This window comes from Boleophthalmus pectinirostris, unplaced genomic scaffold (genome assembly GCF_026225935.1).
Source record: "Boleophthalmus pectinirostris isolate CB_2022bp ecotype Guang Dong unplaced genomic scaffold, ASM2622593v1 HiC_scaffold_4, whole genome shotgun sequence".
NCBI classification, from domain to species: Eukaryota; Metazoa; Chordata; class Actinopteri; order Gobiiformes; family Gobiidae; genus Boleophthalmus; species Boleophthalmus pectinirostris.
In genome coordinates, this window is record NW_026571353.1 from 39649442 (window position 1) to 39708920 (window position 59479).

General features: G+C 43.6%; 2 protein-coding genes across 2 annotated transcripts; one reads left to right on the forward strand and one right to left on the reverse strand.

Moving 5' to 3' along the window:
- Positions 1–2487: 2487 nt before the first annotated feature.
- Positions 2488–33739, reverse strand: LOC110168809 (hamartin-like). The gene is made up of 20 exons (XM_055161978.1): positions 33706–33739; positions 32064–32175; positions 28956–29059; positions 27409–27561; positions 26290–26434; positions 25662–25816; positions 25397–25470; positions 24460–24673; positions 23266–23452; positions 20138–20214; positions 19896–20060; positions 18347–18471; positions 14978–15016; positions 14397–14580; positions 10137–10319; positions 9383–9493; positions 8663–8785; positions 4585–4772; positions 3336–3488; positions 2488–3259 (listed from the first exon to the last, which is right to left on the reverse strand). The coding sequence occupies exons 1-20, from the start codon at positions 33736–33738 to the stop codon at positions 2704–2706; spliced, it is 3081 nt and encodes a 1026-aa protein (XP_055017953.1). The 5' UTR covers position 33739; the 3' UTR covers positions 2488–2703.
- Positions 33740–38910: 5171 nt separating this feature from the next.
- LOC110168808 (bile salt-activated lipase-like) lies at positions 38911–56542 on the forward strand. The gene is made up of 12 exons (XM_055161291.1): positions 38911–38970; positions 43144–43291; positions 43985–44104; positions 44485–44682; positions 46531–46661; positions 47338–47445; positions 47662–47765; positions 49284–49487; positions 50205–50408; positions 53557–53754; positions 53965–54072; positions 56426–56542. Exons 1-12 carry the CDS (start codon positions 38911–38913, stop codon positions 56505–56507), a joined length of 1665 nt encoding a protein of 554 aa, XP_055017266.1. The 3' UTR covers positions 56508–56542.
- Positions 56543–59479: the final 2937 nt, after the last annotated feature.

Below are 59479 nucleotides of genomic sequence, written 5' to 3' on the forward strand. Positions count from 1 at the left end.
TTTTGTTGCTTGTTTAGAGGAAGGAAACTGTTTTATGACACATTTGACATATTTACTATTTTGAGGCTTAAAATGTTTGTGTTTCATATGAACTTTGACAAGAAGTGGTTTAACAAAGACTTTTAGTATCACATCCATCACTTTGCAATAATTTTTATTTTACCACACGGAATCGACTTAAAATATATTGTATCGAATCAAAAGTCCACTGTATTGAGGTATGTATCGTATCGGCAACTTCTAAATGGTACCCAGCCCTACGTAGTAAAATCCCTCAGTCCAAGTACAATCCAGGGCAAAGGAGAAATTCAATTTGTCAACTGGACAAAAGTTTATTTGGTTGGATTCGTTTTCCCTGCTGCTTCTTCAGTTCAGCTTGGACGAGCGGCCAAACGTATTCATTCCAAATAAACTTTTGTCCAGTTGACAAATTTCTCCTTTGCTACTATTAAGATACTTATCAATATTTATACTATTTATAAATGGTATCTTCTTCATCTGAGGAGGACTTCAGCTTCTTCCTCTTCCCTCATTCTAGTGTTTTTTTTTTTTTTTCACAAATAATAAAAACATGTAAATCACCACAGACACGAGCTCGAGCAGAGTTCTTTTTATTTTATTTTCACAGTTTCACATGTGGGAAGAGAAAGCGGGACACAGTGAGCGGTGGTAAACAGCGGTGTAAACATCCAAAACGAACTGGATTTTGGCAAAAAATAGAGACAAAAAAACCCAACAAATTACCACCAAATAACAATAAGGTTCCGTTTCCGATTGTAGATTTTTGTGAGATATTTTCTGTGATTAATTGCTCTGTTATCGTTCCCTTTTTGTTCTAGGTGGACAAAAGAAATGTCAGTTTAACGTGAGCTTAAATGATCCCTGATTACGTCCTCGCTAAGAGACATTTTGTGCAAATTGTTTTACGATTAAAACAAAGCTAGAGCGTCGTCCCTTCATCATAATCAGACCCGGACTAGAATGTGTTTTTCGAGAATGTTCGTGGGCTTCCGTGCGGCGCCTTCGCTTCAAACGGAGTCGAAGGCGCGTCCACGTGAACCCGAGGGCACGAGGAAATGTTACGTAACGCAGTCCGTCATAAAGTCGCGCTGTTGTTTGAAATACCTGGTTCGTTTAAAGACAAAAAAAAAAGAGGAGTTTAAGGCACTTTTCACGTAACTTAGCAGCAGGTTTAGTTAGTCCCGGTTTAAATCTGGTCTAGTCCAGGTTTAGACACTGCAAATTTCTCTGATCTGGCCAAGATTTTAAAACTTGCGTCAGGTTTTTCATGTTGTTTTCGAGTTTCTTAAATGTTTAATTCTAGTCTAGAGGTAGTTTATTTTAAGATAACTTGTCAAGTAATGGACAGATAATTTCTTTACTTTTAAGTCATTTTCTGATAGTTTTAAGTGTTTATATCTTGAATTTTGGCCAAGCTTTTTTGCAGTCTATAGACGCATCAAGAATCTCGGACTTCAGGTCATCGCGCAATTCATACTGAGAAGGATTTTCTGAAAAAGTGAACATCAAACCTCCATGTTTGTTTTCCCAGTGGGATGTGTCTATTGTCAAAGTCGATCTTTTCAAGTCTTTTGAACCATAATCACTTGTTTCTGGTTCTGATATTGTCATATTTTAGTTTTGGGATTTGGACATTGTAATTGTGTGGTTGTTGGATCCTAACAGCGGAAAACGGCTCGAGAAATGTGTTTGTGAACTCCATAAATGCAAAAGTGAATCAGATGTGTGTGACTCAAACCTCCGTTCAAACTGTTTCTCTTCCCAACGGAATTGAAAAATAGTGAAAGGTGAAGGTGATGGGCAGGATTGATCCACAGGAAGAACCAAAAAGAAAACATTTGACAAAACAAAATCCTGTTTGTTAATGTAGAGGAGCAGAAGACAAACAGACTGAGCTGCACTTTCTTGTTCTTGTGGTTTTACAGAAACATCACGTCTTGGTCTCTTTGCAGTGGAAGGTGTTTCTTGGTGAACAGTTGGAGCCTTTCACTTTGGTGTTGACTTTTTCTTGGGATCTGGATTTTGTTTTGTCGTCGCTCCACATACAAAATGTTCTCTGTAAACTCGGGATGATTTCTTAGTCAGACAAATGTTTCCTTTTTGGTTCTTCCTGTGGATCAATCCTGCCCATCACCTTCACCTTTCACTATTTTTCAAATCCGTTGGGAAGAGAAACAGTTTGAACGGAGGTTTGAGTCACACACATCTGATTCACTTTTGCATTTATGGAGTTCGCAAACACATTTCTCGAGCCGTTTTCCGCTGTTAGGATCCAACAACCACACAATTACGATGTCCAAATCCCAAAACTAAAATATGACAATATCAGAATCAGAAACAAAAGTCATGTGGTTCAAAAGACTTGAAAAGATCGACTTTGTCAATAGACACATCCCACTGGGAAAACAAACATGGAGGTTTGATGTTCACTTTTTCGGAAAATCCTTCTCAGTATGGATTGCGCGATGACCTGACGTCCGAGATTCTTGATGCGTATATTCCTAGTGTTGTCAATGTTTAGACTTGGTTGAGCCGTCGTTGAGACCTGAGTCCTGTTTTAGTCCTGGATCTCCTTCCTTTAGACCTGATGGAGTCCTAGATCAGACCCGGCTCAGTCCAGTTTCACGTCAGCGGTGTAGTTCACGATCCCTTTGGACCTCCTGATCTAGACCCGGATCCCGGTCAGGAGTCCGGTCCGGTCTCGTTGTAGTCCATGAGGCTGAGCTCCAGTCGGCGCTGTCGTACGGCCAGCGTGAGGTCTCCGTGGGCGGGTCCCGGTCTGCTGTTCCGACCGACGCCGGCCCAGTTCTGAGGCTGGTTTGGGGGACTCGAGGTCAGAAGCATTTCCTCCTGCACTTCCTCCGCCTCCTCCTCCAGCGCCGCCTCCTCTGAGCTGCGATTGGCCGCCGGCTCTGACTCTACGCCGGAAAGCGCTCGCTGCTCCGGTTTTACGTCCCGCTCCCTTTGTCCCGCCCCCTCTGGATCGTCATTGGCCGCTCCCTCGGACGCCGCGCTCCGATTGGCTACTTCGGACTCGAACTCGACGCGGCTCTGCACCTCCCCCGGGCTGTGATCGGTTGCTTCTTCCGTCTCCGGGCTCTGATTGGCCGGTCCGAACAGTCGCCGTGCTTCCCGTTCGAGGAAGGAGCCGACGGTGAGCGGCGACTCGATGGGCGGCGAGTACAGCGGCTGCAGTTTGGCGTTGTTGGCGATGTTGACAGATGCCGAGGGGCGGGGCCTGCGGAGACACACAGATAATGTTGAAACTAAAATATCCAAACATTTCTCTCTTTTGAGACCATGAGCACACGGACCTGCTGTAGGCCCAGTCCTGGTTGTGATCCTGGTCTTGGCCCTCTTTGGACCGGAGCTGGATCTGGCTGTAGAGGTGAAGGAGCTCGGTCTGGAGGCTCTGAGTGATGCACCTGAGAGCCACACACCGAGACTCAGACGCAGACAGCTGGGACCTGACGAGAAACGGGATTAAACCAGGACTAAACCAGGACTAAACCAGGACTAAACTAAACCAAGACTAAACCAGGACTAAACAGGACTACAACAGGACTAAACCAGGGGACTAAACAGGTCTAAACCAGGACTAAACTAGGACTAAACAAGACTACAACAGGACTAAACCAAGACTAAACCAGGACTAAACCAGGACTAAACCAGGACTAAAACAGGACAAACCAGGACTACAACAGGACTACAACAGGACTAAACCAAGACTAAACCAGGACTACAACAGGACTAAACCAAGACTAAACAGGACTACAACAGGACTAAACCAGGGCTATGACAGGTCTAAACCAGGTCTAAACCAGGACTAAACTAGGACTAAACCAGGACTACAACAGAACTAAACCAGGACTAAACCAGGACTAACAACAGAACTAAACCAGGTCTAAACCAGGACTAAACAAGGACTACAACAGGTCTAAACCAGGATTAAAACAGGACTAAACCAGGGCTACGACAGGTTTAAACCAGGACTAAACCAGGACTAAACCAGGAGTAAACCAGAACTACAACAGGACTACAACAGGACTAAACCAGGGCTACGACAGGTTTAAACCAGGACTAAACCAGGACTACAACAGAACTAAACCAGGACTAAACAAGGACTACAACAGGACTACAACAGGTCTAAACCAGGACTAAACTAGGAAGGAGTAAACCAGGACAAAACCAAGACTAAGCCAGGACTAAACCAGGACTAAACTAAAACTAAACCAGGAAGGACTAGACCAGGATTAAACAGGATTAAACCAGGACTAAACTAAAACTAAACCAGGACTAAACTAAAACTAAACCAGGAAGGACTAGACCAGGATTAAACAGGATTAAACCAGGACTAAAATAGGACTAAACCAGGAATCAAGAGGCAGGACCTGAGGAGAAACGAGACTAAACCAGAACTAAAAATAAATATAAAGTCTCCAGTCTTTCCTTTGTGTATTTTTTGGGGTAAATCCTGAACCCAGGTCTAACCCAGGTCTAACCCAGGTCTAACCCAGGTCTATCTCAGGTCTAACCCAGGTCTCAGGTTTCTTCTCCCCTGACCTGCTCAGAGCCTTGCAGTCCTCCAGGAGTCTCTTCTGGTCCAGGATCAGTTGGTCTTTGAGGGCCAGTTGGGTCTCCAGTTCCTCCGCTCTGTCGTTGGCTGAGTCCAGGGCCTGCTTCAGCTGCACCTCGCTCTCCTTCAGCTGCTGGACTTCATTACCCACAACCCCCTGCAGCAGCAACGCCTCCTGTCAATCACACTCACATGAGCCCTGTGTCATTTTACAGTTACAGACTCCTCGCCTTCTGACAGAAAAATGTGGACAAATAAAAAAAACAAATAATAGCCCTGACAACTGTTTACAGACAACAGCCGTGTTTTCTGTTTTTATTCCAACAGTGACGGACATCGGCTCAAAACCACAGACTGTATGAAGAAGTGGACTAAGCGAGTGTGACGTCACCCACAGCGTCCACACATTTTAAAACTTCTATCAGGTTATTCATGTTGTTTTCAGATTTATTATCGACTTACTAGTTCTGAGACTGACTGGTTCTGTTCTAGTCGCCTGTCAAGTAAAATTAACTTGCTGCATGGACAGATAATTTCACAACTTTTAAGTCATTTTCACACGGTGTGTCCTGCAGGGGGGTGTGTGTGTGTGTGTGTGTCCTATAGGGGTGTCCTATAGGGGTGTGTGTGTGTGTGTGTCCTGTAGGGGTGTGTGGTGTGTGTGTGTGTGTAGGTGTGTGTGTGTGTGTGTCCTGTAGGTGTGTGTGTGTGTGTGTGTGTGTGTGTGTGTCCTGTAGGTGTGTGTGTGTGTGTGTCCTGTAGGTGTGTGTGTGTGTGTGTCCTGTAGGGGTGTGTGTGTGTGTGTCCTGTAGGTGTGTGTGTGTGTGTGTGTGTGTGTGTGTCCTGTAGGTGTGTGTGTGTGTCCTGTAGGTGTGTGTGTGTGTCTGTAGGTGTGTGTGTGTGTGTGTGTGTGTCCTGTAGGTGTGTGTGTGTGTGTGTGTGTGTCCTGTAGGTGTGGTGTGTGTGTGTGTGTGTCCTGTAGGTGTGTGTGTGTGTGTGTGTCCTGTAGGTGTGTGTGTGTGTGTGTGTGTAGGTGTGTGTGTGTGTCCTGTAGTGTGTGTGTGTGTGTGTGTGTGTCCTGTAGGTGTAGGTGTGTGTGTGTGTGTGTCCTGTGGTGTAGGTGTGTGTTGTGTGTCCTGTAGGTGTGGTGTGTGTATGTGTGTCCTGTAGGTGTGTGTGTGTGTGTGTGTGTGTGTAGGTGTGTGTGTGTGTGTCCTGTAGGTGTGTGTGTGTGTGTGTCCTGTAGGTGTGGTGTGTGTGTGTGTGTCCTGTAGGTGTGTGTGTGTGTGTGTCCTGTAGGTGTGTGTGTGTGTGTGTCCTGTAGGTGTGTGTGTGTGTGTGTGTCCTGTAGGTGTGTGTGTGTGTCCTGTAGGTGTGTGTGTGGTGTGTGTGTGTGTAGGTGTAGGTGTGTGTGTGTGTGTCCTGTAGGTGTGTGTGTTGTGTGTGTCCTGTGTGTGTGGTGTGTGTGAGGTGTGTGTGTGTGTGTGTGTGTGTCCTGTAGTGTGTGTGTGTGTGTGTGTGTCCTGTGTGTGTGTGTGTGTCCTGTGTGTGTGTGTGTCCTGTAGGTGTGTGTGTGTGTGTGTGTGGTGTGTAGGTGTGTGTGTGTCCTGTAGGTGTGTGTGTCCTGTAGGTGTGTGTGTCCTGTGTGTGTGTGTGACCTGTAGGTGTGTGTGTGTGTGTGTGTGTAATGTAGGTGTGTGTGTGTCCTGTAGGTGTGTGTGTGTGTGTGGTGTGTGTGTGTGTGTGTGTGTGTGTGTAGGTGTGTGGTGTGTGTGTGTGTGTGTGTGTGTCCTGTAGGTGTGTGTGTGTGTGTGTAGTGTGTGTGTGTCTGTAGGTGTGTGTGTGTGTGTGTGGTCCTGTAGGTGTGTGTGTGTCCTGTAGGTGTGTGTCCTGTAGGTGTGTGTGTGTGTGTGTGTCCTGTAGTGTGTGTGTGTCCTGTAGTGTGTGTGTGTGTGTGTCTGTAGTGTGTGTGTGTGTGTGTGTCCTGTAGGTGTGTGTGTGTGTGTGTGTAGGTGTGTGTGTGTGTCCTGTAGGTGTGTGTGTGTGTGTCCTGTGGTGTGTGTGTGTGTGTGTGTAGGTGTGTGTGTGTGTGTGTGTGTGTGTGTCCTGTAGGTGTGTGTGTTGTGTGTCCTGTAGGTGTGTGTGTGTGTGTGTGTCCTGTAGGTGTGTGTGTGTGTGTGTGTGTGTGTAGGTGTGTGTGTGTGTGTGTGGTCCTGTAGGTGTGTGTGTGTGTGTCCTGTAGGTGTGTGTGTGTGTCCTGTAGGTGTGTGTGTGTGTGTGTCCTGTAGGTGTGTGTGTGTGTGTCCTGTAGGTGTGTGTGTGTGTGTCCTGTAGGTGTGTGTGTGTGTCCTGTGGTGTGTGTGTGTGTGTGTCTGTAGGTGTGTGTGTGTGTGTGTCCTGTAGGTGTGTGTGTGTGTCCTGTAGGTGTGTGTGTGTCCTGTAGGTGTGTGTGTGTGTGTGTGTGTGTGTGTGTCCTGTAGGTGTGTGTGTGTGTGTGTCCTGTAGGTGTGTGTGTGTGTCCTGTGGTGTGTGTGTGTGTGTGTGTCCTGTAGGTGTGTGTGTGTGTGTGTGTGTGTGTCCTGTGGTGTGTGTGTGGTGTGTGTCCTGTAGGTGTGTGTGTGTGTGTCCTGTAGGTGTGTGTGTGTGTCCTGTAGTGTGTGTGTGTGTGTGTGTGTGTGTAGGTGTGTGTGTGTGTGTGTGTCCTGTAGGTGTGTGTGTGTGTGTGTGTGTGTGTCCTGTAGGTGTGTGTGTGTGTCCTGTAGGTGTGTGTGTGTGTGTGTCCTGTAGGTGTGTGTGTGTGTGTGTGTGTGTGTGTGTGTGTCCTGTAGGTGTGTGTGTGTGTCCTGTAGGTGTGTGTGTGTGTGTCCTGTAGGTGTGTGTGTGTGTGTGTAGGTGTGTGTGTGTGTGTGTGTCCTGTAGGTGTGTGTGTGTGTGTGTGTGTGCCTGTAGGTGTGTGTGTGTGTGTGTGTGTGTGTGTCCTGTAGGTGTGTGTGTGTGTGTGTGTGTGTGTGTGTGTGTGTGTGTGTCCTGTAGGTGTGTGTGTGTGTCCTGTAGGTGTGTGTGTGTGTCCTGTAGGTGTGTGTGTGTGTCCTGTAGGTGTGTGTGTGTGTGTGTCTGTAGGTGTGTGTGTGTGTGTGTCCTGTAGGTGTGTGTGTGTGTGTCCTGTAGGTGTGTGTGTGTGTGTGTGTGTGTGTGTCCTGTAGGTGTGTGTGTGTGTCCTGTAGGTGTGTGTGTGTGTGTGTGTGTGTGTGTCCTGTAGGTGTGTGTGTGTGTGTGTGTGTGTGTGTCCTGTAGGTGTGTGTGTGTGTGTCCTGTAGGTGTGTGTGTGTGTGTCCTGTAGGTGTGTGTGTGTGTGTGTGTGTGTGTGTGTCCTGTAGGTGTGTGTGTGTGTGTCCTGTAGGTGTGTGTGTGTGTGTGTGTGTGTGTGTCCTGTAGGTGTGTGTGTGTGTGTCCTGTAGGTGTGTGTGTGTGTGTCCTGTAGGTGTGTGTGTGTGTGTGTGTGTCCTGTAGGTGTGTGTGTGTGTGTGTGTGTCCTGTAGGTGTGTGTGTGTGTCCTGTAGGTGTGTGTGTGTGTGTGTGTGCCTGTAGGTGTGTGTGTGTGTGTGTGTGTGTGTCCTGTAGGTGTGTGTGTGTGTGTGTCTGTAGGTGTGTGTGTGTGTCCTGTAGGTGTGTGTGTGTGTGTGTCCTGTAGGTGTGTGTGTGTGTGTGTGTGTGTGTGTGTCCTGTAGGTGTGGTGTGTGTGTGTCCTGTGGTGTGTGTGTGTGTGTGTGTCTGTAGGTGTGTGTGTGTGTGTCTGTAGGTGTGTGTGTGTGTGTCTGTCTGTAGGTGTGTGTGTGTGTGTGTGTGTCCTGTAGGTGTGTGTGTGTGTGTGTGTCCTGTAGGTGTGTGTGTGTGTGTGTGTCCTGTAGGTGTGTGTGTGTGTCCTGTAGGTGTGTGTGTCCTGTAGGTGTGTGTGTGTGTGTGTGTGTGTGTCCTGTAGGTGTGTGTGTGTGTGTCCTGTAGGTGTGTGTGTGTGTCCTGTAGGTGTGTGTGTGTGTCCTGTAGGTGTGTGTGTGTGTCCTGTACCATGTCAGATCTGTTTCTTGTGGAGCTCAGGGCTTGGCTCAGGGTTCGGTTTGACTCTCGCAGCAGAAGAAGCTGTTGGTTCATGAGGAACAGGTGCTGCTGGAGCTCCTCCCCACTGCTCACCTGCACACATAACACACACACACACGTAACACACACACGTAACACACACACACGTAACACACACACACACACACGTAACACACACACACACATGTAACACACACACACGTAACACACACATGTAACACACACACACGTAACACACACACACACACGTAACACACACACACAGGTAACACACACACACACACAGGTAACACACACGTAACACACACACACACACACACACACACACACACAGGTAACACACACATGTAACACACACACACACACACGTAACACACACACACAGGTAACACACACAGGTAACACACACGTAACACACACGTACAGGTAACACACACACATGTAACACACACATGTAACACACACGTAACACACGCACATGTAACACACACACACACACATGTAACACACACATGTAACACACGCATGTAACACACACACGTAACACACACACACACATAACACACACACAGAGGTAACAGGTAACACCTCATTAATAGTAGCAGTAACAGCAGTAGTAATAGTAGTAGTAGTAGCAGTAGTAGTAGTAGTAGTAGTAGTAGTAGTAGTAGTAGTAGTAGTAGCTCTCACTTTGATTGACAGTTGTGACAGCTGGTGCTGGGCGTTATCTGCCTTGTGATTGGCTCTCTGAAGCTCCGCCTCCTGCTCCTTCAACCGCGTCTGACACTGCAGCAGCTCGCTCTGGAACACGAGAGAACACGAGAACATGAGAGAAAACGAGAGAACATGAGAACATGAGAGAAAACGAGAGAACATGAGAACATGAGAGAACATGAGAGAACATGAAAACACGAGAGAACAAGAGAGAACATAAGAGAACACGAGAGAACATGAGAGAACAGATGAGAGAACATAAGAACACGAGAGAACACTCAGCTCGCTCTGGAACACGAGAGAACACGAGAACATGAGAGAAAACGAGGGAACATGAGAACATGAGAGAACAAGAGAGAACATGAGAGAACATGAAAACACGAGAGAACAAGAGAGAACAAGAGAGAACATAAGAGAACACGAGAGAACACGAGAGAACATGAGAGAACACGAGAGAACATGAGAGAACATGAGAGAACACGAGAGAACATGAGAACATGAGAGAACAGGAGAGAACATGAGAGAACAGGAGAGAACATGAGAGAACATGAGAGAACAAGAGAGAACACTCAGCTCACTCTGAGAACATGAGAGAACGAGAAGAACAAGAGAGAACATGAGAGAACATGAGAGAACATGAGAGAACATGAGAGAACATGAGAGAACATGAGAGAACACTCAGCTCGCTCTGGAACACGAGAGAACACTCAGTTGGATGTTCTAATGTCACCTGTAGGCGGGCCTTGTCCTGCAGCGCCCCCTGCTGGCTGGAGCTCAGGTCCTGGATGTGCGCCTGCAGCTGGGACGTGCTCGTCTCAGAGTGAAGCTTCAGCTCAGAGAAACGTATCTGCTCCACCTCCAGACTCTCTCTGAGGAAACGCAACTCTGCCTCCAGCACGCCCACCTGCGCCCTCTACAGGACAAGACAAGACAGAACAGGTCACCTCAGGTCAGGTCAGGTCAGGTCAGGTCAGGTCAGGTCAGGTCAGGTCAGGTCAGGTCAGCTCAGGTCAGGTCAGGACAGCTCAGGTCAGGTCAGCTCAGTCAGGTCAGGTCAGGTCAGGACAGGACTCAGGTCTCAGGTCAGGTCAGGACAGCTCAGGTCAGGTCAGGACAGCTCAGGTCAGGTCAGCTCAGGTCAGGACAGGTCAGCTCAGGTCAGGACAGGACAGCTCAGGTCAGGTCAGGACAGCTCAGGTCAGGACAGGACAGCTCAGGTCAGGACAGCTCAGGTCAGGACAGGACAGCTCAGGTCAGGTCAGGACAGCTCAGGTCAGGACAGGACAGCTCAGGTCAGGTCAGCTCAGGTCAGGACAGCTCAGGTCAGGACAGCTCAGGTCAGGTCAGGACAGCTCAGGTCAGGTCAGGACAGCTCAGGTCAGGTCAACTCAGGTCAGAACAGCTCAGGTCAGGACAGCTCAGGTCAGCTCAGGTCAGGTCAGGACAGCTCAGGTCAGGACAGCTCAGGTCAGGACAGCTCAGGTCAGGACAGCTCAGGTCAGGACAGCTCAGGTCAGGTCAGGACAGCTCAGGTCAGGGACAGGGTAGCGTCACAATAAAAACAAGCACAATCAGAGACAGTAACCCTCCATGAGGCGTCGGTGGTTCAGTTCATCACCACAGCAGCAGTTTGAGTCGTCCAGCCCATATCACATGATCATTATACCCACAGTGTAATGTGTGTATCTGTACAGGCCCATGAACATTAGTGTGATGTTGGTCACACATGAGAATATCTGTGTTTACTAGTGTGGAACCAAAATATCATTTGTCATGAGTTGTGTGTGTGTGTTAGTTGTGTGACTGTAGATCAGTGTGTTGTGTTTCACCAGAAAAACAAGAAATGGAAATGATTTTTGTTCTAATTTTAACGGCTACACTGAAAGAGAAAGAAACTGTTAGAATTAGTGATTATCTGGAAAACGATTTATATTTAATATTTTTAAATACACAGAATTATAAATAGATCAATAATTTATCTTAGATTTTGAGACACTCCCGTTGCTCAAGCTCGATCCTTCACGGAGATATGACCAAAAACACATATTTGACCTCGGTTACCTTGACCTTCAAGTGACCTTGACCGGTTTCAACCTGTAACATCCAGTGTGGGTGAATATTTTAGGCGGCAGATGGTTCAGAAATTGCCCAAATTGCCGAATCCTTTATAACGTTGTGACCTTTCAATTGACCCATGTGACCTCAAATTACCTCGGATCCTCACCAAAATATTTTTACAGCATCGGGCACGAGGGCTTGAAACACTTACCAAATTTGGTGACAATCGGTTCAAAAATAGCGGAATTATCAAGGGTGGACAGACAGACACACACACACACACACACAGGGTGAATACAAAACCTGGTCGACCCTTCAGGGACCAGGTAACTTAGTTTTCACTTCTTCTCGAATATGATGATAATATGATACTAAGAAGTAAAATTTGAAACCTAAAGATACAGCCAAACTGGTGAACATATTGTCATTTCTTCAGTAAAACCTTAAATATAATGATCTTAACGTTTTTTTGGTAAACTGAGCAGTCAAACCTGTTTACTCTTTAACTCTTTCCCCCATGAAGACGACATTTGACGACCCCCCCTGTTTCCTTAAAGGTTGTATAGAGGATTTTCCAAGGAAGGAGAAATCCAGCGACTGTTTGTCCTTTTTCAAATGTTGCGCATGCGTGAAACCACCTCCCCTCCCCCAGCTCCTACGTAGAAACACCTCCTCCCTCCTCCTCCTTACGCCAGAAACAGGTTTGTTTACAGCCGGTGAACTGCACATGACTTGTAAACAACTAACTACAGTGTTGGTTAGACAAGACGGAGAAGTGAGGAGCGGGGGGAGCGGGTGCGCGGACATTTCGTTCGCGGACGAGAAGTGAGGAGCAGGGAGCAGGGAGAGGAGAGAGGAGAGGGGAGCGGAGATTCCGTGCCCGGAGAAGTGAGGAGCAGGGGGAAGAGTGGATCGGGCAGCGGGGAGAGGAGCAGGAAAGGGGAGAAGAGTGTGCGGAGATTCAGTGCGAATGAACTAGCTACAACACGCAGCAGCAAGCGGACTCTTTCTTTGCCTTGAAAATTACGTTTTCAGACATAGGATATCGCTTTCGTGTCCTGAAAAACGTTTGTCTAGCTCTTGGAAATAAAGTACGTTTTCATAATAAGCAGAAGTTTCCTGTCCAGGAAGTAATTTGTGGACCAGTGCGTTCAGTCTTTAGACCCTGCGTCTGCTTCAGTCGCGCCATCGCTGGAATGAATCTTCAAGAATCACCTTAGTTTGGCTTCGCTGCTTTTCCCCTTGTCTTCTTCTTTCACCTCAAAAACGGACTTTCTTTTGCGGCGAACTGCTCCTGGATTCTTGTCGCCATTGCAACAAACTTTGTGCGAACTGCGAGGAAGATATAGGTCAAAAAAAGCCGCTAAGAACTGTTGCATTGGTGGAGTAAACAGCGTCTGTGCGTCTTGCGTCTGTGGACTGCGTGACAGTCGTACGTAAACCACGTACCGGCGGCGCAGACAAGTCAGTTACACTAGAAACGTAGGGAGATTGATTGACAGCCTGTCAGCTCACAGATAACGAGGCAGTGTCGTTATCTATTGGCAAATGTTTAGCCCCACCACGTCCAGAGTTGATGAATTTTTATTCTCTTTTATTTGGTCATCATAATTACAAGGCTACTGCATCTCTATAATCTATCATTGACAATTTGAAACAAAAAAAAATTCTCCATACAACCTTTAAATGACGTCTTTTGACTCCTTCGCTGTTTCACTAAAGACGTGATTTGACGACCTTTAGAAATGGCTCGGTTTTTCACATGTAAACAGAGACTGTGATAGGTCGGGGCCACTACAACCCACACTAGACTGACCAATAGGATTCAAGGATATGTTTTCGCCGATTTTTTCCGAAGTTAATCGAAGTAGTGACGATTGTCGCTTCCGGAAAAAACACAACACGAAACACTTGCAATGGAAAGATCGCGGCGCTGCGGCGCACAGTTTTAGAAATAATGAGGAGTGGACGTATTTTATGGATAAGTTTAGAGAAAGTGACTTTTATAGATTTCAAAGTGATGATGAAGTTGATTATAAAGTGGAAAACAGCGACAGCGACGGACTTACAGAGAGTGAAACTTATGAAGATGAGAATGTCAGTGATGCGTCTGTGTGGAGTCCTGCGATATCAGAACAAACTATCAGGGCTTTATACTCGATTATGAACCAAAATTGCCCTGAAATCTGGATGTTGCCCAGGCGAGTCCTTTAAAATATTTCAGTCGTTTTTTCCAAGATGCGATGTATAACAGAATCACTACAGAAAAAACGCTCATGTGGAGCTCTGCACATGAGAAAATAGCCAAGATGACAAATACTGAACACCCACTGACGGGGAAGAGTTTTATTATTATATTATTATATTATAATAAGCTGAATTAGTTAAATAAGCTAAATGAGTTGAATAAATTAAATAAGTTAAATAAGCTAAATGGAAAAAATGAATGAGGTGCACACAGGTGAACAACAGGTAAAAACAGGTGCACACTTGGTTATACTGTATCTGCTGATATGAAATCTGTTTAAATACTTTGACAAAGTATATTTTTAATTTTTTTATGAATATAGTACTCAGAACATGCATATATCAAATCCTGAATGTAGTTTTTTGTTTTCGATTTTGCACCTGACCAGGTAAACTCTCATTTTCAGTGAGCTGTTATAAACCTGTAAATGAACTGAATCACATTTAAACATCCATAAATGAACAATTCAAAGTCTAAGGTTTCCTGAGATACCAAATATGTCTGTGTTACAATTAAGTTCATGAGTGTAAAATTTATTTATAATCACTCGTGGAAGTCTGTTTTCTTTTATGCAGTGATGCTCTATGTGTAGTAGAGGTAAGATCCCTAAGTAAAATAATCATGTGTGGGTTGTTCCTAGTCGGCGTCCAGGGGGGAAAGCGTTAACTCGAGCTCTGGCCTCACCATGGCGTTGAGCTGCTCCTCCAGGGCTGTGGTCTGGATCACTCTCCTCAGAAGTCTGCGGTTTCTCATGGCGTGCTGTTGCCTCTTGAACCTCTCGAACTGGAGCTGATTCTGAACCAGCAGCAGCTCAATGCTCAGCTCCTCCACTGACACTGCAGGGGGCGCTATGGAGGGGGCCAGAGGGGCGGGGCCTGGACAAGAGACACGGGAAACATCTGTCAATCAAACAAACAAAAAAACAAAACAAAAAAAACACAACTCCAGGTCTGTTTGTGATGAGGAAACAACATTGTGTAACTTTTCTTCATGGAGATGTTATTGCTTTGTCTGGAATGTTTCACAGTGTGGCATTAAACCTTTCTATCTCCATGGAGACCAAACCAGACCAAGTTACAGCTGTTTTTCTAGGTATTTATGAGCTGTAAAACCACCTGTAATTGAAAGAAATGTAAAGTAGAGCTGTTTAAAGTCACACTGTGGAACATTCCAGGCAGAGCAATGACGTATCCATAGAAACAAGCTGGTGAAAAGTTACAGAGTGCAGCTTTAGAGTGTCTTTTGTGTTTGCGTTGTGGACTTCACCTGTAGAGCTGCGGTCCAAACTCTTGTTCATGGCCGATCTGAAAAACACAAAGATAAATTGGAGAAGAGACGGTTCTGTCCCAGCCCAGAGTCCTGCACGGGTCCATTTTTGGAGACCCGCACCCGCCCGCACCCGCCACCGCAAACCCGTGATTATATTAAAGTTAAATCCATACCTGCCCAGACCCGTTAACATTCATTTGGTTCTTGTTCACCGTTGTACACAGCTCACCTCTGGACTCATTATAAAAAAGCCAGTTTGCAAAGACTGCAGGTGCTTACAGTGAGTGTGTATACATGCACATCAATAACCCGGTTATTGTCCATATCCCGGTTCTGTCAGTGTTCGTGTTACTGTGTTTACATGAGCACTGAGAAACCGGGACACTCATATCCGCGTGTACATGATCAAATGGAGTATCCCGGTTTCTTGACATAATCTTACAAATGCGCAGGCGCAAAAATTAACTTAAATCAATTTCATAAACCAGGAAAAATACAAACCGTGAGCTCCTTTAGCATAAGAAGCTAAGGAGCTACGAGATCTCCCACAATCCACTGTGCAGATTCTTCATTCAAATCTTCTGCATAAATAAACTCAACTTTACAACATATAAACCATAAACACTATAGACACATCAGCCCGTTTGATCAGATAATTCAGCTCTGATCACATTTGTTTACGTTTTACAGAAACGAAACTTAAGACCGTAGGCTAATTAGCATAAACTGTTAGCGGCGATAAAAACAACTCGCTCCTTGTGCCGCTGATGCGATCAGTTTCTTTTGGACTAAATGACACGACTCTGTGGATTATGTGTGTTATTTCTGTGACAGAAGAGGCGCTGATGATGGTAAGTGTGTTCCGTGCATATACAGTAACAGGAGATAGTTCATGTTTTAGCTTTTCAGCGTCACACGAGTGCAGGTCGTACGAGTGCAGGTTGTACATGTGCAGGTTTAGCGCAGGTTTAGCGCAGCTCTTATTTTACAGTCATTTCACTCGTTTGGTCACTTTATTTATATTGGTCAATTTATTTATGTCACTACTGTTGTGGTGAAAGGCTGGAAAGTGTCTTTTGGACGCATGTGACTCAACTTTATGTTGCAGTAACCGGGGTACTGCGTTTACATGCCACAAGTAACCCGGTTACTATCGGAATAAACCAGCTACAGTAACCTGGTTTCTAATAACCGGGATACTGCCATAACCGGGTTACTGAAACCGGGTTACTGCGTTTACATGCACCATCAAGAAGCCGGGATACTCAAAAAACCCAATCATAACCGGGTTATTGATGTGCATGTATACGCACTCAGTGACGCTTTACGGGTGCTTTTGAGGAGCCACGATGGACGAGTGCGACTGAAATGTTTGTTACTGCTCGAAGGAAAACTTTGCAGGCTGCACTAAGAATTTTAATGTACAGTTTTATTTGCAGACTGAACAAATCAGACAATGAAATAATAATGTCACTCACAAATTTGAGATTCAGTGCAATAAGAGATCAGTCCAACATGTGGAGACACTGGTGTTTGTCGTCTTTTAAAAACATGAGTGTTTATTGTTTTGTCACTGTCCTTTTTTAATGGACCCTGAGTCCGAAATAAAGATGATGATGATGATGATTCCACCCGTTCCGCGCCTGTGCCCGTGATAAATCGGGGTCAGACCGTTAGTCCGACAGCCAAATGGTCCAGGACTAAACCAGGACTAAACCAGGACTAAACCAGGTCTAAACAAGGTCTAAACCAGGACTAAACCAGGACTAAACCTGCGCCAAGTCATTAGCAGATTATAAATGTGATCAGCTCTGCAGTTGTTGCGTGTATACCAGGACTACACCAGAACTGAACCAGGACTAAACCAGGATTAAAGCTGGACTAAAGCAGGACTACACCAGGACTGAACCAGTTCTAAACCAGGACTAAACCAGGACTGAACCAGGACTAAACCAGGATTAAAGCTGGACTAAAGCAGGACTACACCAGGACTGAACCAGTTCTAAACCAGGACTAAACCAGGACTGAACCAGGACTGAACCAGGACTAAACCAGGTCCCAACCAGTTCTAAACCAGGACTAAAGCAGGACTAAACCAGGTCCAAACCAGTTCTAAACCAGGACTAAAGCAGGACTAAACCAGGTCCAAACCAGGTCTAAACCAGGACTAAAGCAGGACTAAAGCAGGTCTAAACCAGGACTAAACCAGGTCCAAACCAGGTCTGAAACCAGGTCTGAACCAGGTCTGAACCAGGTCTGAACCAGGACAGAACCAGTTCTAAACCAGGACTAAACCAGGTCTAAAACCAGGTCTGAGCCAGGATTTTAACCAGGACTGAACCAGGTCTAAACCAGGAGGACAGCCTCTGAGACAATCACCTCCGCTAATTGTTTTAGTCGTTCCTGGTCAATCACTTGATTCACCTGATCCTCCTGCACACCCGCCTGGAAAATTACACAACATTAAAATCCATCTGTTTTAGCAACTATTTGCGGACACCCGACCTGGTGCAGGACTCTGCCCCAGCCCTCTGTGCCCTCGTGCTCTCGTGCCCTCGTGCCCTCGTGCCCTCGTGCCCTCGTGCCCTCGTGCCCTCGTGCCTCCTCTTTGAAAGTGGTGTGTGAGTGATTTCTGATGATGTCAGATTGACAGTCAAACTTCTGTGTTAGATTTTTCTTTATTTTCATGACTATTTACACTGTAGATTCTCACTGAAGGCACCAAAACTGTGAATGAACACACGGACTGTAGTAAACAAAAAAAATTTATATAAGGAATTTGAATAAAAATAGAAAACTATTTAGTTTAGTTTAAAGGGTTAATTTGACTCTATTTTCTGATCTGTTCTAGTGTTGTTTCCTCGTCACAAACAGACCTGGAGTTGTGTTTTTTTGTTTCATTCACACATGTTTAACACACAAACCCTGCACATTTAGGCTGACCTCTTCTCTCCACCTTGTGATGTCATGCAGGAATACAGGAAGTGCTCCACAGTGTTTTTAAACTGCATACACCTTCACTAGAATAATTTTGATGTAACTGCCGATCTTTACTGAACTAAAGGCAAAAGGAGCTGTTGAAAACGACCACTTCACGACATCACAAGGTGGAACAGAACATTTTGAGCTTTGGAAATGTAGACAGAGTAATACTGAAAAGTTACTCAAACATGTGAATGAAACAAAACACAACTCCAGGTCTGTTTTTGATGAGGAAACAACATTATAACCTGACTTAAAGCTCACAAGAGTCAGTTTCGAGTAATAAAGGATTTTAAACTTTTTTTTCTTTGCTCCATAAATTCCTGGTCGTGTAGATGATATTATAATGAGTTATTCTCACAAGAGGCCTTGTCCAGACTGACCTGAGCAGCTGCTGGTGGGCGTGGTCTCCCTGCAGGATCAGCAGGTCTTGGACTGGTTTCAGTTGGTCCAGAAGTTCCAGAGGAGACACAGGACTGTGGTCCAGCTCTGCTCTCTGCAGCGCCTCCTGCAGGACACACACAGGACAGGCTCAATCTGACAGCAGCTCAGTTGGTAGGAACGTGGAAAGAAGGTTGGCACTTTGAATCCCGCTCCCACAGATGAATGCTGTAGTTGAGTCCTTGGGCAAGACACTTCACCCACTTCGCCCCTAGTGTGTGTGTGTGTGTGTGTGTGTGTGTACTGGTGTGTGAGTGGTTCCTTGTTGTAAAGAGCTTTGAGCCCTGAAGGTCTAAAAAGTGCTGTATAAAAATGTGACCATTTACCAAGTACCATCTTAGTCTTAGGTCAGTCCTGAATTAGAACTGGTTTAGACCACGTTCATCCTACTTTAGACTTGAAGTGCAGATGAAGGTTGGACACGAGCAGAAGAAATGAGATACACAGAGGTTTGTCAAAATGTCCATTGCTTCATATTACTCTATTTTTCAGACTACAAGTCACACTTTTTTCATGGTTTGGGTGTTTCATGTGACTTATATATAAAATTTTTCACACTGAAGCGGCGAGAGGCTCTAGTCTTATCTGCTGCTCCTGTTCCTCCTGTACCACTATCACTTGGCTCTACTGAGCAAGTCGTGAAATCTGCAGCTGAAAACGGAAATCGAGCAGCAGAAAGAAAGTTTGGAGTGAGAGAGAAACTTGTGACACCGGGAGGATGCACCATGAAACTTTCCTGAAGTCACTGGATGGATGGACAAAGTCTGGACTTCAGTGACACCGAAACCATCCTGTCGAGATTCAGAAAGACCCGAATAATTCTAACTGGAACTGATGCTGAGTCTGACGACAGCGACACAGAAGAGGAAGCGACGCTCTGTTTACCTCCGGAGGTCGAGGCTCCTGGTCTCCCCCAAAAAGTGTGACTATGGTTTCTATTTTAGACACAAACTTTTCTTTTCTTTCAGTGCTACGAAAAATCGTGTGGAAACAGCATTTCTTTCTGTTGTTATGGAAAAACAGCAGTGGTTAATATTTATTCACAAAGCCATACAGGGAAAACTTCATCAGTGCTTCTCTGAGCTGGAAAATCTGACTTTTCCTACAGCTCCATGGTCCTGGAATCATTTACTGAAAAACCTTAAATTACAATCTGTGGTATCACTTGCTTGAGAGATGTAAATGGTTTTGTAACGTGACACTTTGTGATTTTACTGTTTTGTATTGATTGTGCTGCAAGAGATTCTCAATCACAATGGGACCTCCTGGTGAAATAAAGGTAAAAAAATTTAAACAAACAAACAAACCACCCAAAAAATGGCCACTGATGACGTATTTAGAGTGATTCTGTTTTAGAACTCACAGCTACTTCCTTACGTCCTTACTTTTTTCTACTTTTCTTCACAAACTGATAAAAAAAACTGATAAATATTCACCAAAGGTATTATCCACCAAACCAAGAGATAATTAGAAAAAGAATAAAATAGTGACTAACCTTTGTTTTTTGGCCACAAACAGCGGCGCCGCTCGAGGCAGGGCCAGTTCAAAAAGCGCCTCGTACGATTGGTCAGGGATGGAGTGGTGTGTCGGGGGGCGGGGCTTCGTGACATCACTCTGTCCATCCTGATCTGTGATTGGCTGCTTGTGCTGCTGCTGCTGATGGGGAAAAAAAACATTCAGAGTTCATTTATGTCACACAAAAGTAGGTAAAGTCTGATTTAGTTTAATTGAACCTGGAGGTCGCAGGAGACAGGTGAGAGCTCAGGGGGCGGAGCTACAGGTACGGAAGCCTGGAAGGGTGATGCCACAACTGCACAGAGCCAGAGATGAATGAGCGGCATTAGATAAACATTGGGCCTCATTCATGAAACGTTCTTAGAAACAAATTTGTACTTAAGGTCATTTTTGGCATTCACAAAACTTTGTCTTAACTGAAAATTGAAAAAATCCTACAAACAGTCAGGAGCACTAGTAAGAACAAAAATTCTACAGTTTTAGAATATTATTACTTTGATAATGCACCAAAAAATTGTAATTCCTCCATGAATGTAATTTATATATTTTCTTAAATTATCTCCTATAAACATATGACTGTATGATGCAGTAACACTTATGAGGAGTTTTATAGATCCAGTGTCTATTGAGTCTAACACAGTGATTCTTAACCACAGGGTCGGGACTCTAAGTCTACATTCAGACTGCAGGGCTTAACGCCCAATTCCGATGTTTTTGTGAAATCTGATGTTTTTTCAAGGTCGTTCACATTTCCAGTTAAATGTGACTTGTATGTGACTCCAGTGTGAACATTAAACGGCCCGAAAGTGTCCCACATGTGACACTGGAGACACGACGACGTCAACCGCAGCGAGCGTCTCTGTGTTTACAGAAGTTGTCCAAACATGGACGCAGCATCGAGCACCTGGAGATTTTAAAGTTCCTCTCGTACCGGAGCCAGAACATGAACAACTTACTTGTTTTAAGGAGGAGATTGAGAAGGACGAGGTTTTTGGTCGTGGTGTTTTGTGGTTCAGTCCGTTGAAAGGAACGTGTGGATGTGGAGACGGAGCCAAGAGTGGTGAGTGGTGGACCTGACCGTTCACACTGAAGTCACACGACAAAAGATCAGATATGTATCAGTTTCAGGAGCACATATCCAAGTGGCCTGTGTCACATTTGAAAAAATCAGATCTGTGTGGTCATTAAAAGATCAGATACAGGAACATAGAGGCCAAAAAAACGGATTTGGGTCACTTCAGGCTGCAGTCTGAACGTAGCCAAAGTAGGGCTGGGACCACCACCTTGGGGGCCCCACAATCAGTACAATATAACGCACTTAATATGAGAGAGGGCCCCAGTTTACTTTGTTCAGAAAAAGTCAGGCCCCAAGATTGAAAAGGTTAAGAAGCCCTGGTCTAACAGACTTTCTCCTGGCTGCAGTGAGCCTCAGTCTGTCCCAGCCCCAGTGCCTCCATATGAGCCTCTGTCACAGCCCTGAGCCTAGACACTGCGCTGGACTCAACACCAACATCACCCACCGTCATGCCCTGACCCCCCATAACCAGAGCATACACTTATGCACCCCCACCCCCCACCCCAGCCCCCCCCTCTGTATTTACCACCGGTCCATGATCGTGGAAAGCTCAATAAATACCACAAAACCGTCTGCTTATTTCAATACATTTATGACTTAAATCTTCCTCCCTGAGTTTGTTCAAGTGAGTTTGGACATTTGAGATCACAGCTGAAGCTTTAAAACAGCTGTAGACTGTAGACGCTCCACCTGACTTCCTCAGACACTTTCTCCCTCACACTTTCACACGTCAGAATGTCAAACCCATATTGGCCAAATCTGGAAGTTCAGAGGTCGTTTCTAACCAAATACATTTTGATTTTCTATGTAAATGAAACGTAAACGAGCGTAGAGGTGTTCGTAGCTGAGGTGTTGGTGAATTCAGAGCAGCTGTCACTTAACCCATTGAAGCACAAAAATGTTGCCCGTTTGTTGTCCAGGGTCAAGCACAACATTTTTGTGCTTGACCATGTTTATTTGTTACACGACTAAGGACTAGGGGCATTCGATGAAATTTTCTTAATCGATCGTCGAGAGAAGTAATGATTGATTATCGATTAATCATTAACGTTTTTATATTAAAATGATCATCATTATTATTATTATCTGCACTTCTAATCTGCATAAATAAATTCAACTTAACGACAAATAAACCTTAACAACCGGAGCCACATCAGCCCGTTTATTATAATGTGTTTAATTCAGTTTTGTTCAAATCTCACAGAAACAAAACTTAAAACCACATCACTAATTTACATAAATTAAGTGAAGATAAAACTCCAGCTCTTGTGTCGCTGATGTGGTTCAACTTGTGTTGGATTAAAAGACACGACTCAGGTGAATACAGGTCAGTGTGACCAGATTTGTGTTTGTCAAAACCAGGACAGCGTACGGGGGGAGGGGGGCGGGGCCTCGTCATCCACATTGAGCGACTCTCACCTGGAAAAACTTTTTCCCACTGGACACAGAAACATATGTGCTGCTTTATCCACTGTGCACATGGACTCACACTTGTCCCAACGCAACGGAAAGTGTGGAATTTCTTGTACAAATCATCGTTAAATACGCATATACACTTCGGTACGTTGCAGGCGGACTGATTGTTTGTGTCTCGCTCCTTCTGATGCAGAGACACATGTACACACCTGTTTGGTCACGACACACACAGCAACCTGCATTCATGTTTGTCAATTAAAATTTACGTAATCGATGAAATTCTTAATGATCAATTATCGATTAATCGACTAATCATGCCCATCCCTATACACGACACAGTGATATGGCACCTGTTATAGGAGCGTCTGGAACAGCCACCAGATCAAGTGGTTGATCTTTACTGCGCTGCAGTAAAGATCAACGTTTGTTACTTCAAACCAGGTCTTGATGGGAACATGTGCGGGAAACATTTGGATTATTTTTCAATGGGGAAATAATACGCCACGATACAGAAGGTTTAACGTGACAGTACAGCTCTGGCAGTTTTGCGTCTCTATGGGAGTGAATGGAAGCGAGAGGAGGACACGCCCCCCATGCTTCCAGATGTGGCTCCGCCTTTACCAGTTACACTGATCATCAGACAATCCAGACACCGACAGGAGACTCAGTGCTGCAGAGCGCAGCATCCGGCATCAGTGGGTTAAGAAGGAATCCGGCTGCTTAAGAATGTTTTGTGAATCTGGGGTAGAGTCTCTCAGCTTCTTCTTAAAGAACTTACGAACATTTTTAAGGAAAAGATTCATGAATGAGGCCCACTGATCCCAAGTATAAGTAAAAAAGGGATTATGTGATTACCTGGAGTGGAGGGGGCGGGGCCTGGTGTGGAAGAGGAGGGGCCTGCGGTGGAAGGGGTGGAGCCTGGAGTCAAAAGGGCGGGGCTTGGTGTCGAGGAGGCGGGGCCTGGTGAGGAGGGGGCGTGTCTTTCAGGTGGAGGCGTGGACATGCCGCAGTGAGACGAAGGACTCCAGTCCAGATCGACAGCCTGAACACACACACAAAGACACACAAACACACACACACACAACAGACACACACATACACACACACAGACACACACACACACAGACACACACACACAACAGACACACACACACATACAAACACATACAGACACACACACAGACACACACACACACAACACACACACACACACACACACAGACACACACACACACACACACACACACACAACACAGACACACACACACAGACACACACAGACACACACAACACACACACACAGACACACACATACAACACACACAGACACACACAACACACACAACACACACACACACACATACACACACAGACACACACATACACACACAGACACACACACACACACACACACACACACATACACACACACACACACACACACACAGACACACACACACACACACACAGACACACACACACACACAGACACACACATACACACACACACACACACACACACACACACACACACACACACACACACAGACACACACAACACACACACACAGACACACACATACACACACACACACAGACACACACAGACACACACACACACACACACACACACACACACACACAGACACACACACACACACACACACACACACACACACACACACACAGACACACACACACACACAACAGACACACACAGACACACACACAGACACACACATACACACACACACACACAGACACACACACACACACACAGACACACACACACACACAGGGTTCATATTTGTGACGTGTAAATGGACACATTAACTGGCCACGAGGCCGTTGAGGGTTTTTGGGTTCTTTCACATCTGTTCAAAATTCTCTTTCTCAGATCATGAAAACATTTGATTAAACTGCAGCAGAGACTCTAGAATAAATAAACATTATAAACGGTTCACATTTATATTGTGCTTTTCTACCTTCCAGGCGCTCAAAACACAGTGAACGTCTGTGCCCAGGCAGAAATCACAGAACAACAGTTACCTGCAGGGACGTGGTTGGGCTGCTCTCCCCCTCAGTGACGGGCACAGAGGGCACGGCGGGTACAGTGGGTACAGCGGGCAGAGTGGGCACAGAGGGCACAGTGGGAAGGGAGGAGGAGGAGCAGTACAGCAGGTCTTCACTAGACGCTTCCAGAGGGTCCAGAGACAAACGAGAACATTCCATCACGATGTCATGGACCTCAAAACGCCTCCACCTGAAGAGCACAGAGATCAACTTCTACACACGACAGAAACACAACGTCCTGAGTGAAAGAACCGAGCTCAGAGCGAGAGCGACTACAGCAGAGGTAAGGTGGAGCCGAGGGTAACAATCTGTGTGTCATTCTTTCATTTGTTTTTCAATATAAAACCAAAAACAGAAAAACAGCTTCTTCGGTATTTGTCTCCAAAACCAAAATGAAAAACAGATAATGATACGTTTTTTTCATTTTTCGATTTTGTGTTTAAATGAAAAATGGAAAAAATGGATAATGGACTAAACCAGGACTAAACTATTTTCAGTTCTGGTCTCAGTGCCGGTCTCAGTCCCAGTCCCAGTCTCAGTCTCAGTCCCAGTCCCAGTCCGTTCCTGGTCTGGTCCCGGTCTGCTCCCGGTCTCAATCACAGTCTAGTCCTGGTCTGGTCTCGGCCTCAGTCCAGGTCTCAGTCCTGGTCCTGGATCTGGTCTGGTCCCGGACCCGTTTGAGTCCTGCTTTAGTCCTGGTTTGAAAAAAACAAATCATTATCTGTTTTTTTCATTTTGGTTTTGGAGACAAATAATGAAGAAAATAGTTTTTGTTTTTTTGTTTTTTTATTTTTGTTTTTATTTTGAAAAAACAAATGAACGAATGACACACAGATTGTTAACACTAATCGTTCACTCGTCCAACCTTGCGACGGGTCTATGATAAGAATATCTGAGAGGAGCAGAGTTTTACCTGGTGGGGTCCAGCTCTTGGTCCTGAGTTCCTGTGACCAGTTCTGGGTGAACTCTGACGTGATCCAACATGGGCTAAAACAAACACACACATCAGTATCTGTGCAGTTCACATGAGTCACCTGATACACCAACTATCCCCAAAAACACTACAATACTTTAATAGTAACACAGTAAACAGAGTAGGAACATAAATACTGTCTCCTGAATCTGATCTCTGGATCGTTGTTTACACCAGAAGCTCCGGTTTCTCTGTGAGCTCAGACCTTGACGACTCGGTGGAAGGTGTCCGTGTTTTCCTTCATGCTGTAGTGCAGCCGCAGATAGGACAGGAAGTTTACAGGGAACATGCCGTAGAGTCTGTGGAAGAGCGAGTAGAGCGCCCCCTGCAGGTGGAGCAGCTGCAGCACAGGCACCTGAGCTGTAAAACAAAACAACACGACCAATTATATTCTATGGGCAACTTTCACGAGATATTAAAAGGACATAGAATGGGAACGTGGCAGCACTCATGCACAAGTTTCAAATGTATAATATTGTGGAGAATAGTGAGTGGAATAAACAGCGGTTCTCTGTGTTTTGGCGAACTAAACACTTAAATGCACAAAACTGAAGGTAATTCTTTTATATAAGTGGATTTTCAGATAAATTCCTCATCAAACTCTTTACTTCTAGATCCTCTCCACGAGTGTTGCTTTTTCCACGTGTCTCGAGACTTTGTGTGGAGTTTACAGGAGGTCCCCAGTTGGTGTAGAGTTAAACAAAGTGCCACACTTTAGTTGAGGTTCATAAATACCGCGGTTGGCGTAGAGAGCGCGTACGCAAGGATTTGTGCGTAAGTGAGATTTATAAATGAGGCCCGTGGCAGAGTTCTGATTTGTATATTTATTTTACCTGGGTTCCTGAGGCTCCACGAGGCCAAACGCCCAAACACATCGAAGAAATCGTAGACGAGCTGCTTCCCGCAGTGAGGGATCATGGGTAACAGAGTGACCAGCACCAGGACTCCAGTGGACAGGACTACAGCGTCACCGTCAGTCTGAATCAAACATACACCAGAGTTACTGCTCACACTTTCTCTTTAACATGAAGAATAAACAGAAGTTCAGTCTGTTCTTTGTCCAAAGCATCATGAGTCACCAGATCGTTCCTTTAGTCAACAGGAGGATTAGATAGGAAATATTTGGAGGTTTAGCAGGTGACAACCAAAGCGACAAGTGGTACATGTTAGATTTCCAGTTGCTCTGTCATAAATAATCAGGACACAACGGTGACCGCGGGCGAAAGGACCAACGCAGAACTCCATGCTCCACGAGACGAAGAGCAACCGACGCCCGATCGAGATTTGAGACACTATGCTCCACGAACTCAGGGTTCACTCAGGGACGGAACTACAGTCCAAGTCCTAGTCCAAGATTAGTCCTGGTTTAGTCCTGGTTCAGTCCTTGTTTAGTCCTGCTTTAGTCCCTGTTTACACCTGGTTTAGTCCTGCTTTAGTCCTTGTTTAGTCCTTGTTTAGACCTGGTTTAGTCCTGCTTTAGTCCTGCTTTAGTCCTTGTTTAGTCCTGGTTTAGACCTGGTTTAGACCTGGTTTAGTCCTGGTTTAGTCCTGCTTTAGTCCTGCTTTAGTCCTTGTTCAGGCCTGGTTCAGTCCTGGTTTAGTTCTGGTTTAGTTCTGGTTCAGTCCTGGTTTAGTTCTGGTTTAGTCCTGGTTCAGACCTCGTTTAGTTCTGGTTTAGTCCTGGTTCAGACCTCGTGTAGACCTGGTTTAGTCCATGTACGGTGCAAAAGTTCCAGCACAGTTATTTTGTTGAGAGTTAAAGTTCTGTAATAGTCGTGTAAAGTTTTCTATTTCAAACACAGTAATATTTTAATGTAACGAATCACTTTCAACTTTGAAATGGCAGGAACGCGTCATGAATAAATAAATAAATAAATAACACATTCGAGTTTTGAAGTAAGTCGCCCGACAGCGGTGAGTGCGGAGGCTGTGAGCTGGTTGTGTGCACAGACCTTGAGGCAGCGCAGCAAGGAGGCCAGCAGGGGGCAGCGCGTGACCAGGTGAACCCACGACGGCTGCTTCCTCGTCAGGTGGCCCAGCAGCGACAGAGCGGCCAGACGCGACGCAGATTTATTCAGAGCATCGTTTAGCTTCTCCAGCAGCGCCTTCGAAAACAGAACAGGTGAACTATGTGCAGAGTTAAGAGTTAAAAAAAAGAAAGATTGTGCTTTTGTCTGTTATATAATTAGAATCTATGACACCTGTGGATCTTCATGTTATATTTGACATTTCTTGACATTTATTGGACACTTTAAATTGCAATATTGAATTAAAACAACATAATAAAAGAAGCAAGTACCACACATCACTCTTAGTCTACGTTCAGACTGCAGGGCTTAACGCTCAATTCAGATTTTTTTGTGAAATCCGATGTTTTTTCGAGGTCGTTCACATTTCCAGTTAAATGTGACTTGTATGTGACTCCAGTGTGAACATTAAACGGCCCGATAGTGTCCCACATGTGACACTGGAGACACGACGACGTCAACCGCAGCGAGCGTCTCTGTGTTTACAGAAGTTGTCCAAACATGGACGCAGCATCGAGCACCTGGAGATTTTAAAGTTCCTCTCGTACCGGAGCCAGAACATGAACAACTTACTTGTTTTAAGGAGCAGATTGAGAAGGAGAAGGACGAGGTTTTTGGTCGTGGTGTTTTGTGGTGAGTGGTGATGTGCTTCACTTCAGTGACATGGAGTTCATTAACAATTTTCGCCTACTTCAGCGCAGAATAGTGACGTTTGTGTCTTGTTGATAACGTGTAGGTGGATGAATGCACTTTGGCCGCTCAGACTGAAGTCACAAGTCAAAAGATCAGACATGTATCAGTTTCAGGAGCACATATCCAAGTGTCCTGGGTCACATTTGAAAAAAATCCGATCTGTGTGGTTCACACTGTCATTAAAAGTTCAGATACAGGAACATAGAGGCCAAAAAATCTGACTTGGGTCACTTCAGGCTGCAGTCTGAACGCAGCCTTAGAAGGTAGAAAACTCTGAAAAGTTGATTTGGCATAAGAAGGGCCCTTTAAAAATAACATTTTCAAGAGGAGAGTTTTATCCTTTTTTTTTTTGGAGTTTTCAACCAAAAGTGAAACTTATAAAACATGTTAAAGGTGCATTGTATAACTTTTCTGGTTCGTTCGTGCCTGTTTCGATGGAGATGTCATTGCTCTGCCTGCAATGTTCCGCAGTGTGACTTTAAACAGCTCTACTTTACATTTATTCAATTACAGGTGGTTTTAAAGCTCAAAAATACCTCAAAAAACAGACGTTGTGAGTGTGAGCGGAGTCGCCTCTCCACAGACCTCACCTGTAACTTGGCCTGGTTTGTCTCCGTGAAGATAAAAAGGTTTAATGCCATACTGTGGAACATTTCAGGCAAAGCAATAACCTCTTTATGGAGAAAAGCATTTGACAGACTCTCTACCAGAAAAGTGACACAGTGCAGCTTTGCGCAGCTCTTCTCTGATTGGCTGAGGGAGTTTACGGGTGCGTTTACCTTGTGCAGCTGCTCCCTGACGGTCGACAGCAGAGAAACGGCCTGAGAGGAAAAGGTCTCCAGGTAAAAGTCCACCAGGGATGTCAGGACGGCGCCTCCTCTGTCTGAAAGAGGAACTGCAGGTTAAACACAGAACGGTTTCAGGTTTATTTCATCACTAACTGGATCCTAACTTTATTAAACAGTAGTTAATTTTGTTCATTCTGTGCAAAAACCGCATTCTTAGACAGAACTTTACAAAATCGAGTGGGTCCGAAGCTGTATCTCCGAGTCCAGAAGATATGATTGACAGGTGGATTAACCAATCAGAGGGACACATGCTCCGTTCACATCAAAACAAAGGAGGAAAGCAGGAAAAAAACAAACTACCGTATTTTCCGGGCTATTAGTCGCGCTCTCAAGTCTCTAACCGCATCAAAAAATTACCGCGCGCCCTGCAATCCAGAGCGCCCTGTACACGAATCCACTCGGGTGTCCCAGCAAGACCTCAGTAAACTACAAACACACACCACCCACAGAACACACAAACACACACGGAGCAGACAGAGACCGCACAGAGAAACACACCCACAGACACACTCATCACTCCACGCCGACGAGGAACGGAACGGAGGAACGAACCGAAAAAGCGAGCGCAATGTGCCACTTCTAGACACGACTGAACAAATGAGTCACTGCGAACACGCCGACAATCCGTTGGTCCCAGACACACCCTCCCTACACGCCACAACTGAACAAAGCCCAGAGTCACCGTGAACGAACAAACAAACAAAACCACTCACCCATCACACTGTTGGGTTTCATTTAAAGTCCCACACAGTTTATTTGTGAAAAAAGTCCGAAAATAGACCATTTAATGACAGTGCACCTCATAATCCAGAGCAACTAATAGTGAGGAAAACACGGTAATATTATTGTAAATGTATAACTGGTTGGTTTCTAAATGTACTGTCCATCCATCCATTTTCGTCCGCTTATCTGGGGCCGGGTCGCGGGGGCAGCAGCCTCCAGTCCCTCCAGCGTGTCCTGGGTCTTCCCCGGGGCCTCCTCCCGGTGGGACATGCCCGGAACACCTCCCGAGGGAGACGCCCAGGAGACATCCGGAACAGATGCCCGAGCCTCAACTGGCTCCTCTCGACGTACTCCCTCTAAATGTATTCTAACATAAATGTAACCAGCTTTGTCCTCAGAGCTGCCTGGACTCTCGGGACTCGAGACAGTTACAGAGAATGTCCCAGAGGATTTTAAAAGATGAGCAACATCCACTAAACTCAGAGTTTCAGCTGCTTCCCTCTGGTCAGAGACTTTTAGTCCCAAGATCTAGAACGAATTGTTTAAAATTAGCTTTGTTCCAGCTGCTGTCGTACTTATGAATAAATTGTAATCCATTTATCTAAGATTGTGTGTTTTTATATATTTAATATTTATTGTGATTTTAGCCGAGCGCGAATGAATTTAACTAATTGTTTACAGAACAAACTTTTCTGCACTGGAGCTCTGTAACACTTTATTATGTAATTGTGTGTTTTTACGTGTTTTGTGGATGAGTGAAATGTAAAATGTTGAATCTGCCTCTCAAATTTGCAAAGCAAATTTACCTACAAATAAAGCAACCTAACCCTAACCTTACAACTGACTATAATGTACAAGCTGTGATATCTTAAACTTAATAAAAACTAAGTTAAAAAAAAAAAAAAAAAAGAATGATACAAGAATGTTTTTTTTATTTATCCTGATACGAATATCCAGACAAAAAGAGCTTTTTCACTACGGCCGGAGGTGCACCGCTTTAGGTTTGCAGAACTTCTGGTGAATGGTTTTCTGTGGCAAAACGTACAGAAGCCGAGAGGGTCACAACAAACGCAAACGCTGCAACAAATACAAATGCCACAACACAACAAAAAGCCACAACACAACAAAAAAGCCACAACGGAAATGACCGCAGGACTCTATTTTAACGCAAACGCCACAACACATTAAAAAGCCACAACACATAAAAAAGCCACGACGGAAGCAACCGCGGGACTCTATTTTTGATGGACCGATCAAGCAGCAAGTGAAGAAGAAGAACTACAACGTGAAAAGTAAAGGAACGGAGAAGTTGGAAACGTAAGTAAAAGTAATTTATTGTTTTATCATTATTCGTTTCACGTTGTAGTTCTTCTTCTTCACTTGCCGCTTGATCGGTCCGTCGGAAAATAGAGTCCAACTGTCACTTCTGTTGTTGTGGCTTTTTAAAGTGTTGTGGCTTTTTGGTGTGTTGTGGCTTTTTAATGTGTTGCGACATTTGCGTTTGTGTTGTGGCTTTTTAATGTGTTGTGGCATTTGCGTTTGTGTTGTGGTTTTTCAAAGTGTTGTGGCATTTGCGTCTGTGTTGTGGCTTTTTAATGTGCTGTGGCATTTGCATTTGTGTTGTGGCTTTTTAATGTGTTGTGGCATTTGCATTTGTGTTTTGGCTTTTTAATGTGTTGTGGCATTTGCGTTTGTGTTGTGGTTTTTCAAAGTGTTGTGGCATTTGCGTCTGTGTTGTGGCTTTTTAATGTGCTTGTGGCATTTGCATTTGTGTTGTGGCTTTTTAATGTGTTGTGGCATTTGCATTTGTGTTGTGGCTTTTTAATGTTTTGTGGCGTTTGTGTTTGCGTTTTGTTGTTTTGCATTGTGTGGTGCATTTGTGTGTTGTGGCTTTTTAATGTGTTGTGGCATTTGCGTTTGTGTTGTGGCTTTTTAATGTGTTGTGGCATTTGCGTTTGTGTTGTGGCTTTTTAATGTGTTGTGGCATTTGCGTTTGTGTTGTGGTTTTTCAAAGTGTTGTGGCATTTGCGTCTGTGTTGTGGCTTTTTAATGTGTTGTGGCATTTGCGTTTGTGTTGTTGTGGTGGCATTTGCGTTTGTGTTTGTTGCGACGTTTGCATTAAAATAGAGTCCCGCGGTCATTTCCGTTGTGGCTTTTTTTGGTGTGTTGTGGCTTTTTGTTGTGTTGTCGCATTTGTATTTGTTGCGGCGTTTGCGTTTGTTGTGACCCTCTCGGCTTTCTTAAAAAAGTGTGTGTAAATGTGCGTGTAAATGCGTGTGGTATTCTCCAGCAGCGTCATAAATCTGCCCGTCAGACCTGAGTTGAGCTGCTGCGACAGGGAGTTTCTGACGAGCTCCGCCTCCTTCAGGTCCGACCCCTCGAGCAGAGACAGGTCCAGAACCACAGGCTCCCGGGACATGACTAACACCTGCAACAAACAACACACACACACATGAACAACACAAATCACACGAGAAATGTCACGTTTAGTTACAGGTCAGATCAGTGGAGAGGCGACTCCGCTCACAGTCAGAACGTCTGTTTTTATAGGTGTTTTTGAGCAATAAATCCACCTGTGATTGAATAAATGTAAAATAGAAATGTTTAATGTCACACTGCAGAACATTCCAACGAGCAGGTGACGGAACCCCAACCTGAAAAGTTACACAGTGTAGCTTTAAAGAAATCCTTACCATCTTAATTAAATGATTAGTACGATGCACATTTTGGTCGACTAAAACTCCGCTGACTGACAGAACGACTAAACCCCTGAAGTCCTGCAGCCCGACGCTAATATTTGATTTATTTTTTATTTTATTTTATTTGAATCAGGACAGATACACAAACATAAATTAACAATAACTCAGGACTAAACCAGGTCTAACTCAGGACTAAACCAAGTCTGAACCAGGTCTAATTCAGGACTAAACCAGGTTTAACTCAGGACTAACTCAGACTAAACCTGGTCTAACTCGGGACTAAATCAGTACTGAACTTAGACTAAATTAGGACTGAACTAGGACTAACTCATAACTAAGTCAGGACTAAACCTGGTCTAATTCAGGACTAAACCTAGTCTAACTCAGGACTAAATCGGGACTGAACTAGGTCTAACTAAGGATTAAACCAGGTCTAACTAAGGACTAAACCAGGTCTAACTAAGGACTAAACCAGGTCTAACTCAGGATTAAACAGGTCCAACTAAGGACTAAAACAGGACTGAACTAGGTGTAACCTGAGACTAAACCTGGACTAACTCAGAACTAAATCAGGTCTAAGTCAGGACTAAAGCAGGACTGAAAAAGGTCTAAGTCAGGACTAAACCAGGCCAAACTAAGAACTAAACCAGGTCTACATCAGGACTAAATCAGGTCTAAGTCAGGACTAAAGCAGGTCTAACTCGGGACTAAACCAGGTCTAAATCAGGACTAAACCAGGTCTAAATCAGGACTAAACCAGGTCTAAATCAGGACTAAACCAGGTCTAAGTCAGGACTAAACCAGGTCTAAGTCAGGACTAAACCAGGTCTAAATCAGGACTAAACCAGGTCTAAGTCAGGACTAAACCAGGTCTAAATCAGGACTAAACCAGGTCTAAGTCAGGACTCTGTTTGGTCCTCGAGAGCAAAACTCAAAGCCACGTGACGGAGCAGGCCCGCGCATGCGCAGTGAGCCGTGTTTACTCGCGCAGAAACTTTGTGTGACGTCACCGCGGGAGGGAGGAGCGCGTGCGGCGGAGCGGGGGCCACGCGCCTCACGCAGCTGTGAACTTTTAACGGGGCTAATGCTAACCTGCTAACGGCTAAAACGGGAGCCACACGCAGCGCACGCGACCTGACACTCCGCGTGCACCCGCATACCGCCGCGAGGACCCCTCCGGCGCACGCGGGCCGAGACGCTTCAGCGGAAAAGCGCAGAAAAGACGGAGAAAAGACGTTTATAGGAGGACAGTTGTTTACCTGCGGGCCATGCGTCAGGACGCACGCAGACATCAGCGACGCCAGGCCACGCCCACCACGTAACCTGAGCTCCGGCGCCGCCCTCCACACGCGCGCGCGCACTCACACCTGTCAATCACAGCACCAGCGGGTTAAAGTGTCTTAAAATAAAATCACCAGACGAACGGGATTAAACTTGTGTCTCCTGCAGTGTTGGGAAGATTACAGATTACACACACCAAAATGTAGTTTGTAACGTAATCCATTAAATCACTTAAAGTGAGTAATGTAATCTGGTAATTCGGTAGAGACAAGACAAGATGTTTTGTTTGCGAAAAGACAATGAAAAGCCCAGAATTTACTTGACCGTATTAAAAATATTATTGATAGAAGAAGAGACACGTCCACACAGCAGGATTTAGACCTGTTAAATCCTGTTTTAGTCCTGGTTTAGACCTGGTTTTAGACCTGGTTTAGATCTAGTTTAGACTTGGTTTTAGTCCTGGTTTAGATCTAGTTTAAATCTGGTTTAGATCTAGTTTAGATCTCGTTTAAACCTGGTTTAGATCTAGTTTAAACCTGGTTTTAGTCCTGGTTTAGATCTAGTTTAGATCTAGTTTAGTTTCCGGCAATGAGTGGAATTACCACAAAAAAAAAAAAAAAAAAAAAAAAGCGGGATATAACCCAAAATGTGAAAACAGGAAAATCCCTCTGTGTAATCCATTTATTTCAACAAAGTAACTGTAATCCAATTACCACTCATCATTTGTACTCTGATTACATAACTCCAGTACATGTAATCTGTTACTCCCCAACACTGGTCTCCTGTCCCAGTGGATTTATACAAAACCACTGATTTATCCCAGTTTTATACAAGAAAAGTCCCAGGTGTCTCTATTTTGAACCAACTTGATCCTGCTAACAGTAAAGACAAACATAAACTGTCATTTGTTTAGGTAAAATACAAAAAAAAAAAAAAAAAAAAAGCCAAAAACACAAAGAAAATGTGACTAAACTGAATGCCGAATGCAGGACAATTCTCCTTAATTACGCTCTTTTTTACAATTTTATTATTACCAAACACCACAAATCAAGGGATGTTCCAGTTTTTTTTATTTTGAAAATCTTGTCCCCGTATAGTAAAAGTAATTCTGCATAAAAGCTGCTCACCCTCACTGCAAAAAGTAATATCTAGATGAGTTTAAACGACTTAAATTAAGAATGTTTTGCTTTATTTGAGTCGATTCAACTTGACAAGTAAAACTATTTACCAATGGAGCGAGTGTGTTTTTCTTAATTCAAGCAACATTTGATTTTGTTTCTTACTTTAAGTGCAACAAGATGTATTTTCATATTTTAACTACAAAAAGTCTTGTTCCACTGGCAGATCATTTTACTTGTCAAGTGAAATCTACTCCACTCATGATAAAACTTTCTTAAATCAAAGTGTTTAAAATGTGAAACTATAACTATAGTGTGACCAAATATCATGATTTACCCGGGACAATCCCAGTGTGGGCTGATATTTATCCAAAATCACTGATTTGTCTCAGTTTTATACAAGAAATGTCCCAGGTGTCTCTATTTTTCACCAGTCTGATCCTGCCAACAGTAAAGAGACACATAAACTGTCATTTGTTTTGGTAAAATAAAGAAAATCTGCATAAAAACGAACAAAACACAAAGAAAATGTGACTCACGCTAGTGCTAATGTAGAACAATTCTCCTCGTTTTACAATTTTATTATTACCAACCACCACAAACCAGGGATGTCCCCGTTTTTATTCCCAGATTTTTATTTTGAAAATCTGGTCACTCTATAGTAAAAGTAATTCTCCATAAAAGCTGCTCACTCTGTAGTTTAGATCTGCACAAACATATGATTCTTGTTTTAGTTTGTCAATTCGAATTTCTTTTTTTTTTTTTTTTGTCAGTTCTTTCTAGACGTTTTCAAAATGTGAAACTTTGAACAGAATTGGTGTGACCAAACATCCCGATTTACCCGGGGCAGTCCCAGTTTTGAGCCTGATCTGATTTTTGACCAAAAGATGGGAATATAACATGGTTCAGAAGAGTCAAATTTTCGTTGTTTTGTTCGTTTTTAAGCAGCTTTTCTGTATTTTACCAAAACAAATGACAGTTTATGTCTCTCTTTACTGTTGGTAAGTTTAAAATTGGTCAAAAATAGACACACCTGGGACATTTCTTGTATAAAACTGGGATAAATCAGTTGTTTTGTATAAATCTGCTGGGACATCGGACACGGGCTCAAAACTGGGACTGTCCCGGGTAAATAAGGACGTCTGGTCACTCTACACTGGGGACAACAGCAGAAATCAGGAGTTTATCCATCTTAAATCAGGAGGAGGATCATGTGAAAATCACTATTGCTCTAGTTATTTTGGAGATGACTCGTGTTCACCAGCAGAGGGAGCCCTTCTGTCCTTTTCCCAGAGGCTGGACTTGACTGTTTTGTGTGAAAGTGAGCGTGAGGTGATGACTTGGACCAGGGCAGAGGACTGGACTCACTGCTCAGGCTGCAAGAATCAAAAATTGTGATTGTGGTCAGATTTGGTTTTAAAAATCGGATTCTACTTGCAGAGGTGGGGACTTGCAACTCGAGTCAGACTTGAGGCACTATTTTATTTTATTTTTTTCTAGGTGATACTGTTCAGGGCCAACAGTTCCCTCACTAATGTGGGATTCCTCAAAAATCATGTTCGTCCCACAGTCACCAACCTTGGCGTCGTCTTACACAGTGATTTTAAATTTGATAAACAGATTAACAATGTTTTAAAATCAAGTTTTTATCATTTGCGACTTTTATCTAAAGTTAAACCTTTTTTATCTTTTAAACTATTTGAACAAAACAACTTTCTCCAGCTAAACTCTGACAAGACTGAAGTCATAGTGTTTGGTCCACAGAAACAAAGGGACAGTGTCAGCATCAGCTCCAGTCTCTCTCTCTAAAACCTTCAAATCAGGCAAGAAATCTCGGGGTAATAATGGACTCAGACTTGAACTTTAACAGCCACATCAAATCAATAACATCTGCAGCCTTTTACCATCTAAAAAACAGAGCAAAAATCAAAGGTTTACTGTCTAAATCAGACTTGGAGAAACTTATCCATGCGTTTGTCTCCAGGAGGTTAGATACTGTAATGTTCTGCTCACTGGTCTCTCCAAACGAGCTGTGAGACGCTGCAGAACATCCAGAACATCCAGAACATCCAGAACATCCAGAACATCCAGAACGCTGCAGCTCGGGTCCTGACTCGAACTAGGAAGTACGAGCACATAAGTCCTGGTCTCAGGTCTCTGCTCTGGCTCCTGTGGCTCAGAGACTTTAAAGCAGCTCTGTTTGTACAAGTGTCTCCATGGTCCGAGCACCAAAGTCCATCTGTGACATGTTAGTGTCATATGAACATCTCACACTCTGAGGAGCTCAGGGACCAACTCCTGCTGGTGCCAGAGTCACGACTAAACAAGGGGAGTCAGAGTTTCAGGTTCATGCAGCTAAAACCTGGAACAGTCTGAACATGTGAGACAGACTCTTCTGTGACGCTGTTTAAATCCAGACTCTAAAACATTTCTGTTTAACTGTGCAAATAACTGAAAGGTTTTCATTCCGCACTCTTCTCTCCAATTTATGTCTCTCTTTTTATTTTTTTAATCTTCATGATTATTTATGTTTTGATTTGTTTTTATTATGATTTTAATGTATTTCTTATTCTGTAAAGCACTTTGAATTACTTTGTGTACGAATTGTGCTGTACAAATAAACTTGCCTTGAACAAGTTATACAGGCTTTTATTTCATCGCGCCTGGACGACTGTAATGCACTTTATTCCGGCATTTCGCAAAACGCACTTTACCGACTACAGTTCGTCCAAAACTCTGCAGCGCGACTTTTAACAGGAGCAAAAAGGAGAGAAGAGCACATCACCCCAATCCTTGCGTCTTTGCACTGGCTCCCTGTTCATTTTAGAATTGATTTTAAGATTTTATTGTTTGTTTTTAAAGCTTTGAATGGACTGGCTCCACAGTACGTCTCAGACCTCATCCAAATTTATACCCCTGCGCTTTGAGGTCCGAGGTCCAGCTCCAGCTCAGGGCCTAAGACGAGACTTAAAACCAGGAGGACAGGAGCTTCTCTGTGGTCGACCCTAAACTCTGGAACGTTCTGCCGCTTCACGTTCGAGCAGCTCCACAGTGGAAACTTATAAATCTCGTCTGAAGACCCACTTTTATTCTCTGGCTTTTAACACCGCGTGAGTCGTGTGCTCCTCTGTGTCTTTTATTTATTTTTATGTGTTTTTATTGGTTTTACTGATTTAATTTATTTATTGGTTTATTTATTTCTATTCTATGATATAGTTTTATTTTTATTTTACTGGTTTATTTTATTTTACTGGTCTTAAGACTAGTATTATTTTAGTAGTTTACTTTATCATCTTATTGTTGTTATTTTTATGTATTTGTGCAGCACTTTGTTTGTTTGTGAAATGTGCTATAGAAATAAAGTGGATTGGATTGGATTTTAGGGCGTGAGAGTTGACTTGATTAAATGGACTAAGACTTGGGACTCAGCTTGGACTTGAAGGTCACTGACTTGGGACTTGACTCGGACTTGTTGTTGTTTAAATCATATTTTACACCGTTGTACTGCTCACCTCTGGACTAATTATAAAAAAAAGTCGGTTTACAAAGGCTGCAGTTGCTTAATGTGACACTTTACGGAGCTTTTGAGGAGCCACGATGGACGAGTGCGACTGAAATATTTGTTACTGCACGAGTGAAAACTTTGCGAGCTGCACTAAGAATATGAATGTTCAGTTTTATCTACAGACTGAACAAATCGGACAATGAAATAATAATGTCACTCACAAATCTGAGATTCAGAGACACAGAGACTCGTCCTGCGTTTGTCTCATTCTCAGTTTATGTTCAGGCGTCATGTGAAGCTCAGAACTTCCAGAATTCCCTCCATGAGCTGCAGAGGCTGCACTAGCACTGACTCACGCTGGTGCAGGTGCCGGGGTTTAGATCATAGTGAGACCTGCAGTCGGCTCTAGTCACACTGACCTGTATCACTCTGTGTGTTTGTTCAGAGCAGATAAGAGTCTCTGCCGCCCCCCGCAGTGTCCCGTGTGTGTCCAGATAAGACAAACTATAAACGCGTCCAGCAGCTGCACCTGGACCTGTTTCTGTCACATTTGGACAAAGATGGAGGCTCTGACCGCGTTTCTCGTCCTCCTCTCTGTGGACCTGCTCTCCGCCGCAACGGTAAGACCAGAGAGACCAGACTCTCGAGAATCAAAAACTGGACTCTCACGGTTTGGGCCAATTGGTAATAATATAATTGTGAATTAAGTGAGTAATTAAGAAAAACTGTTCTGCGCTCGGCCCATTCTTGACCAACATGAGTCAGTATAATCACATTTTCTGTGTGTTTTGGTTGTTTTGAAGCAACTTTTCTGTATTTTACCAAAACAAATGACAGTTTGTGTCTCTCTTTACTGTTGGCAGGGATCAGATTGGTCAAAAATATGGACACCTGGGACTTTTTTTTTACATAAAACTGGGACAAATCGGTGTTTTTTTTTTTTATAAATCTGCTGAGACACAGGCTCAAAACTTGGACTGTCCCGAGTAAATCATGAAGTATGGTTTTAACTTTCTGTCTCCATGGAATCAGGCAGGTGCACCACCTACCATATCATACCAACTTTATTTATAATCAGTGTTGGGGAGTAACAGATTACATGTACCAGAGTAATCAGAGTACAAATGATGAGTAACTGTATTCAGTTACAGTTACTGTTTCATTAAGTGGTAATTGGATTACAGTTACTTTGTTGAAATAAATGGATTACACGGCAGGATTTTCCTGTTTTCACATTTTGGCCTGTATCCCCATTTGTTTTTTTTGTTTTTTTGTTTTGTTTTTTTTCAGTAATTTCACTCATTACCAAATCCAGGTCTAAACTAGAGCTAGACCAGTTCTAAAACAGGTCTAAAAACAGGTCTAAACTAGGACTGAACCAGGACTAAAACCAGGTCTAAACTAGATCTAAACCAGATCTAACCAGGTCTAAACCAGATCTAAACCAGGTTTAAACTAGGACTAAAACCAGGTCTAAACCAGAACTAAAACAGAACTAAACCAGGATTTAACAGGACTAAACCAGGCTGCGTGGACGTGTCTCCTCGTCTTCTATCAATAATATTTTTAATACGGCAAATCAAGTAATCCAAAGTATTCAGATTACGTTACTCACTTTAAGTAATTTAATGGATTCTGTTACAAACTACATTTTGGGGTGTGTAATCTGTAATCTGTAGGGGATTACATTTTAAAAGTAAACTTCCCAACACTGTTTATAAAGCACTTTAAAAACTTTACAGTTGGCCAAAGTGCTGTACACAAAGACAGGGCAGACAAGGACAATCACAGTACAACACAATACACAAAACAAACACAATACACCTACTAAAAAATAAGATAGTCAACAACAAGAAATATACATGTCACTTATTAAAAGCCGGTGAAAAAAGGTGTGTTTTTAGGAGTGATTTAAAAACAGGTCCAGACTCGGCCTCTGATCTCTACTGGTTCCACAGTCGAGGGGCCACAGCAGAAAACACACGGTCCCCACGAAGCTCAAGTTTAGTCTCTGGAACGATGAGCTGGAGCTGATCTGCAGACCTGAGAGAGCGAGAGGAGGCATAAGGGTGACCTGAGTGTGCAACAGGGGGTGTAAGCGGGAATCAGGTCAACGAGGCAGGAGGGCGCTAGGCCATGCAAACACTGAAAAGTAAATCAAATCACTTTAAAATTGACTCTAAAAGACACCGAGAGCCAATGGAGAGAAGCTAAAATAGGTGAGACGCTCTCGTGTTTCCAGGTGTTAGGTTTATCTAGACATTTAAAAACAAGAAGAAAGACAAGAGATTAATTCAGTTTTACTCATGAGGAGAACGGGCAGAGAGTGGGCATCAAAACCAACAGTCTCCACACGTTCTGATGACTCAAGGCCGTTCTCCTCTTTTTATTTCATTAGGAGGCCCTAGTTACAGAATGATAATTCTCAAGGGGAAGGGGAAACAGCAAAGACATAATAAGAAACTGGTGCAGCTAAGCATAGTACAAACACATAAAACATGATTAACAATCAGGAGGTGCCTTAGGTCAGACACCATCATAACTCTTCATGTGTGACAGTGGGAGTTGGCTTCATGTGAGGAATCATCTCGAGGTTCACAAGAGCGACAGGACACTGCACACAGTTGTCAAACACACAGAGGTTATTCAACAAGTGACAAGTGATTGGTACATTATAAATCAAAGAATTGTAGTACATAAATGGTTAACTCATAGGCCTAGAATATCACACAAGTATTTAGCAAATATGGGATAATAAAATTATTCTGACACCAGGTTCCAGTTAAAAGTCGAGCCGATGAGTTTTGGACCTGCCACAAACGGCAAAGTGCATTTTGTCTGACACCAGCATGAAGTGCATGACAATAATCCAATCTAGTCGTCACAAATGCATGTGTGACAGTCCAGTGAGATTCATTTGGTCGTCCAGTATTCTATGTTATTAGGTTCTTTTTCTCAGACCCAGAGTGTTATTTCATACCTGACAGTTTGTTCTGCTCACTGGCGTCTTCCTCAGAGTCACGTGATGTTGCTGTGACGTGTCTGGTCAGCTGACTTAAACAGGCTTTGGTGCTGTCTTCCTACCGGTGGAGGCAGGACATCAGGGGCGTAACAGAAAAAGTACAGAGGGCGATGAAAAAAACACAATATCAACACACCAGTGAAACCATACAGAAAACTCAGACAATTACTCGTCCACCCGAAAGACAAAATAGAACCGGAGCATAAATGTAACGTCATATACGAAATACCTGCATGTCCTGAAATAAAACACACATCGGGGAAACAGGGAGGGCGTTCAGTCCACGAAAAAAGGAACATAGAACAGAATGCGAGAAGGAAACAGCGAAGGTGAAACACGAGCAACAAAACACAAAGCCGAACAGGAACAACTCAAATCGGCCGTTTCTGACCAGTGTAAAAGAGAGAAACACGTTATGGACGGGGACGGAGCAAACGTCACTGGGACAGAGGAAAACAAACATCGCCGCTGGATTAAAGAAGCAAACGAAATACGGAAACGTGCCCACAGGACGATAAACCGGGACGAGGGGCTTTTTTACTCTCACACACCTGCAATTCTGTCCTGAGGAAGTGGGACTGCAGGTGGCGCTGTCGTCCTGCCTCCACCGGTAGGAAGACAGCGCCAAAACCTGTTTAAATCATCTGAGCGACACGTCACAGAAACATCACGTGACTCTGAGGAAGACGCTAGTGAGCAGAACAAACTGTCCGGTATGAAATAACACTCTAGGTCTGAGAAAAAGAACCTAATAACATGCATGTGTGACAGTTTCGAACAGTTCCGTTGACAAAATGGGTTTAATTTTGGCCAATTGTCTTAACTGGAAATAAACTGATTTTACAACAGCACTGATTTGCTGATCAAATTTTAGATCTGGGTCCATTTTGTCTCCTGAGTTTGAAAAAAACTGACTTCACTAAATGGTCGAGTGAACCCAGGTCCACAGGAAAAGAAGAATTTAACCCTCTCCAGGCAGGCGTTGCAGATTTGCAACAGCTAAATTCCAAGTACCTACTTACTCCACATCCATATTATATGAGCTTTTTTTTTACTCAGGAGCCTTTTCTCCCATCCATGCTGATAAACGTGGACGATGCAGACTGTGCAAGAACGACTACACACAAACGGCCAGAAGTGCAAAATACTTTTTTTGTTTACAAAGGATAAAAAAGTCAGAATTGTATATTACTGCCCCATATGATAATTTTCCCCAAATATCAGATTTTTCCTGATACTAAAAAATGAATTTGAGCCTGAGAGGGTTAAAGAGCCAGGGCCAAAAAACATAACTTCAGATTTTTCCTGAATAAGGCGTCGTCCAGAAAGTTACATACTGTAGCTTTTCACAAAACTGACACTTGTGAAAGTCCACACCTCCAAAGCTCCAAACGCTCTGTTCCACCTTGTGATGTCATGAAGTGATAGTTACAAACAGCTCTTTTTACCTTTAGTTCAGTAGAGGTCGGCGACTCCAGAGCTGAAAAGATCCAGATGATTCTAGTGAAGATGTGTTTAAAAACACACTGGAGCACTTCCTGTATCACCACATGATGACATCACAAGGTGGAACAGACTGAGAGGAGAACTCAGTAATAGTGTAAATGTGTGTATATATATATGTGTGTGTATGTATATATATATATATATATATATATATATATATATATATATATATATATATATATATATATATATATATATATATATATATATATATATATATATATATATATATATATATATATGTGTGTGTTTGTGTGTGTTTCAGCTGGGCGTGGTGCAGACTGAAGGGGGCGCTGTGGAGGGCACCAGGCGCAGCACTGGACTCTTCAGCAGCGTCGACGTTTTTAAAGGAATCCCCTTCGCCGACGTCCCCAAAAGATGGGAAAAACCCCAACCACACCCAGGATGGGACGGTACTGACCCCAGACCTGGTTTAGACCTGGTTTAGGCCTGGTTTAGACCTGGTTTAGGTTTAGACCTGGTTTAGGCCTGGTTTAGACCTGGTTTAGACCTGGTTTAGGCCTGGTTTAGACTGGTTTAGACCTGGTTTAGACTTGGTTTAGACCTGGTTTAGGCCTGGTTTAGACCTGGTTTAGACCTGGTTTAGGCCTGGTTTAGACCTGGTTTAGACCTGGTTTAGACTTGGTTTAGACCTGGTTTAGACCTGGTTTAGACCTAGTTTATGCCTGGTTTAGACCTGGTTTAGACTTGGATTAGACCTATTTTAGACCTTTTAGAGTTTAGTCCAGCTTTAGTCTTTGATTAAATCTGATTTAGTTCTGGTTTTGACCTGGTTTAGACCTGGTTTAGACCTGGTTTAGACCTGGTTTGGTTAGATCTTGTATAGGCCTTGTTTAGTCCTGGCTCCTAATTCAGCACTTGTTTTGTCCTTGTTACTGGTTTAGACGTAGTCCTGGTGTAGTCCTGGTTTAAACTTGGTTTCGATTTTTGTAGATCTATTGTAGTCCTGGTTTAGTCTTAGTTCCTGATCCAGTCCTGGCTTAGGACTTGTTTAGACTTTGTTCAGTCCTGGTTTAGTCCTTGTTTAGTTCTGGTTCAGTCCTGGTTCAGTCCTGGTTCAGTCCTGGTTCTGGTCTGTGTTCCAGGTGTGTTGAAGGCCGTGGAGTACAGGGATCGTTGTCTTCAGGTGAATCTGCTCCAGACCAAGACCCAGGGCTCCGAGGACTGTCTCTACCTCAACATCTTTGTACCACAAGGAGTCACGGGTAAGTCCCGCTTTAGACCTGAGTTAGATCTGCTTTAGACCTGGTTTAGTCCCACTTTAGTCCTGGTTTAGGCCTGTTTCAGTCTTGTTTCCATCCCGTGTAAGTCCTGATTTAGTCCTATTTCAGTCTTGTTTTAGTTCCAGTTCAGTCCTCTTTTAGTCCTGTTTTAGTGCCGGGTAAGTTTTGTTTTATTCCCGGTTTATTCCCGGTTCAGTCCCTGTTTAGTCCTGTTATAATCTTGGTTTAGTCCTGTTTTACTCCTGTTTCAGTCCTGATTTAGTCCTGGTTTAGTCTTGTTACAGTCCTGTTTCAGTAGTTTTTAGTCCCGCTTAAGACCCAGTTCAGTCCCAGTTCAGTCCTGGTCCTGACCGTGTTCTCAGTCTCTCAGAACCTGCCCGTCATGGTGTACCTGTTCGGTGGAGCGTTTCTTCTCGGCGCCTCAAACGACGTGGAGGTTCTGGGTCAGTCTCTGTACGACGGCGTGGAGCTCGCCGACAGAGGCACCGTCATCGTCGTCACCGTCAACTACAGAGTCGGGACCATGGGCTTCCTCAGCAGCGGAGACAGTCGCATGCCCGGTAAGACCAGACCGGGGTCAGACCGGGTTCAGACCGGGTTCAGACCGGGTCAGATTTGACTTCTCTGGGGTTTTCACTGTAACACATCACATGTTTAGATCATGTTTCCTTTTAACGTTTTAAAAATTCAGCAAAAACAGCATATTTATGTTTCACTTTTGTTTTTGACATTCTGAGTCTTCCTGCTCTTTGCTCTTGTCACTCCCCCTTCAGAGCACTATCATATTATTATAATTGCCCTGCATTTTGTTGATGAAACAACTGCACATCACATCAGGTTTGAGGAGTTGTAGACAGTGTTGGGTGTCACATTATAGTAACGTAACTACGTTTTTCAGGTAAAAATAGCAAAAAAGAGGAGTGTTAAAATTGACTCACAAAGAATCAGTTTTAACATTTTCTCAGGGTTTATCTGAGTCCAATCTGTTCTAGAGTTAATTTAATATTTTTGGAAATGTTCATTAAGTAACACTGAACCAAAGTTCCTGTTTAACCTGAAATCAAGAGTTTTGAGAGTAAACAGACAGACAAACATAACACTTTGTAGAGTTATCCTGTTTTATCTAAACAACACACAGGTGTTTTATTTTTACACTTTATTTGAGTTCATTTAAGATAAAATTATGAGCAAAACTGGTTCAAACTGGTCTTCTCTCGAGGGAGTGTGTAGTGGTGGGAGGAGCCAAATTAACACTAAGAGAAGTTGAATTAACTTCAACCAAATCAACTCCAGCAAATACCCCCACTTGGTTTAGTTAAAATAACACATTTAGTTAAAAATAACACTTTTTGTGTTAAAAACAACACAAATAGTGTAATATTTTACCCTGAACCCAGTTTTTGCTGGAGAAATGTTGTTTCTCTTTCAATTCGGTGTAAAGTTACTCTTCTGTGTGTCATCCTGTGGTGCGACACAGTCAGAGCACTGACCACAGTCCCTCCTGGTCGACAGCCGCACTGGGAGCAGAGGATCCCACAGTGAGACACTGATCCCACAGCCCCGGGGGAAGCCCCGAGGTCTGAGCCGGAGGAGCTTCGTGCCAACTTTACTTAGAGCCGCTGCTCCTCCTCTCTGTGTCTCCTCTGTGGGCGAGACGTCCTCACTCATTTCCTGCAGAATCAAGGAGAAGGACGTGAGGAACGAGAAATGAAACACAAACCTGAGTATTAGAGTGAAGGAAACAGAGATGTGAGGTGTTTGGGAAAGACCCTGTGTCTGAGTCGCCGGCTGCAGGTTTCCCATGATGCTTTGCTCTGGGTTATCTCAGGCTCAGATAAAGCTGGAGCCGAGTCCAGCTGTGGAGGATATTTTTACTGAAAACAAACACAAGATTCACCAAAACACCAAAACTGTCAGCGTTCAGATCAGTTATTTCTGGATATCTGCAGAATTATCATGTTGAGTTTTGTCTGTAATAAAAACTATTAATCAAATTAGGCCGCAACAACAGAACTGCAGAGTAAACTTAAGTAGTGTTACTTCTGCACTTTTTAATTTCAAGGTTTGTAGATTTTTTGTTTCTAATTTCACTAACATGACTGAACATATATAGATTTTACAAAGCACAACCTTAATGATGTATTCTCAAGATAATTCTCCAATCAGAAAGCAGAATGAGCCTCACATGACCTCACTGCCACTAACGACTGAGGCCTCAGAGCAATCGGATTTTCTCTCAATAATAACAATAATCATAAGAAAAAAAAAAAAATGTAATGGATGTAAACAAAAATGTAATTGTACCAGCAAAAAAAAAAAAACTACCTTCAGTTCTGTTTATCTTGTCAGCGACTGAACTAATAACTCAAGTTTCCGATCCACCGTACTCTCTTACCATTCTCTCTCAGGGAACTACGGCCTGTGGGACCAGCACGCCGCCATCTCCTGGGTCAAAAGAAACATCCAGAAGTTCGGAGGAAACCCTGACAACATGACCATATTTGGGCAGTCGGCCGGAGCTGCCAGTGTCAGCTACCAGGTCAGAAAAAAACATCTAAAAACACACAAATATCACACAAATAACACACTAATAATCACACAAATATACAAAATGAACAAATACACGCACAGATAACTATTGTAACACATTTTTGGGGGGGATTACGCAAGGTTTATGTTATAATTTATGTGTTTTGGTTCTCAAGATGTTTAATATTCCAGCCTCCTGATTCTCTGATTTGCTTTGCCAGATCCAAAGCTGAAATCCAGCGTGTTTAAAACTTCGTGTATCATTCGTTCAATTGTTTTTCCAAAATAAAACCAAAAATAAGAAAATGAAAAAAAAACAACAACTATCTTCTTCATTATTTGTCTCCAAAACCAAAATTTAAAAAACAATTTTGTTTTCAGTTTTCAATTTTGTGTTTACATGAAAAATGGAAAAAGCAGATAACGGACTGAACCAGGACTAAACCAGGTCCGACCAGACCAGAACCAGATTGGTTCAGACTGAGACCAGGACTGAGACTGGGACATAGACTGGGACTGAAAACGGTTCAGTGCTGGTTTGGTCTGATTTTTGACTCATTTATTTAAATATATCAAACATGTTTCTCATCATTTTCTTCTCTCTCCCCTCTCCTCTCCCCTTCTTATCTCTTCTCTCTCTTCTCCTCTTCTCTCTTCTCTCTTCCCTCTCTTCTCTCTCTGTGCAGATGTTGTCTCCGTACAGCAGGGGTCTCTTTCGCAGAGCGATCTCTCAGTGTGGTGTGGCCCTGAGCCCCTGGGCCCATCAGAGGGAGCCCTTCAAACTCCTCAAGAAGGTCAGAGTCACAGTCACAGCAGCAGCAGCAGCAGCAGGAGGAGGAGTGAAGGAGAAATATCTGAACATCTCATTAAACTCACGACTCACAAATTTAATTAGCCTTTTTACATCTAAACTCTCTCCATTCTGCTGCCGTCCTGGATAAATCCTCATCATCTAAATCAAAAGAGTCTTGTCTTGTGTTGTGTTGTGGTGGTGCTGGTTCCTGGAGCAGATTGCCAGTAAAGTGGGCTGCTGGAGGACAGACTCAGACCAGATGATCACGTGTCTGAAGATGTCGGACCCCGTGGGACTCACCATGGCCGGAAAGATCGACGTGCTGCTCTTACTCGGGAGAGGTACTAATCTTATTTCTGTACTAGTACTACTGCAATTGATAACTGATCCTTAAGAATTTCAGGATTCAGGAATAAGAATACACTAGAGCAGGGGTGGGCAAACTACGGCCCGGGAGCCGTATACGGCCCTTTAAACCTTTTAATCCGGCCGCCGAACTGGAAGAAATGACAATAATAAACCTTGTTGATGTTTAATTTGTCATGCATTTCCAGCGTTTCCCACTACATATACATTGAGGTGCGGCGTATTATATTGGCCGCAATGCTTTATGGGAAAGTGTTCTTACAGGAGTTATTCAGACCATGAGTGAAGTAGTTGGTGTTTAAGATATAAGGCTGCACTGCTTCCATTTTAAGTTGTTAAAAAAATAAAAATAGAACACTTGAAGATTGTAAGTTGCAGATGTTAATTTATGTGACTTTGTAGTGTCCAGTTGTACTGCACTTATCAGTGTATGTGTGTGATTGTTTGGCATTGGCTTTGTTATTGAGTTGTTTTTAGTCAAATTTGAAAATAGTGAACTTATGATATTTATTTCCCTGTTGTGTGCAGTGGAACACATTTATACACTTTTATGTGTCTGAATCATTCACAGAAATGTCGAAGCGTCTGAAGTTCTACATAAATGTGAATATGATGTAATGAAGCCGAGTTCTTAACACGTTATATCTTGTCTTCTGTCCGGCCCTTCAGCCAAACTTTAGGACCCTATGTGGCCCGCGAGCCAAAAAGTTTGCCCACTCCTGCACTAGAGGGTTTACAAGTTGAAGTTGTAGACCGAGCGCTGGCCACTCAGCTGTGAGCTGTGAAGTCATGACGTCAAACTGAAGCGTCTGTCTGTGTCCCTTTTGTGGAACAGAACAACAGTAAACAAAGCGTCAAGATGGATGTAGACGAAGACAGACATTCTGTGTTGGCGACGATTCCCCAGATCGGCGAGGATTTAAAGCTGGAACACGTTATTGTTCTTCTTCCTACGGGATTTGGAATATTACATACGTCACAGCCAAACAGCAGCGTTTGGTTAAATAAAAAAAAGTACTCGCCTACCGTTGAGCGAACAAATCCTAATTCTGCGAGGTCACATGGCTTCACTTTGTGGAAACCGTCTGACCTGCAGCATTAGAATTCGTTCAGATGAATCAGGACACTCATCAGGTCTAAATCAGCCCAAATAACAAAGAGAAATCAATAAAGCCATCAGATGTTTCATTCAGACAGAGACTTGCAGTTTGAGTCGTTCCCCTAAATACTTTTTACTCATTTCACTTTTTATTTTTACTTGAGTAATATTATTTGTGGTAACATTACAGTTTCAATCTAGTTCATATTTGTAAACCTCAAAATCACAACAGCAGCAGTCACCTCAGCGTCCACAGAACAGGATCAGGGCACAGGAGGGGCATCCAGAGTCCAGTCAGCAAAGGGAGGTTGGCAGGAGGGCATCTATCTGTCTATCTGTCTATCTGTCCGTCCGTCCCTCCTGCTCCCTGACAGTGTGCCTGCTGTTGTAGGTGTGGTGATGGACCTCCTGGAGCTGGCCCCGGTGGTGGATGGGGACTTCATTCCGGCCGAGCCCAGCACCCTGTTCGCCAACGCAGGACAGTTCGACTACATGGCCGGGGTCAACAGCATGGACGGGCACCTCTTTGCCGGGGTGGACGTGCCCTCCATCAACAAACGCAATGACAATACTACAGAGTGAGTGAATACAGAGCGAGTACACAATGAGTGCAGAGGCATGAAGGAGTACAACGTGAGTACAGAGGCATGCAGGAGTACACAGTGAGTACACAGTGAGTACAGAGGCATGCAGGAGTACAGAGGCATGCAGGAGTACAGAGGAGGCAGTAGTACAGAGGAGGCAGGAGTACAGAGGCATGCAGGAGTACAGAGGAGGCAGTAGTACAGAGGAGGCAGGAGTACAGAGGCATGCAGGAGTACACAGCGAGTACAGAGGCATGCAGGAGTACAGAGGAGGCAGTAGTACAGAGGGAGGCAGGAGTACAGAGGCATGCAGGAGTACAGAGGAGGCAGTAGTACAGAGGAGGCAGGAGTACAGAGGCATGCAGGAGTACAGAGGAGGCAGTAGTACAGAGGCATGCAGGAGTACACAGCGAGTACACAGTGAGTACAGAGGCATGCAGGAGTACAGAGGAGGCAGGAGCAGGAGGCAAAAAGGTTTGATTTTACCTTAACATATTTCAGTGAACATTTCTGGATGCAAAAACACACCTTTTTGTCTTTAGCAAAGGATTCACTGTGAACTCTCTCGCCCTTCTTTTTTCTCTTCTTCTATTCTCTTTGCCTCTCCTCTCTCATTCTTCTCTCCCTTCTCTCCTCCCCTTTCTCTCTCTCTCTCCCACCTCTCTCTCCTTTCTCTTTTGCACTCTTTCCCTTTTCTCCTCCGTCTCTCAGGGATGATGTGCGTGGGGTTCTATCCGGTCTGACCAAACAGAGGTCGGGCCCCGTCCTGGACCAGGTTGTGGAGCTGTATTCGTCCATATGGGGCGTTCCTCCAGAGCCGGAGCTGGTGAAGAGGACCGTGTCGGACATCGAGACCGACTTCCTGTTCCTGGTGCCCACGCAGATCGCTCTCAAGCTGCACGCCAAGCACAGCAGGTCTGAAAAAAATAAACTAAAGCATAGCAGGTCTGAAAAAAACCCCAAAAAACTAAAGCACAACAGGTCTGAAAAAACAAAACAAATAAAAGAAAAAAGAAAAAAAAAAAAGGGCAGCAGGTCTGAACACCAGCTTCTCCTTCGTCTTTTTTTTGTCATCAAATTTTTATTCAAGTGTTATTATTTGCAGTTATACATATTCCAGTTAGCATTGCATTTTTCTCCCTTTTAACCCCCCCCCTTAAACTCCCTATTGATGGGCATCAACATACATATGTACACACACATATACATATACAATACAAATATACAGCATCTAAATAAACACACATACCCATATACACATATTATACTATATATGTTATATGTACATACACATGTATATACACTTTCACACACACACACACACACACACACACACAACACAACCCCACACATATCCAGGTTTATATTCCCTCTATACAAAACACGGCAAATTTCCTCCGTCAAAAGACATCAGCAGAAATTGCGTTATACATACATGTTATGTACCAGACATAGAAAGTTAACTGAAAGTATACATATTGTGTACATTCTAAGAACATACATTATATAGAAAAATCTCCAGGTAACAACTATACAATAGATTCAGATCTCAGTTTGATCAACAGATTGGACTAGCAAGAAATGTTTTTGTTTTTTGCTCCGTGCGTTCGAGCAGCAGAAAGCTCCAGTTGAACGATTTCTCCGAAAGATAGTAGCCATTCTCTGACAGTCAGAGGCCGAACTGATTTCCACCAGCATATTACCATTTTTTGGCAGCTGTAAGACCTGCTAATAATATGCAACGATTGTTAATTGTTAGATTTAGTTTGGACATGTCGTTTAGCAAAAGAAACCTCTGAGTGCAAGGTATGGTTATTCCTATTAATTTAGACATTGTCTTTGTGACATTTTCTCCTTCGTCTTTGTCTGTCAGGCATTAACTCCATCTGCTGACACTAGGCTCTGCTCTGTCTGAGGTTTTAATTTGAGCTTTAAAGGTTGTACAGAGGATTTTCCCCGGAAAGAGAAACAGAGCGACTGTTTGTCCTTTTTCAAATGTTGCGCACCATCCTACTCCTCCACAGCTCTACAAGTAGAAACATCTCCTCCTTATGCTAGAAATCGTGCTTGTTTACAGCCGTTCACAGTTGCTGAACGAATTGCTGTTGAAGTTTCCTGTCCAGAAGTAACTTATCGACCGACGCGTCAGTCTTTAGACCCTTAGTCTGCTTCAGTCGCGCCATCGCTGGAAGGAATCTTCAAGAATCACCTCAGTTTGTCTTCACTCCTTTTCCCCTTCTCTTCTTCTTTCAGCGACCTCAAAAACGGACTTTCTTTTCAAATCAAATCAAATCAAATGTATTTGTATAGCACATTTAAAATAGCCAAAGCTTGTCAGTGCTGAGTAATACAAGTACAAGTACAAGTGCTGAACAATGAAATAAAACATACAATTGACAAAGCAACGACAATAGTAGTGCATTTTGAGCAAGGATTTAAAGTGCTCCAGTGTTTGTGCAGTTCTAATGTGCAAAGGAAAAGTGTTTTACAGTCGTGGACCGACCACAGAGAAGGTCCTGTCTCCTCTGGTCCTCAGTCTGGTCCTGGGGACAACAGGAGGTGTTGGTCTGCAGAGCTCAGACCTCTGGATGGGACATGTGGCTGAAGGAGTTCAACTAAACAGGAAGGTGCCATTCCATTAAGACTCTTAAAAACAATCATTAACATTTTAAAATGGATTCTAAAATGTACAGGGAGCCAATGCAAGGATTTAAGAACAGGAGTGATGTGGTCCCTCCACTTCTTTCCAGTTCCAGTTCTTTTACGGAGAACTGGAGTACAAGAGGAAATACGATCCGCACAGCATGGTTTAGTCCTGGTTAAATCATGTTTTAGTCCTGGTTAAGTCCAGATTTTAGACCTGGTTTAGACCTGAATTTAGTCCTGGTCTTAGTTCTGGTTCAAAGGCATGAAAAACACGAGAGAAGATGCGATCCACATGGCGCAAAAGACGAAGCACAGTCCACGCGGCGCACAGGAGGAGGCACGGCCCACGCGGCGAATAGGAGGAGGCACGGCCCACGCGGCGAATAGATAGGAGGAGGCACGGTCCACGCGGCGAATAGATAGGAGGAGGCACGGTCCACGCGGCGAATAGATAGGAAATAGATAGGAGGACGGTCCACGCGGCGAATAGATAGGAGGAGGCACGGTCCACGCGGCGAATAGATAGGAGGAGGCACGGTCCACGCGGCGAATAGGAGGAGGCACGGTCCACGCGGCGAATAGATAGGAGGAGGCACGGCCCACGCGGCGAATAGATAGGAGGAGGCACGGTCCACGCGGCGAATAGATAGGAGGAGGCACGGTCCACGCGGCGAATAGATAGGAGGAGCACGGTCCACGCGGCGAATAGGAGGAGGCAGGTAGGCGAATAGATAGGAGGAGGCACGGCCCACGCGGCGAATAGATAGGAGGAGGCACGGTCCACGCGGCGAATAGATAGGAGGAGGCACGGCCCACGCGGCGAATAGATAGGAGGAGGCACGGTCCACGCGGCGAATAGATAGGAGGAGGCACGGTCCAAGCTGCATATGGGAGGGGGGTTTGCGCTTTCGTGGACCGGTATCAGTTGTTTGGTACCGGCCTGGGGTTTGGGGACCCCTGATCTAAACACTATTTTGTTTGTGTTTTCTAATGTGTGTATTGTGTCTCCAAGGCTGATTAATGTCACAGCAAAGACATGACGCTGGGAGAAAAATAAATGTATTTCTTTGGAGGAACGTTCAGCTCTTACCACGGTGATACAAGCCTGATGAGAACATAACATAAAACGACCAGCAGACTGTTGGTCCCACGTTATGTTCTGTTATGATAGATTATTTTTACATTATTCATATATTTCATACAATTTGTGGTTAAACAAGTATTTAAAATTTTTAGTTTGAGGAGGTATTATGAAAGTATTTAATATAATAACAAAGTATTAATAAAGTGTTTGTGACCATTTACAAAAAACCCAATTTAAATTAGTTTTCAAATTTTGCCTCCTTCAATAGTAAAGTCCTGTTTTTGTTTTGTTGTATATTTGCTGACGTCTGCTCTTTTGTCCCCGCAGGTCCAGCGGAGCGCGGACCTACTCGTACCTGTTCAACATGAAGACGCGTATCCCAGGATTCCCGGCGTGGGTGGAGGCGGAGCACGCCGAGGACCTGCAGTATCTGTTCGGAAAACCCTTCTCCTTCTCTCTGGTCTACTTCCCCCGACACAGAGACCTCTCCGACTACATGATCAAATACTGGAGCAACTTCGCACGCACCGGGTCAGAACTAGACCAGGACTAGACCAGGACTAAATCAGGACTAAGCAAGGACTTAACCAAAACTGAACCAGCATTAACTAGGACAAGAACGAGACTGAATAAGAACTGGACCAGGACTAAACCAGGGTTAAACAAGGACTTGACCTGAACTGAACCAGGACTGAACTAGGACTGTACTGGAACTAAACCAGGACTAACTCTGGTCCACAGTGATCCAAACCAAGGGGAGAGCAGAGTTCCAGTCCCTTGGCCCAAATTCACCACCTCCTACCAGCCGTACCTCAGAATCAACGACAAGATGTCCGGGAACTCTGTCGGGTCAGAACACGCTCTACACTTTACACTCTACACTTTACACTCTACACTTTACACTCTACACTACACTTTACACTCTACACTCTACACTTTACACTCTACACTTTACACTCTACACTTTACACTCTACACTTTACACTCTACACTCTGCACTTTACACTCTACACTTTACACTCTACACTTTACACTCTACACTCTCTACACTCTGCACTTTACACTCTACACTTTACACTCTACACTTTACACTCTCTACACTCTTACACTCTTACTCTCTACTCTACACTCTACACTTTACACTCTTACACTCTACACTCTGCTTTACACTCTACACTTTACTCTACACTTTACACTCTACACTTTACTCTCTACACTTTACTCTACACTTTACTCTACACTTTACTCTACACTTTACTCTACACTTTTACTCTACACTCTTACACTCTACTCTCTACACTTTACTCTCTACACTCTGCACTTTACACTCTACACTTTACACTCTACACTCTACTCTCTACACTTTACTCTCTACACTCTGCACTTTACACTCTACACTTTACTCTCTACACTTTACTCTACACTCTACACTTTACACTCTACACTTTACACTTTTACACTCTACACTTTACTCTCTACACTCTGCACTTTACACTCTACACTTTACACTCTACACTTTACACTTTACACTCTACACTTTACACTCTACACTTTACACTCTACACTTTACTCTACACTCTACACTTTACTCTCTACACTCTTACACTTTACACTCTACACTTTACTCTCTACACTCTGCACTTTACACTCTACACTTTACACTCTACACTTTACACTCTACACTTTACACTCTACACTTTACTCTCTACACTTTACACTCTACACTTTACACTCTACACTTTACTCTACACTACACTTTACACTCTACACTTTACTCTACACTTTACTCTCTACACTTTACTCTGCTACACTCTTACACTCTCTACACTCTTACACTCTCTACACTTTACACTCTACACTCTTTTACTCTCTACACTTTACTCTACACTTTACACTCTACACTTTACACTCTCACTTTACACTCTTACACTCTCTACACTTTACACTCTACACTTTACTCTCTACACTCTACACTCTGCACTTTACACTCTACACTTTACTCTCTACACTTTACACTCTACACTTTACTCTACACTTTACACTCTCTACACTCTTACTTTACTCTCTACACTCTCTTTACACTTTACACTCTCTACACTCTTTTACACACTCTACACTCTTACACTCTACACTTTACACTCTACACTTTACTCTCTACACTTTACACTCTACACTTTACTCTCTACACTTTACTCTCTACACTTTATACTCTACATTTTACACTACACTTTACACTCTTTACTTTACACTGTACACCGAACACTTTACACTCTACACTTTACACTCAGATGTTCTTGCAAGTTAAAGTGCATGTGAAAGCTTAGTTGGCTCATTTGTCAGCAATTCTTGAGAATTCACGAGTTCACGATTTCTTCAGCCTCCATGTGATGAGGCTCCGGCTGAAGTGACCTCCACCAGTCATGTGGAGACTGACCAATCACAGGGCAGAAGGCAGAGCTGAATATACCTGTAGACGGGGAAGGGGTCTTTGCTTTTCTCTCAGCTGGACGTAAGAGAAGTTTGACTTTTCGGCTTGTATTTGAACGCCCCGACGGGTCCCGATCACTTCCAGCCAGAGCCGCCCCACACTGGTCACGTGTAGTTCTCAAGTCTGGCCTCATCGGTCTGTCAAAGTCTGATCCCGTCAGGTCCCAGAAGCTCAGCGAAGGTCGGTCCTGGTCAGGATTTGGACAAAGACACTGGGAAAATCAGGAGCCACAGGAGGCGGTAGTTGTAAAATGTTATGTTGTTGTGTCCTTAGGCAAGACACTTCACCCTCATTGCCTAGTATGAAAGTGGTGTGTGTGTAAGTGATGGTGGTCAGAGGGACTGATGGAGCAGATTGGCAGCCTCGCTTCCGTCAGTCTGTCTCAGGGCAGATGTGGCTACAGGAGTATTTTACATCACTGGGTCTGGAGTGACTGAATAATGATCTGTAAAACGTCTTTGAGTGTCCAGAAAAGCTCTGTATAAAACTGATGCATGATTATTATTATTATTATTATTATTATTATTATTATTATTATTAAATCTGATGCTTCCACAGATCAGTGGTGTGAGACGGTTTAGTCGAGGTCTTTATATTAAAGATGTAATATTTTCTCAACTTTAGTTCCACAAACTGACATTAAACTGATGTAAAACTAAAACTAAAGCTGTTTTTATTATAAACATTTGATTCATGTTTGATTCTGTCCCACAGCTACGACCTCAGAGCCGAGTACGTCTCCTTCTGGACCTCCACCTACAGCAACCAGACCATCGCAGAACTAAACCAGGACTAAACCAGGACTAAACCAAGACTGAACCAAGACTGAACCAAGACTAAACCAAGACTAAACCAAGACTAAACCAAGACTAAACCAAGACTAAACAAGACTAAACCAGGACTGAACCAAGACTGACTAAACCAGGACTAAACCAAGACTAAACCAGGAGGACTAAACCAGGACTAAACTAAACCAGGAGGACTGAAACCAAGACTAAAAACCAGGACTAAACCAAGACTAAACCAAGGACTAAACCAGGACTAAACCAAGACTAAACCAAGACTAAACCAGGACTAAACCAGACTAAACCAGGACTAAACCAGGACTAAACCAGACTAAACCAGGACTAAACCAAGACTAAACCAGGACTAAACCAAGACTGACTAAACCAAGACTGACTAAAACCAAGACTAAACCAGACTAAACCAGGACTAAACCAGGACTAAACCAGACTAAACCAAGACTAAACCAGGACTAAGGACTAAACCAGGACTAAACCAGGACTAAACCAGGACTAAACCAAGACTAAACCAGACTGACTAAACCAAGACTGACTAAAAACCAGGGACTAATAAACCAGGACTAAACTAAGGACTAAACCAGACTAAACCAAACCAGGACTAAACCAAGACTAAACCAGGACTAAACCAGGACTAAACCAGGACTAAACCAGGACTAAACCAGGACTAAACCAGGACTAAACCAGGACTAATCCAGGGCTAATCCAGGACTAAACTAAGGACCAAACCAGGACTAAACCAAGACAAAACCAGGAATAAACGAGGACTAAACCAGGACCTTAGGACTATGCAGCAGAACTGAACCAGGACTAAACCGGGACTAAACCAGGATTAAACCAGAGGTGAACCAGTACTTGGGTTTAACTAAACACTGTATCAGGACCAAACCCGGTTTATACCAGTACCAAGACCAGGACTTAAAAACGATCCTGTAAATGACACCAATAAATAAATAAACAACAGTCTGAACATTTCTCTTCTGTTATTTTTACAACATTTTACACCACACACTGAGTTTGTACTTCAGTTTTTATTTGTGTTCAGTATAAAAATAATTTTTATTTAATTACTGATTAATGATTAAATTATTGAAGATCACACGGTCATTACGTTCACCTGCACAGAAAACAGAACAGGAGCTACGAGGCGTTCAGGTGCTCATAGGAATTCAAATGTTGCAGCTATAATTCATAAAAAAAATAAATAAAAAAAACCCAATAAAACCCACAGTTCGGCTCCAGTCAAACGAAGCTCATCACGGCTCAAACAGCAAAATAAAAACACACCTTTGTCACAGTTTTTACATATTTTTTTCTCCCATGTTTTTACGTTTGTACTGGACAAAAAAACTGAATTAAATCCATGTATCATTCATTTTTCAAAATAAAACCAAAAATAAGAAAAAGAAAAGAAAAAAAACAACAAAACTATTTTCTTCATTATTTGTCTCCAAAACCAAAATGAAAAAAAAAAAGATAATGATTTGTTTTTTTCAGTTTTTGATTTTGTGTTTAAATGAATAATGGAAAAAAAAAACAGACGTATCAGCTTCTCCACATGTGTTTTTAGAATCTGGGAGATTTAATTCAAGTCGCCTTAATCATAATCATAAAAACTGTACATTTTGATAAATTTTTAAGTTTAAATCGGACCAGAACAGTTCTGCGGTTTTCTCGACGTGCACATGAACGTAGTGAGTTTCACACTGTTATTATTTACTGCATGCTTTGAAAATACTTTAAAAATTCCACAAAAAGTCCATAAAACATCGTATATCCACAGATAAATACTTAAAAGTAAAAAAAAACAAAACAAACATTGCAAATAGAATCTCTTTTTGGAGCCGGATCCTCCTGCAGTACCAGAGCTGTCCATACGAGGGCGCCAAATACTCACTTCAGAGACCACGAAGGGAAGAGGAGTTTATCTGTTCATTCTGTGATTTCTACCTCTATTTCTTTCTCTTTTTCTCTTTCTTTCATTCATCCTTGACACTCCATCCCTCTCTCTCTCTATATTCTGCCTGTCTCGCTCTCTCTCATTCTCTCATTCATCCCTCTCTCTTTCATTCTCTCTCCTCTCCATTTCTCTTTCACGCTCTCTTTCTCTCCTTCATCCTTCACTCTTTCCTCTCCTCGTCCAGCGCGCTTTCTCTCGTGTCATTCATCCCTCTCTCTCTCTCTCTCTCTCCTCTCCTGTCTGACACTCATCCCTCACTCACTCACTCACTCTCTCTCTCTCTTCTCAGTCTGGCTCTCCCACTCTCTCTCATTCATCCCTTCATCTCTCTCTCTCTCTTCTTCTCCCTGTCTAGTGCTCTCTTTCACTCTCTTTTTCTCCCTTTCTCTCGCCCCATCGCTCTCTTTCTTTCTTTCTCTCATTCACCCCTCACTCTCTCTCTCTCTCTCTCCTCCCTGTCTAGCTCCTCCTCTCCTCTTTTATCTCCCTCTCTCTTCCCCTCCTTCTCGCTTTCTTTTTCTCGTTCATCCCTCACACTCGCTCTCTTCTCTTTTCTCTCTTTTTCTCTCATTTACAACACACACTCTCTTTCTCCTCTCTTCCCCTCTCTTTTCCCTCTCATTCATCCTCACACTCTCTCTCTCTCCTCTCCCTCTCTCCCTCACTCTTTCCCTCCCTCTTTTTTCCTCTCATTCACTCCCGCACTCGCTCCATCCCCTCGCTCTCTTCTCCTCTTGTCTATCTCTCTTTCTCCATTTCTTTCTCTCTCTCTCGATCACTCTCTTTCACTCCTCTCTCTCTTCTCCTCTCCTGTCCAGCTTTCTCTCTCTCCCCATCGCTCTCTTTCTTTTCTCTCATTCACACAACACACTCTCTCTCTCTCTTCTCCCTCACTCTTTGCCTCAATCTCCACCTCTCTTTTTTCCTCTCATTCACTCTCTTCTCTTCTCCTGTTTCGTTCTCTTTCTTCCTTTCTTTCTCTCTCTCCCGTTGCTCTTTCTTTTTCTC

Excerpts from the sequence above, each read along its gene's own strand:
- LOC110168809 (XM_055161978.1), bottom strand. The coding sequence starts at position 33,738 with ATGTCTGCGTGCGTCCTGACGCATGGCCCGCAG. Across the intron at positions 24,674-25,396 it reads CAAGAGCTGGACCCCACCAG|GTGGAGGCGTTTTGAGGTCC; the intron begins GTAAAACTCTGC and ends TGTGCTCTTCAG. Across the intron at positions 9,494-10,136 it reads AGGACAAGGCCCGCCTACAG|AGCGAGCTGCTGCAGTGTCA; the intron begins GTGACATTAGAA and ends CTCGTGTTCCAG.
- LOC110168808 (XM_055161291.1), top strand. The coding sequence starts at position 38,911 with ATGGAGGCTCTGACCGCGTTTCTCGTCCTCCTCTCTGTGGACCTGCTC. Across the intron at positions 44,683-46,530 it reads CGGAGACAGTCGCATGCCCG|GGAACTACGGCCTGTGGGAC; the intron begins GTAAGACCAGAC and ends ATTCTCTCTCAG. Across the intron at positions 46,662-47,337 it reads CTGCCAGTGTCAGCTACCAG|ATGTTGTCTCCGTACAGCAG; the intron begins GTCAGAAAAAAA and ends CTCTCTGTGCAG.